Source organism: Giraffa tippelskirchi, chromosome 8, assembly GCF_054371585.1.
Source record: "Giraffa tippelskirchi isolate mGirTip1 chromosome 8, T2T-mGirTip1v1.2.pri, whole genome shotgun sequence".
Lineage (NCBI taxonomy): Eukaryota > Metazoa > Chordata > Mammalia > Artiodactyla > Giraffidae > Giraffa > Giraffa tippelskirchi.
In genome coordinates this window covers 20145905-20217746 of record NC_137282.1, presented here as the reverse complement: position 1 = coordinate 20217746, position 71842 = coordinate 20145905, and the positions used below count along the sequence as shown (strand labels likewise).

The 71842-nt window shown below is 46.3% G+C and overlaps 1 protein-coding gene across 1 annotated transcript; it reads right to left on the bottom strand.

The window, feature by feature from the left end:
- Positions 1-21432: 21432 nt before the first annotated feature.
- On the bottom strand, positions 21433-70051 carry PRAG1 (PEAK1 related, kinase-activating pseudokinase 1). Its single transcript, XM_081520932.1, has 6 exons — positions 69761-70051; positions 64382-64801; positions 60764-62571; positions 43455-43612; positions 28057-28796; positions 21433-22769 (listed from the first exon to the last, which is right to left on the bottom strand). The coding sequence occupies exons 2-6, from the start codon at positions 64709-64711 to the stop codon at positions 21606-21608; spliced, it is 4200 nt and encodes a 1399-aa protein (XP_081377058.1). The 5' UTR covers positions 64712-64801; positions 69761-70051; the 3' UTR covers positions 21433-21605.
- Positions 70052-71842: the final 1791 nt, after the last annotated feature.

The window sequence follows — 71842 nt, the reverse complement described above, 5'->3', positions numbered from 1 at the left end:
TTTCCACCAGTCATTTCTGAGCATGCCCACCCTCCTTGCTCCCTACGACCACAATACCCCACGCAAAAGCCGATCAGGGAGACAGATCTGAGCATTGCCCCCGTATCCTAGCTTGGCTGCCCTGCAAAACAGCCTTTTCTCTCTCTGAGAATGGTCTTACCGTTGCCTTGGTGCCTAGTCTTTATGCAACCAGCAATGAGCCCCCTTGCTCCACTACAGAGAGACAGAGTTATTCCCCCTCATTCCTTTTACCTTTATTACCAGGGAACTCTTTCTCCTCCATTTCTCTAACCTTGCTGTCTCCTTAAACTGTTAAAATAATTTTATTAAGTCTAAATACATGAGAAAATGCATCTTTTGGTTTACTGCTTATGCAAAAGTATTTAATCATTAGTCAATGGATAGGACTGAGACTGATAAATATTATCCTGTATTTTTTTCTTCTCTGTCATGCAAGTTTCTGCTACCATTTGGGTACAACACAGGGTATAGCAAGAAGCACTAGAATGGATCTTAGAAGACCAAATTTGGGATTCCTGTTGAGCTCCTATTAACTCATTTCATTTGTGCTATGCAAATTTTAGATGCAAATAAACCTATGTATGCACATGTATATGGATATACACACATAAACTTTTATGTGAACATGTAATCACTACAAACTTTATTCTCTCTTTTTGCTTTATTCAACATAAATTGATAAAGACTTGTCTTGCCAGAACTTTTATACAACGCAAGTTGAGTTTTTGAGGGTATAGTGACACTGTTTTTCATTTGGCTTTCAAATAATCAGTATTAGCAATCAGGGGCGTAGGGTGTATATAATGATGTGCTGTCTGCAGGGGATGTCAGATGTATGCTAACCCTCTGCTGTGTAAAGAGATCATCTCTAAATCCCCCTGAGTGACTGTTTAGCTCAAGTTTAGAGTCTCTTAAGCTTATATTTGATGCTAAACCAAATAGGCCCTTAGGGAAGAATTAAGAACAAGCCAGACAGTGTAAAACTCTTATTTTGTTAAAGGTGGATAGTATTTGTTGCATTAGGTATAACCAGGCTGATTACTCTGAATAATCTCTGCACAGAGCCTCTGAAACAAAGTGAAGCAGGTACACAGGTGGACTAAAGAGATTAGATGCTTTTATTTTATTATTTGCCATTCAGAGGGCTGCCCTTTCAGAAACCAGAATGTCATTCAGATTAATAGACAAGGTCATGCCTCTAAGACCACAGTGAATCAAAATCAGGGGTTGGAGGGAGAGGTGAGGAGCAAATCTTGACCCAAATGCCATGAACTTTCTTTTTGTATTTTTGAGTCTTGTATTTTATCTACAGAAATACTAATATTATTCAAATAACAGGAAATATAAAAGAGGCATCAGTATTAGCAAAACTTTAAGGAAACCAACATCAGCAAACATTCCTAAGAAACATTGTTTAAACACTAACTCTCTTTTAGGTTGGTATCACGATGACCTAAAATGTATTTCTTCATTTTAGGGAAGCTATTATTTGTGAACATTTTTTTCTGTTAAAACACAGATTTTGCCTAAATTCTAAGCTGCGTGTGCGTGCTCAGTTGTGTTGGACTCTTTGTGACCCCATGGACTGTAACCTGCCAGGCGCTTCTGTCCATGGAGATTCTCCAGACAAGAATAATGGAGTGGGTTGCTATGCCCTCCTCCAGCAGATCGTGCTGACCCAGGGATCGAAACTGCAACTCTTGCATCTTCTGCATTGGCAGGCAGATTCTTTACCAACCGCACCACCTAGGAAGCCCTAAGTTAAATCAAATTCTAAGTTAAAGCAATGCAAATACTTCTCCATAAGGCTAACTGATCTTTTTTTTAATTAGAGGTTACAAGTTCAGTAATCACTTGTACTTATTTCTTTTGTCACTTTTTTTTTTCAGGGACTCTTTGGAGTTTGTTCTTGTAATACTTGGACTTCCCAAGTGGCACAATGGTTAAGAATTCACCTGCCAGTGCAGGAGCCGCAAGAGACACAGGTTCAATCCTTGGGTCGGGAAGATCCCCTAGAGAAGGGCATGGCAACCCACTCCAGTATTCTTGCCTGGAGAATCCCCATGGACAGAGGAGCTTGGTGGGCTACAGTCCATGGGGTCTCAAAGAGTTGGACACGACTGAGTGACAAGCACTTCACTTCTGTTTGGACACAGCTCTGCTGGATGCTTCAGTAACTGCCAGATCTCACCACTGGTTTCAGCTACCACAGTGGGTTTTGTTTGGTACTAGGGTTCTGGTTGGGACCTGCTGCCTCCCCTGGGTACCAAGCTGTGTGCTTGGGTACCTGGCCATACTCCTGCTGAGCACGGCAAGCTGCTGGGCGCTGTGGCACCGGCCATGTTCTTGTTCCCTGTCAAGCCATGGTTTCCCACTGTCCACCTCGACCTCCTCCACCCAAGACACTCTGTATCCACGAGTTCTGCATCTATGGGCCAAAATACTGCAACAAATTTTTTTTCAAAAATTTTCAAAAAGCAAAACTTGAATTTGCCTCACACCTTATGGAAACTATATATTTACATAGCATTTCCATTGCACTGGGTATTATAAGTAATGGAAAGATGATTTAAATATATGGGAGGAGGTATGCAGGTCATATGAAAATACCACATCATTTTATGTAAAGGACTTGAACGCCCATGGATTTTGGTATCCAAGGGGTGTTCTGGAACCAGTCTCTTGTGGGTACCAAGGATACCGAGGGATGACTATACTTCAGGCTTAAGCTGGCACGTGCTCTGTATAATGCAACCTTCCCTGGTGAGAGCAGGAAGAGCATGAGGGGAGAATTTTCCCAAACACCTTAAGTAAACTTACTCATTGTGAACTTCTGTTATAATAAATGCAGACTGTTCATTTTTATCCATTGCATTTATCCATTCTTTACTTCTTCACTTCCTTTACTTCTCTGTGCTTCAGTCTCCCTATCTGTAAAATGGGGATAATAATAGTATTCAATGCATAGGGTTTCTCTGAGGTTTAAATGAGTTAATAACTGTTTCATGCTTAAGAAAGGGCTTATATAGAGTGACTGCTATTTAAGTGTTGGCTATGATTATCTTCCTAGCTTATGGTAATTCATTTGGTCATATCCTGTATTTCATTAGCTAACTGAATGGTTTTCACAGGTGACCTAAGTTTGTTTTTCCCTTTCTCTTTTTTATTTTTGTCTCCCTACTTCCTATGTGAGGATTTTCCTTTGAAACATCCTTCCTGCTTTTGTTTAGCGCTTTTGCTAGGATTCCTTATGTGGCCAATTTCCCATTCACTTAGAGGCTAATATCATTCAGCTTTTCCTTCCCTTCCTAGGCAAAAATGGAAGGGTAGGCGGTGCTTAAGAGTCAAATCAAGGATAAGCCGGATTTGTGACAAGTGAGGCAGGATCCAGAAGACTGGACATATGAATAAATTATCCCAGAGGTGGAGAGGAGGAGGAGGGGGATGAGAGGACCGGTATCCTGTGCTCCCCACAGCCTCCTCCCAATTCAGGGACTGTATGAACCTTTCATGACTTGACGGAGAGTCAGGAAGTGAAGTCCCAGCCCTATTGCTATTCACTGGGTCCCCCATCATTTCAGCCAGCTCAGAGCACCCTCAGCTGCTATCACTCTCCAAATGCGACATGCTTCTCAAATCCAGGCCTTTGTGCATCCCTTCCTTCTTTCCCAAATAAGGACCACTTCCCTCTTTGGAAAAACCATCCTCCAGCTCCCAAAACACAGCTCACAGTGTGGTCCTAACTAGCCTCTGAGAAGCCTCCCCTCCCCCTCGTCTCCCTCACTGGGGCCCTGTCTGTCTATCCCCACGCTTCCTTCCTGTCACCACCAGCACAGAACTTACTAGGGTCTTCTTGATGAACTGGGCTTACTTCTCCAATTCAAATACGAGCCCTTGGAAGCCCTGGGACTTTGTATCCACAGGCCTGCTCAAGGGCCTGGCACCAAACCAAACCAATGGTGATTCCATGACAGGCTGAATGACAGCAGACAGAGGAGAGAAAAGTTGATAAGAGGTGAGATTGTCCACGTGTAAAGGGTGAGGGGCTGTCGGAAGTAAAGCTCCTTGTAAGCCTAGCACAGTAAAATGCTGCCACATTGTAAGAAGTAAGGGAGCACAGTGGGAGCAAGAAATTGTTAGGAAGGATTCAACGTCCACTTCCTGTGAATGAGGCACTTGATGGGGCTGCACCCCGAATCTCCATCTACCTAGCTGGTTCAGCTAGGGCTGCTACACCTCACCCTCACGACTGGACAGGCCTGAGGTCAGGTTCATGGCTCCTTGTTCACCCTTCCTGACTATGCAACTGGCCATTCCCAGGAGGGTGAGGGGTGCTGAGAATGGGGCAGGCTGCAAGCATATCAAGTGCTGTGGGCAGGAATAGCCAGCTGACTCGCCTCATTCTGAGGGCTTCTTTCTCCGTCTCTGGACTCTGTCTTTCACGTGCTGCCTGCTCTCAGCAGTGGCTTCAGAGCCTTCAGACCCGGGGGCCCAAAGCTCAGTGCTCCTACCGAAGCTGAGTGCTCCTACCAGCGGAGTGCTCCTACGGAAGCTGAGTGCTCCTACCAGCGGAGTGCTCCTACCGAAGCTCAGTGCTCCTACCTGTGGAGTGCTCCTACCGAAGCTCAGTGCTCTGAACTTTGGGGTGCTCCTACTGAAGCTTAGTGCTCCTACCTGCCCCATCTCCAGGCCTCAAGTCTATGGCGGTTGGCAGGTCTCAGTAGGGCCTGTGGAAGCTACTTGATTTACAGTCACAGACTGTGCTCCACAGTTAGACCTCCTCTGCAGCCCTCTCCCAGCTGTCAGATTCCGTCTTTGGAAGTGCTGAGCCCTTGGGTACCTTTTCCAAGTCAGTGAATTACTTGCTCTGAGTTCCACATTCACTCCGTTGAGAAAATGGGACCCTGTAAGTGCTGAAGGTGGGAGACTTCTGGAAAGTGGTGCAAGGGCAGACTTCCCACTTTTCAGCCCAGGGAGGAAATGTGGATGATGGCCTACTATGTGCTGGGACAAGGCATGGCCCAGCCCTGTCCTCAACAGAAAGGTCTCTTCCTTCCTCACGGAGGTGGCTGGAGGAGGCAAGTGGCTTTCTTCCACTCGTTCCCAAGGGCCCCAGAAGGGCAAACCCATCCAAGGAGCAAGCCAGTGTTCCATTTGTTCCAGAAAAGAATGAGTGGGACTCGGTGGATGAAACCTGCGCTCAGGGCCGCGCCCCCACCCCGGCCCCCCGGGCACCGGCTGCCGGTGGAGGGCTTGCTCCGTTTCCTCGTTCCCTTGGCCCTGGGCAGCAGATTGGCTCACGTCTTCAGTCTCAGGGTCAGGATCCCTCTGACTCACCTCCTGCTCTGCCCGGGAGGGTGTTACCAGAGCATTCCACCAGCCTGACCTCAGCGGCCACCTGGGACCCGCCCGCTGCCCGGGCACCGGGCGCGGCTTCCCGAGCTCTCACCTGCCTCCCAGCCCGCCCGCCCTTGCTGTGAGGAGGCACCATTCCTGGGAGCTGGCCGGTCGCGCCTTCCCGGAGGCCTTGGCCAGTCCTCACCGAGGAGGGGAGGAGGCGAGACTTTGCGCAGAGCCGTGGGACCGAGGTTCAGGGAGCATCTCTGGGGAGCCCAGAGGGGAGACGGCCAGAGCTACGCCTCTGGGGAGCGGGTTTCTGCTCCACAGCGGGGGATCATTAGTGGAGCAAGAGGACTCCTTCTGGTCCCAGGGCCCCCGCTGGTGCAGAGAGGCTGCCACGGGACCCTCCTCTTCAGCCAGGCTGGGAAGGACACCCGCCAGAAGGCCGAGGGCGCCGAGGGGAAGAGATTGAGGGTGGGGATGGGGTGGAGATGGGATGTGGGTGCCCTGAATGTTTCTTCTCCATCTTCAGGGGTTCTTGCGGAAAATTCCAGTTCAGGCATGAAAAAAAAAAAGAAAAGAAAAGCCCTCAGTGGGGGGCCACGGAAAAGAGTAGATTGGCCCAAAAGACATAATGAGAGCTCCTGATTCAGATGAAACTTTCAAAGAAAGCAGAAGATTTAGGCCTTTGCTGAGTCCACTGCAACCAGGTGATGTGGTGACTTTGAAGCCCTCCAGCGTTCGTTTTTATCTTTAAATTTTTAAATTACTTTTTAAATTCTTGACTTTGCTTTGCATCATGTGGGATCTTAGTTTCCCTTCCAGGAATTGAACCTGCACCTCCTGTGTTGGAAGTTTGGAGTATTAACCACTGGACCGCCAGGGAGGTCCCTCCTTTTTTAGAATGGAGTTAATGGTATCTCCTGCCATCACTCATAAGACCATAAAGGAACATAAGCACTTAGATGGTGGTGGCATTATAATAAAAAAAAAATCACTAGCTCAGTTATCCCAAAGTAGGACCTGGCGTACCTGGGAAAGACCAGATGTGGGGACCAAGTGGAGAAATTCCTATCTGGGTTTTAACTACTGGGTTAGGGTTTCAGGTCTGAGCTCTGCTTGAGAAGGTAGACAGACTCAGAAAGGAATTATATGGTGTCCCCTGTGGGCTGATCACCTCAACAGTAGGGGTGGGTCAGCTGGGAGATTCTTTCAGATGGGGGATCTTTCGGGACAGTATTTTAACAAGTGGCAATGTCTCCCCACTCATGGAAGGTGGAAACCAAGAGAAAGCCAAAGAGGCTAAGAGAGAAAGGTAATGTGAGGAGAGGAACTAACAAAGACTTGATGTCGCGTGTAGAGGGACTCAGTGTGAGGAGAAAATGAATGTTAAGAGTCCATTGAGTCTCTTCATTCAGCCATCTTGAGAAAACCTTACACTCCTGGAGAAATACCTCGGCTAAACACAAAGACTGTAGATAAATATTCCAAGGAATACGGTGAGAAAGAAAACAGGATAAGGCTCCAATTTAGTGACAATAACTGCCAGTAGTGGCTGTAGAGGATCTTACTCATTCATGTATTTTAATAACTTTAATCATAAGTTAAACAAATGGTTGTATCCGGTCATTAACGGCTTATCATGTACCATCTCATAGTTCCCAAGACAAGGCCCTCAGAGCACCTACAGGGCACAGATAAAGCCGACTCAAGTGTCACCGCAGGACCACAAACTGCAGGGAGGGCTCCAGCCAAAACAGCCAGATTCTAAATTCTCATCAGCGTCCCTCTGATGAGAGTGGTTCAAGAAGCCAGGAAGGCTTGTCCTTTGTACAGTCCTCAGTTGAGTTTGGCTGGTATTTAAAGACAGTAGTCATGTCCAGTCCCTTTTTCGGTTGAGTGAGCCAGTTGTCCAAGGAGACAAACCCCAACATACTACTGGACTGTCTAAAGGAAGAATCATGGTCAAAATTTGACAGGAAAAATAAATTGGTGAACTCCCAGGCTAAATGTCCAGGTACCATGCTGGGCCTGCACTAATAATAAAGTTCCTAACATCTGTGAAAGGACGGAAACCTTGACTACTTACCAAACAGACAAGGTCATCATTTGTTCATTTAAGGGGAGATAGCCTGTGGAGAACCAGAAAACTGGAAAAGACATCACAGATTATCTTCTAAGTTAACCTCTGGGCTAAATTTTTCTCCAAAAGATTTTAAATGAATTATTAAAAATACATATATTTGTAAGTGATTACTAATAGTGAGGTGGTGCTTAAGAAACAGAGAAAGAAAAATTGTAGTTAAAAAAAATTTTTTTTTTGGTGTGGGCCAGTTTTAGTCTTTATTGAATTTGTCACAGTATTTTTTTTTCTGTTCTATGTTTTGGTTTATTTTTTGCCACGATGGGGATCTTAGCTCCCCCGCCAGGGATCCAACCTGTACACCCTGCATTGGAAAGTGAAGTCTTCATAACTAGACCACTAGGAAAGTCCCCTGAAAGCTGTAGTTTTAACCAGGCTTTAATAAACTGCAAATATAAAGACAGAAAGTAGATTTGGAGTTACCCAGCCCTGGGTGGTACAGGGGCTTCAGAAGTGATGGCTAACATGGGAATATCTTTGAAAGTGAAAGTGGCTCAGTCATGTCTGACTCTTTGCGACCCCATGGACTACACACTCCATGGAATTCTCCAGGCCAGAATCCTGGAGTGGGTAGCCTTTCCCTTCTCCAGGGGATCTTCCCAACCCAGGGACAGAACCCAGGTCTCCCGCATTGCAGGCGGATTCTTTACCAGCTGAGCTAACTGGGAAGCCCTGTAGGAGTATCTTTATGGAATAATAAAAATGTTGTAAAATTGACTGTGGTGATGGCTGCAAAATTATGAATTTACTAAAAGTTACCCAGGTGGCACTAGTGGTCAAGAACCCGCCTGTCAATGCAGCAGACATAAGAGACATGTGTTCAATGCCTGGGTTGGGAAGATCCCCTGGAGGAGGGAATGGCAACCCACTCCAGTATTATTGCCTGGGAAATCCCATGGACAGAGGAGCCTGGCAGGCTACAGTCCGTGGGGGTCGCAGAGTTGGACGTGACTGAAGCAACATAGCGTGCACGCACACTGAACTGTATACTATACGTGGGTGAATAGTATGGTATGTGAATTACACTTTAATAAAGTTTTTTAAAAGTAAAACATTTGTATGATAATTATTTTACTTCAAGACTGGGGATCTAAAGGGCTAAAAGGAGTGCAGCAGCGCTTCCCAAACTTTAACGTGCAAACAGATCATGTGGGAATCTTGTTAAAATGCAGCATCTGATTCAGTAGGTCCTGGGTGGAGCATGAAATTCTGCATTTGTAGCAAATTCCCAGGAATGCAGATGCTGCTGCCTTGTGAGTCACGTTTTGAAGGATATAAGAAATGTAGTGATGTAGGAGACATGGGCTCCACCCCTGGATCAGGAAGATCCTCTAGAGGAGGGAATGGCAACCCACTCCAGTATTCTTGCCTGAAGAATCCCAAGGACAGAGAAGCCTGGTGGGCTATACAGTCCATGGGGTCAAAAAGAGTGGGACATGACTGAGCACATACACATGCACAAAAGGGGTAGAGGACAAAATCATTCTCCTTGAAGAATTTGAATAAGAAGTAGTAAGACAAGGTGCCTAGAAAGCTACTGATTTAAAAAAGATGTGTTTGAAAGAGGTATGCAAACTTTAAGTGCTATACAATTTTTTATATACACAATTATCCAAGTTCCAGCCCTTTGAATGCTCTAAGAAAATGACCATAACTTTTTTCAAGCCTTATTTTGCCATCATTGCTTGATCATCCCTATCCTAAGCCTATAATCCTTTCTTGGCTTCTATCAGTCTCAGGGATAAAAGTCATAGGACACGGTTGTGTCTTTGAACTGTTTTTTTTTTTTTTTCCCCAAATGGCTACCCTGTTCCTTTTAAGAATGCTGGACAGGTGAGTGGGCATCTCACCTGGATTTAAAAGTGACTTTGGGGAACTTTCTGAGATTATCATAGATTTTAGTAGCTGAACAGTGCTATACATTTTTATCAATCAAAAAAGCAATGACTTGAGGACATTACTTAGGCTCCGGGCATCCAATGGGGATCGCATTACAGCTCAGTGATTGACAGAGAGAAAAAGTGACTTCCCACCCAGGATTGTGGCAGGTAGGTCTCGTGCTTCATCGACTTTTTTTGAGGGGGTCACTTTGCTCAGCATGCCAGATCTTAGTTCCCCAGCCAGGGATCGAAGCCATGTCCCCTGCAGTAGAAGCAAAGAGTTCTAACCACTGAACTGCCAGGGAAGTTCCTCATTGACTTTTTTTAATGCAGACAAATTTCCCGAGGAGATATGTGGATGCAAGAGTGAGTTTAAACTGTGCTGGGTCTCCTTTGCTTCATGGGCTTTTCTCTAGTTGCCACAAGTGGGAGCTTCTCTTTGTTGCAGGCAGTGGCTTCTCTTCCTGCAGAGCACAGGCTCTGAGGCATCCAGGCTTGGGTAGTTGCAGCTTCTGGACTCAGTGGGTATGGTTTCTAGGCTCCAGAGCACAGGCTCAACAGTTGTGGCACACGGGCTTAGTTGCTCCATCGCATCTGGGATCTTCCCAGATCAGGGCTCGAACCCGGGTCTCTTGAGTTGGCAGGTAGATTCTTTACCACTGTGCCACGGGGGAAGCCCCTATGTGTTCTTTGAAAAAAGAGGGAAAAAAAATCTAATTTTAGCATCCCGCAAGATCCTAGATTTTGCCAAGAGCTGGATATTATCAACTCAGAGGTTTTATGATCTTTAAAATGGCACATCCGGGAGCCTCTGCCCACTTTGGAGATCTTCAGTTCTTGTTAGGTCCTTTGTATTGTCTTAACTTCCTCTGAACTTTCTGGATGAGGGGAGCTGGGGAAAGGCATGGCACTCACAAATCCGCCCAGCTACAGCCAGAAAGAGTGTCTTGCAGTCAGCCCCTGACTCCGGATGCAGAGAAGATAGTCATTCTCAGCCAAAGCAAACACTTCCCCATCTGGGAGACCCACCGAGTGACAAGCAGCGTCTGATGTAGACATCACTCCCCCATACCCCCCTCCCTGAGAGCTATTTGCCTGGAGGCTTTGGGGGGAGAGGAAAGAAGCCTGTCTGCCAAGATGTCATGCTATCACATTTTCGCTTCCTGCAATGCGATCCTCATGGGTTTGGGTAGAAGCGATTACCCTGGCACTTTCAAAGGAAAGTTGCTTCTGAAACCAGATTCTTCCTGCCAGAGCCCTGACATGCCCTTATTAAGACCGAGGAAATAATCTGCTGAGAATTGAACTCACAGACCTTTCTGACCAGAAATGAACAGAAACCCAGGCAGAGATCTGAACTCCACTGAGCTTAGCTGTCAGGGATGCCAGGTGAGGTTTGTGAGCAGGCTAGGTTCATGAGGTTTATGGAGTCTTTTTCCCAGAAAGACTGAGAAATTGTTTTGGAAAACTGAATTCCTGTTCTAAGAACATCACACTGAGAAGGAACTCAAAAGGAAGGCACCCTTGGGCCATTGCCAAGAAACAGAGTGTGTCTTAAAGCTGGTCCAACTTGGGGGAAACCTGAACAGAACACCACATCATGGAAATTTTTGCTCAAGAGTATTCCTTAAAAAAAAAAAAAATCACCGATAAACTTTTTTTTTTTAATTGGAGTATAGTTGTTCTATGGGGATCCCCAAGTGACTCTAGTGGTAAAGAACCTCCCTGCAATGCAGGAGATGTGGGTTCGATCCCTGGGTCAGGAAGATTCCCTGCAGAAGGAAATGGCAACCCACTCCAGTATTCTTGCCTGGAGAATCTCACAGACAGAAGAGCCTGGCGGGCTACAGTCCATATGGTCGCAAAGAGTCGGACACAACTGAAGTGACTTAGCACAGATGCATGCATACATAATTGTTTTACAAAGTTGTGTTCCTCCTGTATAGCAAAGTGAATCAGCTATGTATACACATATATCCTCTCTTCCTTGGTTTTTCTTACCATTTAGGTCACCACAGAGCACTGAGTAGAGTTCCCTGTGCTATACAGTAGGTTCTCACTAGCTATTTGTTTTAAACATAGTAGTGTATATATGCCAATCCAATCTCCCAGTCCATCCTACCTCCTTCCCCTCTTGGAATCCATAAATTTGTTCAACCACTCTGGAGACTAGTATGGAAGTTCCTTTAAGAACTAAAAATAGAACTAACACAAACAAATGATTTGTAAACTTAATGTACACTTATGAATTCAGGTGGTTCTCACTAAATTTCATCCTACATTTTCCCTAAACATTGAAGAACAATGCTCCCCACACCCAAGTCCCATGAAATTCTTTATTGCAAGGACCTTGGTGAATGCACTGCCTGGAGTCCAGCTAAGATGCCATGTGTCCAGCCTTGCAGCTCTGACTCAGCTAGGCTGAGTCCCATTTCAGAGGTTCAGTGCCGGACATATTGGGACAGCCACGTTAGACACCTTCTGTGCCATTGAGCTGGCATCTCAGTGACATTCAGACTCAGCCTTAAAATCTCCCAATGCAGGGTGAACAATAAGCAGCTTGAATAGTGTGAAAACTCTTGCTTCCTTTCTCTCTGACCAGTTGTCCTGCCTGGGGCTGGGTGCCAGGGTGACAAGCCCGAGGAAGGAAGACACCTCAGGAGAGGGACTGCGGAGCCACAGTCGTTTCAATGCGAGTATCTGCCTGGGACATTCCCCACGTGACCCCCTCTCCCCCTCCCTGCCCCAGCCTCAGTGCAGGGGCGGAGTTTCAGCTTGGCAACCAGTCAGGGCAGAGCAGAGGGTCGAGGAGACAGAATGCTCTTCCTCTGGGGGTGCTGTCATTCTGGGAGTGCATCTAAGGTAATTCAATGGAAAACGGTGCTAACAAAACTCGTGTGCATCTGTTACAGCCCACAGCATTCCTACACATTTTAGAGGGACAGATAGTGTCGGCATGACATGCCTGAGAAACTAAAATGTTCCTTTGAATTCAACTTTGGATATTGGTTGTGGGGCTCACTATAGGCACTGTCGAAGTGGAAAAACAAAAAGACCCTTAGGTGTAAAAGACAGAGGCTTTGGGGGTCCCTGTGTGAACTGGGGTGTGCTACTTCTCAGGAACGTGGGTGAGACAACGCTGGGTTGGACCACAGAAGATGTGGCTCCAGCCTGGGTGCTGTCACTCACCAGCCATAAGGACTCTCCGGTAGGTCACTTAGTCTCTCTAAGCTCTCTTGTGCTCTGACCTTGGAGATGCTGAACTACCGGCGAGCGCTGGCTTGTGACAAGGCTTGTGAACGTGCTTTGCCAGCTGTATGGCCTTCGATGATGGGTGGGGCATCGTTTTTCATAAGCAGTGGTCCCAGTCATCCACTGTAAACTATGCATCGTCCTCAATACCATCAACACATTAGCTAAGCACTGACTGTGTACAATATAAGGGTCCAGGGTCGTTTCAGCCATGGTCAATGTCCTCAGGGGGCTCAGGGTCTACTTAGTGACAATGAATACACTCCATCATCATTCTTATTATAGTGAGAGAAAAATAGGATCTGCCTCTCCAAGAGGGAGTCAAGAATGAGTCAAGAATACTGGGTCAAGAGTGACCTCCAGATGGAGGGAGGGAAGAGGTGAGATGGAAGCTAGCTTTCATGGGTGGGATAAGGCTTAAGCTGAATATTGAAGGACAACCAGGGTGCTGATGGGTCCCCAGGAAATTTGTGACCACACAATGATGCTTGGTGGAGATGGAAGTTATGCAGTCTAGATCCCAGTCCTGCTTTACATTTCACCTATCAATTCACCTTTCTAGACCTTCAGTTCAGTTCAGTTGCTCAGTCGTGTCTGACTCTTTGTGACCCTACACACTGCAGCATGCCAGGCTTCCTGTCCATCACCAATTCCCGGAGTTTACTCAAACTCATGTCCATTGAGTCTGTGATGCCATCCAACCATCTCATCCTCTGTTGTCCCCTTCTCCTCCCCCCACCTTCAGTCATTCCCAGCATCAGGGTCTTTTTAAATGAACCAGTTCTTCACATCAGGTGGCCAAAGTATTGGAGTTTCAGCTTCGGCATCAGTCCTTCCAATGAATATTCAGGACTGATTTCCTTTAGGATGGACTAGTTGGATCTCCTTGCAGTCCAAGAGACTCTCAAGAGTCTTCTCCAACACCACAGTTCAAAAACATCCATTCTTTGGTGCTCAGCTTTTTTTATAGTCCAACTCTCATATCCATACATGACTACTGGGAAAACTAAAGCTTTGACTAGATGGAGCTTTGTTGGCAAAGTAACATCTCTGCTTTTTAATATGCTGTCTAGGTTGGTCATAGCTTTTCTTTCAAGGAGCAACCATCTTTTAATTTCATGGCTGAAGTCACCATCTGCAGTGATTTTGAAGCCCCCCAAAATTAAGTCTCTCACTGTTTCCATCGTTTCCCCATCTATTTGTCACGAAGTGATGGGACCAGATGGAATGCAGAGTTCCAAAGAATAGCAAGGAGAGACAAGAAAGCCTTCCTCAGTGATCAATGCAAAGAAATAGAGGAAAACAATAGAATGGGGAAGACTAGAGATCTCTTGCAGACCTTGATTCCCTCTTAATACGCAGATTTCCTGTCTTGATTCCTACATATATCAGATGAATGTTGTACCAAAGTAAAATGATATTTTCAAACACCAGGACCTGAAGTCTTTTAGAAGAGTGAAATCAGGTAAACAAAGAGACTATTATTATGTCACTCATACTTTTCCAATATTTTCATTAGACAGCAAACTAGAGACTTCTGTTTATACAACCCAGGGAGTCCACGAATGAAAGGTTGCCTGGATGAAGGCATTCCTTTCTCAGTGCTCAGACCACAGAGGTGTGTGAGTGAAAGCTGGACAAAGAACCTGGCTTACTTGCCCGGTTTCTGTTCACTAAGCCTCATGGTATCCACTTACAGACACACTGATAGCAAACAGAGTCCCGCCATAGCGTTCCCAAGGCTTGTGGTCTGCTCTTCACAGCATCACTCCAGGGATATTAAGCGTCTCTTTTCTTCTGCCTTTCTTTCCCTTCATGGTAGTGTTGGAGGTACTACAGAAGACAAATTCCAGACTTTCCAGGGCTTGTCCCCTGGAAGGTGATAATCCCTACTCTCCAACAAACTGCTCCCGGAGAGGAGCTCCTAGAGAAAGCCCCTTTGTGGGAGCACTTGTGAGCTGCATTTGCTCAGCAATGCTTATCCTACCCAAGGGGCAGCAACCCCCACATCACGATGCGCTTGGTTTTCTTCATTCCAATGCCTTCTCTGATGGTCTGTTGCCTTTTCAGAGTTGAAAAGAGGGGGCGCTGCCCAGCGATCAGGGATCAGGCAGGGCCCAGCAGCTGGCTCGGGGCCTTCTGCAGGATGAGGGCTGCAAACAAACATGTGATTCATAGCTGAGGGGAGCCTGCCAGCTCCAGCTGCCAGGGTATGGTTGGCACTGGTCGAGAAGGTGCTTTCTGCTCTGTGCCCTTGTGTGCCTTCTGCGCTGGAAACACAGCTCCCCACCCCCAGTTTCTCTCTCCCATTTCTTGTCTCCACGTGGAGCTGTTTGACTGGACGGAACAGCTAGCAAAACCCTTCATTCTGTCCGTATTCAATCAGGTACTTGAAACAGCGCACAACTCATGCTGAACTCAGTCAAGACCAATAGCATCAGGCTCCTTTTGTTGAAGCATTAACTCTAAGTTCTACAAACAATTTCCACAAGTGGAGTTCTTGTTGCTTACATGGCACTGTCTACTGTCAGGGAACAGCCGCGGAAATGCCAAGCCACAGAGCAGCACCATCTTTTCCCTCCTTGAACACTCTTTCTGGAAGTTCATCCCGGGAGTGTTCTCCCCTGAGACCTAGCTATAGTCAGGTAAGGGCTCAAGGCAGAACTTATCAAAGAAGTGTTGGGTTCTAAGTGCAAGAACCAGCAGTACCACTCCACAGAGGAGTGAGGGTGAAGGATAAAATTCATCGTTAAACTTAGGGGTCTGCTGACTGCAGGTGGTTTGGGGCAAATCTCAGGATTTCTATCTGGGACTGAAAACAGTTCATATCTCGCCATGGAAATGAAATCGGTTAAACTGAGGAGCCATAGTCCTAAGAGATCATTAAAACTTTGGGGGATGAACACTCTTCTAGCTGTGCAAATGATGCTTTTAAATACCTGGGTAGAAGGTGATGGAACCCTGTCAATTCTCTGAATCGAGTGAGAGATCAAGTTGCCTCCCCACTTAAAGAAAGCTTCTGGGGGCTTCCCCAGTGGCTCAAGGGTAAAGAATCTGCTTGCCAAGCAGGAGATGCAAGTTAGATCCCTGGCTTGGAAGATCCCCTGGAGAAGGAAATGGCGCTCTAGTATTTTTGCCTGGGAAATCCCATGGACAGAGGAGCCTGGTGAGCTACCATCCATAAGGTCACAAAAGAGTCGGACAGGACTTAGCGACTAAACAACAGCAATGAAGCTGAGGACTGGGAATCCTTGAAAGACCCTAAGAAGTTTCTATCAGTCTGGGAACACAAGTATTACCTACAGTGTGAAGCTATAAACACCTGTTGAATATGTGTCTGTAAATATCATGATTAGTAAAACTTCAAAAATGTTCATAAAACAAAGAAAGCTTCTGTTGACACGCTGCTAAGAGAGAAAAGCAAAGTACTCTTATATCTCCAGTCTACTAACTTATGTATGAGACAGAAGAAATATATTTGCCTCTGCACATCTGTGTTCATGGCATACAGGAAGGATGAAGAAGAAATCATCGAGTTTGGGGAGTGCAACAGATGGGTGGGAGCAGGTTAGAAAGGATGGAGAGATGGTGACAGGGGATGAGGGGTGATACTTCTCTGAATATACCTTTTTGAATAGTTTGGGCTTTTAGTGCCGTGTTATGTTTTGCATTCCCCAAATAAATGAAACCAGTAAGACTGAGGGGTAGGGGAGAAGGCAATCTCCGTTACTCCTTTGTGCTTAGTCGCCCAGTTGTGTTGGATTCTTTGCGACCCCATGGACTGTAGCCCACCAGGCTCCTCTGTCCATGGGGATTCTCCAGGCAAGAATGCTAGAGCGGGTTGCCATGTCCTCCTCCAGGGGATCCTCCCGACCCAGGGATCAAACCCAGGTCTCCTGCTTTGCAGGTAGATTTTCTACCATCTGAGCCACCAGGGAAGCTCCTTAGGAAAGCTGAAAAATCATACTAGTGATAGGAATAGTCAATAAAGAAAGGTCATACATAAAGGGCACAATTCTTAGTCTTTCAGATTTTTTTTAAGGAATTTGCTATAAACTCGGAAGTTGAAATCTACACAACCTGAAGTTCTATAGCTTCTGCATAGCTGGAGCTCTTTGAGAACATAGTAGTGACTGTATGATTCCAGTAAAGGTCTGACAAGTGATGCCGTAGACTGAATGTTTGTGTACCTCCCACTGCCCCCTCCCCCAAATCCATACATTGAAACTCAATCCCCAATGTGATGGTAATATTAGGTGGTGGGGCATTTGGGAGGTGCTAAGGTCACAAGGTTGGGGCCCTCATGAACGGGACTAGTGGTCTGTTTTTTATAAAAGAGACCCCAGAGAGCTCCCTTGCCCTTTCTGCCATGTGAGGATACAATGAAAATATGGCCATCTGTGAAGTAGGGAGTATGCTCTCATCAGAAATGAATCTGCCAGCACCATGATCTTGGACTTACCAGCTTCTGTAACTGTGAGAAACAAATTCATGTTGTCACAACCCACTTAGTTTATGGTATTTTGTTAGCAGCCCTATTGGACTTATGACACAAGAATATCTTTTGGGGGGTTGTAGGAAGTCCTTGGGGCTGGATCCAGGCAAGTGGGAAAACAGATGGTTTGTCTCTGAATCTTGTCTTCTCATTTCCTGCCTTCTCTTCCACCCTTAGAAGAGTTCAGTTCCCATGCCCAGCTCCCCTAACCTGTCTCCATGCCTGATTATCCCTGATAAGGCCCTAAGGCGGGAGCCTGAAGGATGACCTTTAGGTCCTAATACTGTACATAAATATTTTGGTAGTCTAATCACATCCTGTGTTCAGGACAGCATTTTTGTAGGAAATAGCTGTAATCATTTCTGGTTAAAGGGTCTGGAAAGATTTGAATCCCGCCTTCAGGATATGTGAAAAGTGTACATGTTCAAATCCCACTGGGATAGTTCAATACAAAGCTGCCTTGCTGGCATGCAGAAAGATCCCAAGTAAACTTGACTTTGCTTCCCTGACTCCAGAAAAGAAGACTGAGTACCCAAGATTGAGTAAGTTTCCAAACTGACCATGACCCCAGATACCCCTCAGTCAATGATACTGTGTTTGGGTTAATCTGGATGCTTTACCTGAAGATGACCTCTTTTCCAGGGCATCTCTGACCTGGAGTAGGTCTCCTGGAGTGTCATTAACTGTGTTAATTAGCATTGGAAAAGAGGAGGAAAGAGTAATTTGTTAAGACTTTCATCCCATAGAACTTGCCCCAGATGTTTTATTCTTGCCTTTTATTTTTAGCAATGACAGCAATTGGTTTAAATTTTGGTTTCTAATAAATCAATTCCATTTACCTCACCCTCTATTAAACATGCCAAGCAGATTTTACATTATAAATCTACTATTTTAATGGGACTTAATAGGCTTACTTTTAGATCTTCAAAGACTTATAGACACTCATCAGAGTGGGAAAGGGCTGCTGCCTTGACTGGCGGTATATTCAAAGAACACATTTCAGAGAAGTCATTAAAGGGACGTGTGTCTTCCCTCTTCAAAATCTTCGTCATTCTTCTGTGTACACAGAAGTGTACATGTGTACACGTGTGCCTCACAAGAGGGCTTTCTCCAGCCCCAAGCCTTTGGAAGCCAGGATGCCTCACACAGAGCGTTAACTACAGCTCCCCAGAGCCCCGTCTTTTTAGAGCTGAGCCATGTGCTACCATAAATAAGTCCTCCCTGAAGTGCTTATCTTGCTTCTGGCAAGGATAGAATAATTTAGACGCCTGCCTTGTAACACCTGCAGAAAAGAATTTAGGAGAAGAAAACGGTTCTACATCTGGGCATGGGAAAGGGAAAGGCCCGTTAACAACCCAAAGTATGATGTGGAAAGGCTATGTGGGCGACTTGACTCAGAGTTGGAGGGAAAAGAACCTAGAGGTTTAAATACCAGTAGTTGGGTCTAAAGCCAAGAAGAAAGGAGAGGAGATGAACTCACAGATAACAGGACTATTAGATAGACAGGTGTTCCAAGATGGTCATACAAAGGTTGCTGCCTCTTTCTGAACCTCGGTCCCCTGTGAAAGAAACTTTGTTTCTGGATTTAAATTTATTCGGTGCTTGAGGTTTCTGTGAAGTAAAGTCATGCATCCCAGGTATATGTTGGGGTAACAGAAAAAAACTATATTTGGAATTCTGTGTGCCTGAAGCTGTTTGCCAAACCTAATATTTGTAGCCTCATGACTTGTCATTCATGGAAAAGGCTGATTCGTGGAGTTGAGTGAGTGGCAAGTATCCTGCAGAATCATCTTGATGAGACTAGGCCTGAACGTTCATCTGTGGATTTCACCAATGGTGGATATAAGGAATTGCCCTATATAAAAAAGTATGTCTTTTTAATTTGTGTGTGTGTGCTGTTGGGGACATTATTTAATGCCTTTAAACAAGGAAATCCTTGGTAAAATCCCTTCAAAATCAAACACCAGGAAAGTGTTTGTTCCTGCCGATGAACTGTCTCCTGGAATTACCCAAAGAAGTACTCAAAAGTAGAGAACACCCGGCTGTTTTCTACTTTTCTTAGGTTGGTGGACCTACGCTCAGAAGTAAGTCTTATGTTTGATCACTACCATTCTTCTTAATTAGAATTTACTGCTATAGTTCCTTCTCTTTCCACCTTTACTTTGGGGTTCATTTTAGTTCTGAAAATCTTTTCTACCATCTCAGTGTTTTTTTTTCCCCTGAAGTGGGTGGCATATAAAGAAAGGTGCAATTAATTCAGAGGTTTAAAATGTGCCTCTTGTGACAGTTATTTCCAAATAGCGCTGCATTCCTCCTGGCAGAATATTTGCTTCCTCCCTCTCCATTGTTTATTTATTTGATGTGAGAAAGAACAAGAAAGCAAAAGATAGCAAACTGAGGGTGGAGGGTTTGCCTGGAAAATTCCCAGGAAGAAACAACTGACAAAATAATACCCTCTGAAGCAGATGGATCCTATGGAGAATTATGATTTCCATGTTCAAAACTCTTTCTCTGTACAAACATAGCTGGAAGCTGGTTTTAGCCAGTTCTTCCCTCAGTGCTCAAGCAACCACTGAAATGACATATGTGCCTCGAAGCCCCAGGGTTTACCTTAGATGCTTGGAAGTGTGGGTGTGTTTACCTGGAGTCCCAGGCTGGAATAGCTGCAAAAAGAGTGAAGTTAATACACAGAAGGAGCACCAGCTTAGTGGCTCAGTGGTGAAGAATCCTCCGGCCAATGCCAGAGGCAGGGGTTCAATCCCTGGTCCGGGAGGGTCCCACATGCCACGGAGCAACTAAGCCCACGTGTCACAACTACTGAGCCTGTGCTCTAGAGCCCGGCAGCCACAACTACTGAGCCCATGCGCCCTAGAGCCCAAGCTCTGCAACAAGAGAAGTCACTGCAATGAGAAGCCCACAGACTGCAACCTGAGAGTAGCCCCTACTCACCGCAACTAGAGAAATGCCCTCGTGGCAATGAAGACCCAGCACAGCCAATAATAAATCAATAAAATTATTAAAGAAAACATGCAGAAGGGGACCTGGGAGATTTTGCCATCCTGGTTGCTGGCCACATTCCTAGATTCCTAGGACATCCATTAAGATCTTTGAATTTATTTTAAACTTGTCCATTGTTATTAACAAGGTTTGAGAAATTAGTTCACAACTTGAAAGACTACCCTTTAGGTAGCAATACAAGGCTCTTGTGCTATTTCCCTTCAAATGAGTGTTTATTGATTGTTTTTTTCTGTGTCTAGTTTTGAGGAAGAAAGATCTGGTGCTTCCGAATTCTCTTTGAAGCACTTTTTAAAGGCATGGTGACAAATGCTGACTGTAGTAGGTGCCAATAAATGTGTCAACTGAATAAGTTTTAAAAAATGGAAACCCAAAGGAGCTTTGAACAGCAGGTGGGCGAGTGGTCTGAAAGTGGAAACACTTTGAGTTCTCTTCTTGCACTGCCCTTATCTAGGACAGCAATAACAGTGGGCTGTTTCCCACCCGGCACTCCACCCTTTCTTCTCAACCCTGCCCAGGGGAGTCAGTCCTGCTGGCTGTATCACCCAGGCCTCCTTGCTCTCTGGCGTCTCACTGGTCTTGGCCTGGGGCTGACAGCTGGGGAACAGATTGAGTGAACTGCCCCCATTCCAGCCTTTGCTTTTTGTCTCACCATCCGTTGTTTTTCTCTTAATCCTGCCCGCAACCCTCTAAGTGGTCCCCTGCTAAGTTCTTGTCATTTGAACCATCTGGGGTGGCTTCCGCTTTCAGCCAGGCTTCTGATACAAATGATAACCAGCTTTAGCAAACTGGAAATGGATTTTGAGCAGTGGGATTAAATTCTGAAACTCTGGGATCACATCAGCTGTGTCTGGCTTCTTCCTAAGAGGCTGTGAGGTGGAGAGAGAAGCAGGGAAGATGAACTGGTCCCCACATGCCTGGGCTCTTGCAGCCTGATGCTCCTTCTGACGAGAAGTGGAAGAACAGGGACAGTTCAAGTGGTCTGAAGCCACTGTTTCAAGGGCTTAAAATGATTTTACCCACCAAAGGTATTAACACACTTGGGGATAAAAGAGCTTTGCTCACGACTTAACCAGCAATTTTAATTAAAAATGGAGTTTTTTTTTTTTTTTTAAATAGCCACTTGACAAGAAGGTAAAGAGACCCCCTAATGGGGTAGTGAGACCAGAGTCCAGGCTTCATTCTGCGGGCAGCACTGTCCTCACGACCTTGCAAGAAGATAGAAATGTACATAATTGCAGAGGAAACTGCAAGACTAGAGGAGAAAAGGAGGCTAGGCCACGGTGGGCAATGACATCCACAATCTTTCATATTTATATCTTATATATATATATTACATCCAAGTACGACAGTCATTTGTACCATTTCCCAAGAGACACGGATGTTTCCAAGGCAAGGCAGGGCACGGGGAAGGGGGTAGGATGGGGGTCCGGCCCAGAGGAGGGGGCTGGGAGCTGCCTCACAGAAGCTGTAGGAGCTTCAGCGATTGTAAGAGGGCTGCAGGCTCGGCCGACGCCAGATACTGGCAGCAGAGCCAGTCCTCCAGCTCCACCCCGCGCCGGCGGTCCACCGCCTTCTCGGCGAACTTCATCATCATCAGGGCTCGCTTCATGTCGATCCAGTTGTGGAGCGTGGCGCACAGCGTCTCCTCTGAGGTGCCCGGCGGCTCCACCAGCTCGCGCCGGGGCCCCCACAGCAGGCACTGCAGCACGCGCTTGGCCTCGCCGATGCGGATGCGCTTGATGGGGTCAGCCTCCAGCAGCAGGTGAGCGAGCCGCTGCAGGCCCGGCGAGTAGAGGGACAGCGCGGGCAGTGGGGGTAGGTCCTCCTGCCGGTAGTCCTGCTCCCGGAGCTGCGCCCGCACCTCGAACGGGTTGGGCTGGTGGAGCAGCTCGTAGATGAGGATGCCCGTTTGGAACTCGTCGAACTTGCGGTACTGGGAGGCAGACACGATCTCGGGGGCCAGGCGTGCCTGGCTCTTCTTCTGTTGCAGGTTGGCCGTGCCGCCAGGCTTCTGCTTGGCCTTCAGGAAGTTGCTGATGATAAGCCGGGGTAAGTGTTTCTCACCGGACCCTCCCTGAAAGGCCGGGGCGGCTGGAGGGGTGTGGGTGACGCTGGTAGGGAGGGTGGCTGAGGGGCCAGAGGAGGGGGTAGCCGCTGGGGCAGGGGATGTGGTGGTGGGAGGGACGGAGGCAGCGGGGGAGGGCTCGGGGGAGGCCTGGGGGGCGCAGTGCACCAGCAGCAGGTTCTCCAGGCACAGGTCTCGGTGGATGATCCCATGCTCCTTCAGGTGCTCCAGCCCGTTGCAGAGCTGCAGGAGCAGGAAGCACACCCGCCGCTCGTAAACCTCGGGCTCAGACTGGTGGCTGGTGGCCAAGTCCCGCACAAAGTCCGAGGCGGTCTGGTGGGGCACCTCCCGGGTGATGACCACCACGCAGTCCTGCTCCTGAGTAGGGGGATGTGAGGGCAGGGCAGACAGAGGGTCCTTGGGTGCGTCAGGAGAGGTGAGCATGCTGGAGGGCACGGAGGCGACAAAGTGACCACAGTCCTGCTGGATATTGAAGTGCACGGGCACGGAAGGGCTGCAGTATGAGGCCGCTTTGGGCTCGGGGGTTTTGCAGATCTGTGGGGGAAAGCGCAAGTGAGGTCAAAAGCCAGAGCCGTCATTCTGTTCAGTAAACGGTGCTGGGACATTTAGACATCCACATGCAAATGGTGAACTTACACCCCTACCGCCCACTGCGCACACACCATGTAACTCAAAATGGCTCACAGAGACCTAGGTCACAATGGAGAGGCTTAGGTGTGAGAGCCAAAACATACACGCTTTTGAAGAAAACACAGGGCAGAATCTTTGAGGCCTTAGGCTAAGCCAAGACCATGAAAAAAGAAAAAGGCCGGCAAACTTGACCTTATCAAAACTTAAAACTTGTGTGGTTGAAAAAGTATTAAGAAAATTGGGAGACAAGTATTAGAGTGGGAGGAAATATTTGCAAAACACATATCCATCCAGAATTCTTGCAAAGTTGTCGTAAAATAAATCATCCAATCAAAAAGTCGGCAGAAAATATTCACAGGCATTTCACCCAAGAACTATGTAAGCGGCCATAAGCACACGAAAAGATGTTCAACATCAAGAGTCATAAGGGAAAGGCAAGTCAAAAACACGAGAGCCCAGGTGATGCCCACCAGAATGGCTGTAATAAAATGATAATACCAAGCGTCCATGAGGATGTGCAGAAATGGGAATTCTCAGATACAGCTGGTGGGATGTAAAATGGTACCACCGCTTTGGAATACAGATTGTCAATTTCTTAAAAAGTTAAACCTAAAATGATCATACAACCCAGCCAGAATGAGTTCCCTTGAGAGTAAGACATCTCTCTGCCCATAATGTGGACTGGATGAATTCTCAGGAAGCCAGGTAAGAGCTTCCTCAGGCAATCAGCCTCACTCCCCAGCCACTGCACCTAACTTGGCAGCTACCTGACAGCAGATATGTTTGATCGCTGGGATGTTCCCTTCTTGGGGAATCTCAGGGGCAGAGATGCAGGCCCTACACCTCTAGGGCGTGGTCAAATTCTCTTAGGCTGCCCTGGTTTCTAGATCCAGGTAAATACGCCGCCATGCCTACCAATTGTCACAACCCTTGGGGCTGATTTTAGTGGTGCTGCTAAGTACAAGCCACTCCTCCAAGGGTGAGTCATAGCAGCTGAAAGAAAACAGAAAGCTCTCCAGGGAATAGGGAACCCCAAGGGCCCAAAGGCACCCTCTGAACTGAAGATGGAAATAAACAAGTGGAGGATCTCAAGTTCTCTGGGGAATTCCTATGCTTTGTCTTTCCCGCCTCTTCTACATCTTTTTGTACTAACGACAGCGTCAGCCACCTAAGGATCCTGAGCAACAAGAATCTTCATATGGTGGCTGCACAACTGGAGAGTCCTGAGCCACACACAATGGCCCTCCGTCAGGCCTGATCCCCTCTAATTACACTGAAAGAGACTGTAGGCAGTCTGTGGGGACTCCTCTCCAAAGGAGATGGTGTAGCCCTAGCTGTGCTTTGTAGAAGGGTAAGGATCAGTGTGTAATCCTGAGAAGAAAGGCATCTGGCCCCATCTACAAAATATCACCCAGCAAACAATTTCAAAATAACCCTTTGGGCTGCTGCATGGCTATACTCGAATGATCATGGCAGCGTTTATGGAGTGCCACAATGCTTACAGGTGACGTTTTTAGAAGTTCTATTGCAAGCACCTTTTCAAAGAGATTTATTTATATTGCATCTCTACAAATCTCAGCATGAAACCTGGCATAAAGGAGCTCAGCTTCTAAGAAAACTTTTTAGAAGACAATTGGAGCGTTGGGGGCTCGGGGGGAGGGAACACATTAATTTAGTGATCCCTCTTATTAGAAAAGTAGAATAGAAATAAAAGGGAAACTCATTTTATCCCAGACAGTTTCCTCTTCCATTAACAAAAGTGATTTCAGGATACATGTCAAAAAGGCGCTGCTGTAGGTTCTTTCTTATCTGAGCCCAGCCAGCTATATTCAGTTTTTAAATGGCAGTTTCCTGCAACATTGTCGGCGGGGGTGGTCCTCAAAAAATAGTCTAGTGTATAAATACCAACAACCACTGTGTATGGACCTGTCTGCAGTGCCATCCATGGATACAAGTGAGAGCTTCTCAACTACAACATACTCAGCAAACTTTCATATGGTGCCTATGAAGCATGTTTCCTGTAGTGTCTCTTTAAATCTCACTGAACAACTCGATGAGATAGATGTTACTACAGAGCAGGAAGCTGAAACTTTAAAAAGTTAAGTTATTTGCCCAAGATTATACAGCTGAGAAGTGTTCTGGAGGTGAAGAGTATGAGCTTTAGGGTGAAAAGGACCTCAGTTTAAATATGAACTCTGCAAACATTAGCAAGTTACCCTTGATTCTTGTTCTTTTTGGTCGGTCGTTAGGTACTATTGATGTAGTCACAAACACTGAATGCATGAATGCTGAACCACTGCTCCTGGGGAAATGCAACGTGAAGTTCTTACACGCCTCTGGGCACAAGATGTTCATCAACTGGCCAATGTATAACCCTGCTGTATGTGTGTTTCTGTTTAAAGATGCCTTATTCATAGATACTGTTGAGTATCTCAACTGTGCTAACAGTGACTCATGGCTGACAGCAGTATAGCTCATGCCTGAAAAGAAGCTGATCTAACACCTTCTCAAAACTGCATCACAGCCTTCCTGACCTTAGGAACATGAGACAGGACTTCATTGCTTGGCATGGCCATTTTAAAGGGTGAAATCACCAACAAAAAGTACAACAAAAGTATGAAGGTTAGGCACTTGTTTACAGTATGAGAGCTGTAAAAGAAGGTGGCGAGTCCCCATGTAGCACCTCAGCTAGGGATTTGCGTGTTGAATAACTCAGATCTCCCTAACTCTGCACATGGCCAGGAATGACCACTAAAGCACCCCAAGTATTCATTATTTGAGGTTACAAAAAATTTCAGCACCAAATTCACAAATATGAAATCCCCAAATATTGAGAACTGACTGTATTTATCTCAAAGTCTGTTTCTCCTCTGTATCTCAGGGGCAGTGTCCCTCCTCACAGGGCCACTGGGAGCATTAAAAGACACAACACAGATGCAGCTTTCAACACAAAGCCTAGCCCAGGTGAGCACCCACCGGAAAAGGTTGCTATGGTGACTGCCCTTGTGGGTCTGGACTGGTGGTGGAGCCAGACAATCCAGAGGTGGCTGGCAGGTAATTGTACAAACACAGAGGGCACAGCTGCTGGGCCTGAGATGTGTTTCCAAGGATCCTTTTCTCCAGGGTATCAAAGGCCTGAGCCCAACAAAAACTCTCCTCGGGAGCCCAGGCAGAGCAAGTGACAACTAGCCTGGATGGGATCAGTGAGCTGGTCCTCTGGCAAGACCACACTGCCTCGAACAAAAGATGGGGTGCATGTTAACCAGTGGGGGAGCCCTGGGTAGGGCCCCTCAAGATCATTCTACAGTGTCAAATTAGGGGTGAAGGTAGAGGAGGTCGGTGAAAGGCTTCTCTTCCACCCCCACCTCCCCTCACCACCTTGCAAGATCATCTTCAGGGGTCTGTGCTCAGGTTTTGGCTCGAGACCTTCACACAGACTGGTTCAGCTCCAATTTCAAAGGTTTCATTGAGCCAAGTCTCCCTTTAAACTTTGGTGCCTTGGCCTGCTTCGTGGTTGAAAATCTGGGCTAAGTCACGTCTGCGAAATAAAAAAGGCCCGGCCAGCTTAACACAGGTCCCTAATTACTGGAGTTCTGGCTGACTGAGGCACAAAACAGCTTCAACAGCACACGTAACAAAGGCTTTTTCTCCTACCCTGTATTCGTGGAGCAGGGCTACACGAGCTGGCTTTACTCGCTCGCTGCCACAGGAGGCAAAGCCCATAAACAGAGGAACCAACATGAGCCCGAGCAGGTGCGAGCCTGCAGCTGAAGCTCCTGCATCCCAGGCACGGATGAGAGGAGCTGGGCCACAGACAGGAGGCTCGGGAAGGAGCCTACTCCCCCTCCTGGGGACCCAGAGGATTCAGATGACTGTATTCCATCCAGAACCAGCACTAATGAAGTGGAACAGTGGCACGTGCAGGAGGATGCTCTGCGCCCCACCCCCACCCCATCACCAGGCCAGGCACATCTGCAAATTGATGCCGCTGTTCCCTAGACTCTGAATACTTGAAATTCTTCTTCAAATTTCCTTTTCACAAAATATTGAGCTCCAATATAAAAAAAAAAAAGTTTAAAAAATTTTAAAAAGAAATTTCCTTTTCACACGCTACGGAGATACTCCCTGATCTGCCAAGGCTCCAACAGAATCACAAAGAACACTGGGACTCTCTTCCTAAACAGGCCCAAGGTCTATCTGCTGGTTTTCTTCTTTTTTTTTTTTTAAGGTTTTTTTTTTTTTTTTGATATGGGCCATTTTTAAAGTTTTTATTGACTTGGTTTCAATATTGTTTCTGTTTGGGGTTTTTTGGTTGGGAGGCATGTGGGATCTTAGCTCCCTGACCAAGGATCAAACCAGCACCCCCTGTGCTGGAAGGTGAAGCCTTAACCACTGGACTGCCAGGGAAGTCCCTCCTTATGATTTAGATTTCAAATGAAATGAACAACACTGCCTTCTAACGTTTTCTGGGAATGCTGAATTATCTGCACTGTTCTTCAGAATTGGCTAACTCTACATTATTACAGGAGGTCTTAGAATCCAAGCTGCACATCACAACCACGAATCTAAAAAACCAAACCCCTTGATCCAGAAGTTCTGATCCAGTGGCAGATCTTGCGCCAAGTGGCCCCCTTGGGCCACATCACTTTCGACCCCATGGGCAAGAAGGATTAAAAGCCTGTCCCACCAGGCTCGTTCCTCCTCAAAATGGAGAGGTCAGCTGTCTCTTGACAGTGAAGGAGCCCCCAGGTCCAGCCCCAGGAGGCAGGGGACAGTAATGATGCCCTTGAACACAAGAAAATGTTCAGGGTGGAAGCAGAGGGATGATTCAAAGTTCATTTTCTCAGGTCCACTTGGTCAGCAGAAGCAAAGAACTTCCTAAAGGCACCTCCACCCCCTTGACTTTCAAGGAGCTCAAATTTTCATCCCTTCATGGGATGGGTACAGATCCCAGGCTCTGGGCTGCCAGTGATGACCAGGCTGACCACATTCAGCTCACTCTTTCCTCTACCGAACTCGTGCATACAAATCACACTGCATCATGTCCTGGGCCAGGCAGAGTGAACTCACCGAGCATTTCTAGGAAACGACTCTCCTCTGGGAGGCAGCCGAGGGGACAGGACTTCTCCTGGCTGCCAGCCAGGACCACTGGCCACATGGCAGGGGAGCAGGAGGCAGGGAAGGGACCTACCTTCACGGCGTAGGTGCTGCCGGGGTCCTCGGAGCAGGTGGCGCAATAGTAAATGGCATCCCCCGAGTCACAGCAGGGCTTGTTACAGGTCAGCTTGAACAGGGACCAGTTATTCTCACTGAAGTGCAGCTCCTTCTTCTGGCCGCCCATGAAGAGGTCCTCGCACCTGGCCACGAGGCGGACCAGAGACTGGGCATAGAGGCCCCCCAGCTTGGCATAGGTGCCCTCCTTGCTGCTGATGCTGTTCAGGAGGCTGTGGAGCTGCAGTTGGGTGCTGCCTGCCGAGGCCTGGCTGGACACGCTCAGCTGGGAGGATGAGGCGGAGGAGACCCCTTTGCCCTGCAGGCCTTTGCTGCCCCCCAGCCCCAGTGTGGGGCCCCGGTGGCCACTGCCTTTGGAAGCTTTCTCCAGCGGCTCAGAAGCGGAGAAGACGTGCTGGTGGCGGCCACTGGGGCCCGAGGCGTAGCTGAAGTGGGAGTCCTCATGGACACAGACGTTAGTCTCCGAGTGGCTGAGGTTCAGCTTGGGACTTGCTGTTCTGGGCTTGGGGGAGCCCTGGGTCCAGAAGAAGCCATCTGGGGAGGAGGCTGCCCGACTCACGAGCTTTTTCTGGGGAAGAGGGGGGGGCTGCAGGGGGTCACTGGGGGACACATCCTCGGTGGAGCCCGAAGGGAAGGGGACTGGGGCAAAGAGCTTCTTCCTGCTGTTGGTGGGTGAGTGAGCTGGCTCAGACGATGGACCTGAGAGAGAGAAACAGAAATTCTCAGGCTAAAGTCCATGCTGCTCAGTTCCAGGGTCCTGTGGCCTTTTTTTTTTTTCCATCAAAGTAATTTATTTTATATTGTTTTTATCTCTTTCTTGAAGAGACAACATATGCATATGAGAAAATTAAAAGTGCAAAAAAGGTATACAATGCCAATGAGTCTTCCTCCTATCTGGTCCCTCAGCATCCAGTCCCTCTAATCTAAAGGAAACCACTGCTGGCAATTTCTCACGCATCCTTCTGGAAATCTGCCGAACAACCAAAACAAACACACGCAATATACACACATTTATACAAAGGAGAACAAACAGTGCCCACTGATCCCAATATTCCTTTTCTTCACTTGCCACTATGGCTTGGAGATAGTCCACATCAGATGATGTCCAGGTGTATTTAATTCTTTTAACAACTGTCTCACTCTATACCATCATATGCAAGTATCATAATTTCTTTAACCAGTTCCCGCTGGATGGATACTTTTGCTTCTAATATGTGGCAAACAATGTTGCAACAGCAACAACAAACTTGAACATGTGTGGCTTGGCTGGATTTTTTCAAAAAGTCAGTTTATAGAGGGTAGTGTTTAGCTGCAGTATAATGCCTCCTTTTTAGTGTGTAATTCTATGAGTTTTGATAGACCTCCTGATGGCCTAGGGTACAGGGCAGGCCCACAGACACTTTAGAAGGCAAACGATGGTGATGGTGGTTTAGTCACTAAGTTGCGTGCATCTCTTACGACCCCATGGACTGTAGCCCACTAGGCTCCTCTGTGCATGGAATTTTCCACACAAGAATGCTGGAGTGGGTTGCCATTTTCTTCTCTGAGGATCTTCCCAACCCAGGAATTGAACACAAGTCTCCTCCATTATGGGCAGATTTTTTTTTTTTAACCGCTGAGCCACCAGGGAAGCCCAGAGGGCAGAGGAATGTGATTTTATAAAAGAAGAAGCAGAAAAGTGAGTGGTTCCTAGGCCCCTGAGTTCCCAGAGTGGTGCACATGGATACTGATACGATTCTGGGAAAGTTCCATCACTACCCCAGGTCTCCACAGAGCACAGGTACATCCAGAAACATCACAGAAGGTGAGATGGACAGCCAATCTAGACAGAGAGAAGACTGGACTTAGTCTTTGTATCACTGCATGAAATGGAGAGTTCACAATGAAACAAGAGTTCAGGTAAAAAAAACATTTAAGCCACAGCAATCAGAGCTGAAAAAGAAATAAAAGGAATACAGATAGGAAAAGAAGAAGTAAAACTCTCACTGTTTGCAGATGACATGATCCTCTACATAGAAAACCCTAAAGACTCTACTAGAAAATTACTAGAGTTAATCAATGAATATAGTAAAGTTGCAGGATATAAAATTAACACACAGAAATCCCTTGCATTCCTATACTCCAATAATGAGAAAACAGAAAGAGAAATTAAGGAAACAATACCATTCACCATTGCAACAAGAAGAATAAAATACTTAGGAATATATCTACCTAAAGAAACAAAAGACTTATATATAGAAAACTATAAAACACTGATGAAAGAAATCAAAGAGGACACAAACAGATGGAGAAATATATCGTGTTCATGGATTGGAAGAATTAATATAGTGAAAATGAGTATACTACCCAAAGCAATCTATAGATTCAATGCAATCCCTATCAAGCTACCAATGGTATTTTTCACAGAACTAGAACAAATCATCTCACAATTTGTATGGAAATATAAGAAACCTCGAATAGCCAAAGCAATCTTGAGGAAGAAGAATGGAACTGGAGGAATCAACCTGCCTGACTTCAGGCTCTACTACAAAGCCACAGTCATCAAGACAGTATGGTACTGGCACAAAGATAGAAATATAGATCAATGGAACAAAATAGAAAGCCCAGAGATCAACCCACGCACATATGGACACCTTATCTTCGACAAAGGACGCAAGAATATACAATGGAGAAAAGACAATCTCTTTAACAAGTGGTGCTGGGAAAACTGGTCAACCACTTGTAAAAGAATGAAACTAGAACACTTCCTAACACCATACACAAAAATAAACTCAAAATGGATTAAAGATCTAAACGTAAGACCAGCAACTATAAAACTCCTAGAGGAAAACATAGGCAAAACACTCTCCGACATAAATCACAGCAGGATCCTCCATGACCCACCTCCCAGAATATTGGAAATAAAAGCAAAAATAAACAAATGAGACCTAATTAAAATTAAAAGCTTTTGCACAACAAAGGAAACTATAAGCAAGGTGAAAAGACAGCCTTCAGAATGGGAGAAAATAATAGCAAACGAAGCAACAGACAAACAATTAATCTCAAAAATATACAAGCAACTTCTGCAGCTGAATTCCAGAAAAATAAACGATCCAATCAAAAAATGGGCCAAAGAACTAAACAGACATTTCTCCAAAGAAGACATACAGATGGCTAACAAACACATGAAAAGATGCTCAACATCACTCATTATTAGAGAAATGCAAATCAAAACCACAATGAGGTATCATTTCACACCAGTCAGAATGGCTGCTATCCAAAAGTCTACAAGCAATAAATGCTGGAGAGGGTGTGGAGAAAAGGGAACCCTCTTACACTGTTGGTGGGAATGCAAACTAGTACAGTCACTATGGAGAACAGTGTGGAGATTCCTTAAAAAACTGGGAATAGAACTGCCATATGACCCAGCAATCCCACTGCTGGGCATATACACCGAGGAAACCAGAATTGAAAGAGACGCATGTACCCCAATGTTCATCGCAGCACTGTTTACAATAGCCAGGACATGGAAGCAACCTAGATGTCCATCAGCAGACGAATGGGTAAGGAAGCTGTGGTACATATACACAATGGAATATTACTCAGCCATTAAAAAAAAATACATTTGAATCGGTTCTACTGAGATGGATGAAACTGGAGCCCATTATACAGAGTGAAGTAAGCCAGAAAGAAAAACAACAATACAGTATACTAATGCATATATATGGAATTTGAAAGATGGTAACGATAACCCTATATGCGAGACAGAATAAGAGACACAGATGCATGGAACAATTTTATGGACTCTGAGGGAGAAGGTGAGGGTGGGACGTTCTGGGAGAAGAGCATTGAAACATGTATATTATCATATGTGAAACAGAACACCATTCCATGTTCGATGCATGAGACAAGGGCTCAGGGCCGGGGCAATGGGATGACCCAGAGGGATGGGATGGGGAGGGAGGTGGGTGGGGGGTCCAGGAAGGGGAACACATGTAAACCCATGGCTGATTCATGTCAATGTATGGCAAAAACTATTACAATATTGTAAAGTAATTAGCCCCCAATTAAAATAAATAAATTTATAAAAAAATAAAATAAATAAAATAAAAAAAAATAAAAACAAAAACAAAAACAAACAAACAAACAAAAAAGGTATTGTCGTTGGAGACAAGAAAGTGCCAACTGAAAAAATACTCATTTATTTCATTCTAAGAACTGATTCAAAGATGTACCCACTATTTTAAAAAAAGCTTTTAAGGGGATTTAAAAAAACCTATTAACTGTATCCATATGTGGTAAAATGCATGCTATTATCCTGAAGGTTAAAATGTGAAAGAAACAAGGGTCTCAGATTTAAGGAACTGGACAGTTATGATGTGCACCCATCATTTTCAGGGGGTCCCCAACCTCCAGGATCTAATGGCTGGTGACCTGAGGTGAAGCTGATGTAATAATAATAAAGTGCACAATAAATGTAATTTGCTTGAATCATCCCCAAACCATCTCACCCCCTGCCACCCACAGTCGTGGAAAAACTGTCTTGCAGGAAACCAGTCCCTGGTGCCAAAAAAGTTGGGGACCACTGTGACTGTGCATGTCACCTAAGGGCAGGGCAGGTAGTACCTCTCTGAACCCCTCTCCTCTCAGCAGGATGACCAGAATGAAAGATGCCCAACAAACACAGAGGCCTGAGACAAGTGGAGAGAGGCCCCAAAGGAAGGCCACTGTTAATTTTACGTCACTTCACTCAAGGCCTTTGTACGGCTGCTTGTGAATATGTGAGAGCTGTCCATACCTGAGTCTCTCTCTCTTCTTTCTCCAGCCGAAGTGGGACAGAAATGGCCGGCACCAAGCCTCTTATATCCACATGGGGCAGGGCGCAGGATGGGGGGTGGTTTCCTTACTTAAGGTGCTCCTCCATAGGCAAGAGAGAGCAAGGTGGACGACCACGTCCTCAGGCGTTGATATCCGTGCCCCAACCTCACCGACCAGCATCAGTGAGTGACAGCAGAGCAAGCCCAGTGCGAAGCCCCCAGAAGGACAGAGTTAGTACATGCAGCTCGTTGAACCCAGGAGCTGAGAACCAGGTTCAGGCAAAAAGATGTATTATCAACACTCAGAAGATAAGGGTGGGGGAGGAGTGGAGTGTGATCAGAATCCCGGCCAGTCACCCCTGAATGTTCACTGGAAGGACTGATGCTGAGGCTAAAGCTCTAATATTCTGGCCACCTGATGCAAAGAGCCGACTCATTGGAAAAGACCCCGATGCTGGGAAAGATTGAGGGCAGGAGGAGAAGGGGACGACAGAGGATGAGATGGTTGGATGGCAAAACCGACTCAGTGGACATGAGTTTGAGCAAACTCGGGGAGATCGTGAAGGACAGGGAAGCCTGGCATGCTGCAGTCAGTCCATGGGATTGCAGAGAGCTGGACATGACCGAGCTACTGAACGGCAACAACCAGCAACAGGGACACCTTGCCGGACTCCTGGTCCCCGTTCGACTGGCCAGGGAGGCCTGCGACAGATCAGTTTGTGGACTAGTGCCCTCTTTCAGCCTTATGCTTATACCTACCCCCTTACTTGGTTTGCTTTTCTTGACTTCCTTGTATGGCTCTCACCACATCCCCTTCTGCCTCTACCCTGATCTGAGGGTGCACAGAGAGATATCAGCTGTCAGTCTTACTCAGCTGCGTTTCCTCATTTAAAACTGACCAGACTGCATCCCCACAAAGGACCCTTCCAAACTAATAGTCTACAGGTTCAGCCACTCTTTCCATTTTCAACAGCTCCTCATGTGTATTCTGTCTCAAAGCTGCCCCTGAAAGAAAATACCTCTAGGCTGATGGTTATCTGGCTTCCTCTGTTCCTCTAGCTCTAGCTCTCACATGCTGTGGCTGGAAAACTTTTCAATCTTTAAGAATAGCAGGAATCTTAAAAAAAAAATATATATATATATATATGTATGTGTGTATATATATATATATATACATATAAAATCAGCAACACTTCTTATTCCCTGGATTACCAAAGAAAACCAAGAGGTTGTGCTTTAGCACAAAAAATAACATGTGTGTTCAGGCAGTTGGAAGGAAGTGATTTTTCTCCTTTGCCCTGTAGGTATTCTCTTGCTTTCTTGTGGGAACTGTGAGTCAGTGGCTTTGATGAGATCTATATCCTGCAACCTCTGAACTAAGTCGAGCCAGGAGTACTGGATATTAGAAGGAGGCGTGGCTTCAAGGATTAGTGTGTAGGCTGGTTCCTTTTTCTTTATTTCTTAGATGTTAGGTGTTTGTCACCCAACAAGCACTGCCTGAAGCACAGAGCAGTCAGATAGTGGCACCGCACAGGAAGGCTCCCAGCCAGGCGCCTGCCTGCAGATGAAAAGGACTACATGACACAGACCTTATCCAGTGAAGTGAGGCTCATTGGAAATGTGCCCTTTCCCTGTATAGCTGGGCATTACACACATGTGCGTGTGTGCGTGCATGCTAACTCCCTTCACTTGTGTCTGACTCTTTGCGACCCTATGGCCTGTAGCCTGCCAGGCTCCTTCATCCATGGGATTCTCCAGGAAAGAGTATTGGAGTGGGTTGCCATGCCCTCCTCCAGGGGATCTTCCCAACCCAGGGATTGAACCTACGTCTCTTACATCTCCTGCATTGGCAGGCGGGTTCTTTACCACCACCTCCACCTGGGAAGCTCTTTACATACACACACATACATACACATAGTTTGGTAACAGGCACCCTACCTTCTGTCCTGAGGCATTCTTAATCCACGCTTCAGACGTGGACCCACAACTGGTGAGAAGACCGTAATTCTCTCTGACGGCTCCCAGGCACCACAGGACTGAATAAATAACATCTCAGCTGTTAATATCCTTAGGGCTTCTCAGAAAGAGATGTCCACCTGTGACCCTTCTCAATGAAACTATGATTTTTCCACTTCGAGACAGGCAGTAGCTGTCTTCTATGGAATCACAGGGCGCCCCCGAAAGCCCACTCTGGTTCTGTCACGTTCTTGAATCTTCCACTGGGCACCTCCTCAGAAACATGGCTGTGACCTTGCAGAGGCTAGACTCTTACTATGTGTAGCAGCTGCCACCCTCTGCATTTAGAAGAGCCAGAAAGAAGAGGGAACAAACATGCCTTGACACCTAAAATAGTCTCAAAACTCACAGGCAAGCCACTGGTTTAGAAAAATGTGCCTAAAAAAATCATGAAACACTTTGGCCAACAGCCCATATTCTCAGGACTCAGATCCAAGGGTGCACGAGACAGAGTTAAATATATCCTGGGGTTTTAGGCCAGTGTTAGGTCACTCTGTTTCCAAATTCTGGCTTACAATTAAGGGTGTAAAAAGCGTAAGAATGGAAAATACTTTCCTGGGAAGTCTGCCTACATCACAGTTACATCATTGGTGGTTTTTTAAAAATGACTTTGCGTACTAATAGGGCCAGAGAGCTACAAACACCATTTCCTAAGTTTTCCTTCCAATTTTCAGTTCTGCATATCAAGCCCGTAGCTAGCTATACAGCAGAACAGCTCTGCACCTCTTTAGTGCCTGTGCTTCAGAGAAAAGCGTTTCCTCCGATGAAACTAACTATCACGTGGTGCATGGGGTAGGATCTTAGAACAACCGACGGGAAGGTAAACTCATTTGGTGTCATCCTATTCAGAAGGCAGAGAAGAGGAACCAGGATTTCAACGGTCCGGAAAAAGAGCTTAACTCCTATGCAGAAACGCAGGCCAAAAGTTCAACCCCAGCACTGTGAGGTTTTCTTATTATAGAGTCCTCTCTTCTGGCTGGGTTTTAATAGGTACTTTCGTTGTTCTCTACAGCCAAAATGAGAGCTGGGCTTCAGGAGGAAGTGGTCAGTCCAGTTTTGAAACGTATAAATAAGCCCATGTGGCTCCCTCGACACCTGGCTCTGCTTTCTGACGGTGGAGGTAAAGGACTGAATGACACAGACCTTGACAGCAGGGAGGCCAGAGCAAACGTGGGGACAAAGGGCAGGGTCCCAGCTAAGAGGCCTCCAGCCCAGCTCCAAACTTTACCTTTGGCAACCGACTCTTCTCCACTTTGTAAAGGAAAGTAAATGGAATTTTCTTTTGTTCCAAACACTTAGTGTTTTGTGGATCTTTTTTTTTAAAATGAGGGTAAGAGGAAATGACTGGCTGGCTGGAAATGACTGTATAGATTAATCCATTCATTCACTCAGTATTTCTTGAGCACCTACTACAGGCAAGGCAGAGGGAACAAAGTAGATGGAGAGGGAACAAAGTAGATGGAGAAAACCTGGTCCGCACCATGGCCTGGTTCAATCCCTACATGTTCAAGGTGAAAAAACTGAAGCCATCGGTGGAGGCCAGCGTCACACAGGAAGTGGTAGTCTTGCAGATTTTGGCCAAAACCCCTCCCCCCCCAACCCCAGAAAATGTTAAGGGTGGGGGTGGAGGGTATGTTTTAGACTCACAGAGAGTAATTTTTTCCTCCAAAGGAAAACTATACAAGCTCTTGTTTGGTTCCACAATCAAAATAGACTAAGCTCTATTTTTTTTTCTTTTGTTAAAGGAAGGCACATGGCATTCCTTCAAGAGGAATGCTTACTTTTTCAAGAAGGCAAACGTGGTCTGAAACTGGAAGCATATTATTAGCATTTTACAATTGTATGGAAAATGCGGTATTTGTGAGATGTCTCTCCGGACTGCTTAAGCATCCCAAGAAACAGTGATCAAGATGGGCAGGCCACTGACACACAAAATGGGGAAGCACTGTCTCAGTTTGGAAAACAGGCTCATGGAAAATATTTCACGTCTACAGCTCGTGTGTGCTTCCAGAATCATGATTTTTCCCATTATAACACAATCATTAAGGGTTTGCTTCTAAATTAACAGTAAAATTAAATGTTCAAGGCACTTTTGCATGCCACTGATGGGAGCATAAATTGACATTTTTAGAGGTTAATTTAGTAACATCTATTTTAAAATGCATATATGTTTTGACATATCAATTCCACTTCTAAGAAGTTATCTTACAGATATGCTCACCAAATTATCTCAGTGTATGTCCCAGGATGTTACCGTAGATTTGTCATGAAAGGAACTTATACATGCATTGACAAGAGAAGGGTTTAACCAATTCATACAATGAAAAAATATGCAGCATGAAAAGAAAATGAGGTTGACCTAGAGGTTCTGATTTGAAGGACTTCAAGATACAGTAAGTACAAAAGTGTATAGAACTGAAGCTTATGATATTTGGAATATGGATACAAATTTGGGGGCTGATATGGAAAAAATGTTCCAAGTAGAGGTGGGAGCTGGGGTGGGAGTGTCTGAAGACTGGCTTTTCATTTTATATCTTTCTCCATTGTTTAGATTTTTATCATAGACATGTATGGACTTTACTGAAATAATAATATATGTTTTTAAATTTAGTTTAAAGGGAATAGCTCTATCTAAGATGAAGCTTTAAGTCTGGTGATATTGTGAGGGCTCAGGCCACACTTATACTTAAAAATGAGTATCTTTTCTTTAGGATAATTTCTCCAACCCTTAGTAATAGATCTTCTAGAACAGAACCCATGACTCACTCTGTCTTCATGGAGGGTTGGGAGGAGAGATACAGTGTTAGAGCAAAACATGGATGGAATATATTAGACTGAACCCATCCATTTAGGATCAAACATTCTAACAAGCCTACTTAATTAATAGAAAACACACTATTTTTGGCTCGAAAGTTTTAGATGTCTTTTTCAGGACCACCTTTTTTTTTTTTTTTGGTTGCTTCATATAGCTTGCAGGATCTCAGTTCCCTGAAACAGGGATTAAACCCAGGCCATGGCAAAGCCTAGAATCCTAACTACTAGGCCACCAGGGACCTCCCAGGACCACCTTTTTGAAAATACTGTTTCTTCTTACAGAGGATCAGGTAAGTGATCAGGCCTGAGTGAGTGATCAGGCCTGAGTGAGTGAGCAAGGACTCAGTGAGGGTCAGGCTGACGTCTGCTCTTTGTGGACTTACTGTCTCCCCTTGACAGGTGCTCCCCACCCTCTTCCTGGATGACTTTTCCCTGTAGCACTTACCCCCATCTGACACACTGGCTACCTGAGATCTTTATCTTCTTCACTGTCCATGTCTCCTCACTAGGATGTGAGCTCTATGGAAGAAGGGACGTGGCACCCTCTGTTCCTGCTGTGTCTTCAACATCTAAAATGGTATTCAATCCATAGTTTGTGTGGGACCTCCCAGGTAGCTCAGTGGTAAAGAATCTGCCTGCCAATGCATGAGACGCGGGGGACCCAGGTTAGATCCCTGGGTCAGGAAGATCCCCTGGGGAAGGAAATGGCAACCCCTTCCGTTATTCTTGCCTGGAAAAAACCATGGACAGAGGAGCTGGGCAGGCTACAGTCCATAGGGTCGCAGAGTCTGATGCAACTGAGCACATAGTTTGTATTCAACAAATACCTATCAAACCAATGACTGAATTAATGTCTATATTTTAAAAATCCTCTCGGCATTATTACTGAGAAATACAAGCTCACTACTGTCAAGATAGTTAATGAACTTTCTGTGCCTCTGGTTTGCCAGAGACAAAAATCAGAACAGAAACTGCCTGGGTATATTTCTTCATGGGAGTTTATAGTCACTACTGTCTAGTTATTTAGACCTCTCATCTATCCCTTGTGACCATATTTTCAGTTCAGTGGGATATGGGAGCCTGGCATCCATAATGTTTGTTTAACTGTGGAACTCTTAATTGAAATGTTATCCTACATCAAAAGGGAAAATGATCTTAATGCAATTATGAGGTTTGCAATATTTAAAAGTAACCATTTAAAAGCACACGAGTCTCCGATGAGCATTCCTCTCACCCCCATCCATCCATTCACTCCAGATGACCTTCCCCTTGGCAGCGTTCATAGATCTGTCCTTACGCATGCAGTTTGTCCCTCCCTAACCACGCATAAACCTGACAACTGCTTAGATGGATTTTTCCTTTCACCGAGTTGACCCACTGTTCAATGGAACTGCCCACATGGACAAATGAGATAACAGATGTGCTCAGAGGAGTAAGAAATGCTACACAAGCACAAAGAGCTGAATTAACATTGATACAAAAATATTTTGTCAAGTTTAGACAAATTCGTTTTTTTCTTAAAGGCAACAAAGTTACAGCTTACAATTAAGCTTATTTTTCTTATAAAATTAAAAACTTTTGCAGGGGGTAGGGCACAAAACCTGGATAGAAGAAAACTTTCACTATGAACCCAGATGAGTTTCCAAGAAGTTTTTTAAAAACTACTACTATGCTACAATGGCACCCCACTCCAGTACTCTTGCCTGGAAAATCCCATGGACGGAGGAGCCTGGTAGGCTGCAGTCCATGGGGTTGCAAAGAGTCGGACACGACTGAGCGACTTCACTTTCACTTTTCACTTTCATGCATTGGAGAAGGAAATGGCAACCCACTCCAGTACTCTTGCCTGGAGAATCCCAGGGACGGGGGAGCCTGGTGGGCTGCCATCTATGGGGTCGCACAGAGTCAGACACGACTGAAGCGACTTAGCAGCAGCAGCAGCAGCAATTGTGCTACATGCCCTGGAATGACTTTGTCATCAACTCAGTCAGGCTTGCTTATACCGCAGACTCGAAGTCCACAAAATGCGTCATTTTCATGAGTGAATTCTTACTGACAAAATAAATAATTGAATGGTCTCTTTTGATTTGATATATAATATTAAAGAGGTCAATGCTACATTCTTGAATTAATTCTACCTCTCCTATCTTGGTTCCCTGTCTCAGCTTCAGCACTAGATGCCAAATAGTAACAAAAGGCACGATGGGTAAGTATTTCTGCTCCAAGGTAAAAGTGAGTAAGGATCCATGGGACGAAAAGCTCACTGTTCAACAACAGATTGAAGCCAGCTGCCTTGGCTAATGATGAGTGGCTAAATGAAGGGTTTCTTACATTTCATGACTGGAGGTTTTGGATAGTCTCCAGATTAATGTTTAAGAGACATTAAAAAGGAGAAAAGAGAGAGAATTCCTGTGGTCTCTTGCCAGTTTCAAAGCAGGGTTCTGGGTACAGAGCCATACGTAGGAGCAGCAGATAGAAACTGGTTTGCTCTGAGGAGCCAGAGTCTGGTTAAGAAGGTACTGGGTTGGCAAAAAAGTTTGTTTGGGTTTTTCCATAACGTGTTATAGAAAAACTTGAATGAACTTTTCGGCCAATGCAATATATACCTTTTTGTTATTCCAGGAATCTAGATTTTGAGGGGCATTTCCATTGAGTAACTAGCTCACAGTAAAAGGATAACCATGAAAAATGTATCCTATTGAAAAAATCGAAGCATAGCTGGTTTACAATGTCATGTCAGTGTCAGATGGACAAGTGTTCATTTTAATTCTAAAAGTCTGAGTTGGGTGTGTCCAACGTACTCATAAACCCCCAGTGGCTCCCTACTTCCAAACTCCACAGACTGGTTTGGAGAGCTTTGCACCAGCCTGCCCCCGGCCTCCCACCACCTCGTAGACTAGTGCCCTTCATTCGCTTCCACTGAAGTGTGTCAGGCTGGTCTCACCCTTTCGCCCTGTGCATCGCTAACCTTGTGCCTTTTTTCCTCCTGAATTGACTCCTTAACCTGCAAAACCCCCTCTTCCTCCCAATTACCTCCTCAATTTTAACCACTCTTGACACAAGAGCTGAAGTCCCATCTCCTAAGGAAGCCTTCTCTGAACCCTCCACCAGCCCTCACTGATTCCTCTCTCTCTGGATGCTTTCATAAGCACTCTTGTTCTGAGCAGCCCAATTTGCTTGCTTACTCCATCCACCCATGGGTCAGGAATTTTAATCTTACCTTCCTGGCTAGACGGTAAGAGCCCCCAGAGCAAAAGTCATGAATTGCTGGTTCTGAGAAGAAAAGTGCTGGAGCAGTTTAGTCCAATTCTCACCAACACGAGCTGGTGGGTGGCAGATGGAAGACCCTCCCACAGAATCGCTCACAATCCCAAAAAAGCAGGTCCCTGTGGACCAGCACAGGGTCTAATGGTTCACGTGCCCAGCCCAGTCCTCCACAAAATAATGTGCTTTGTAGAAATTTCTGCACAATGCAAGGGGGAAAGGAAAAAGACAGACGCCCAGGACAACCTGCAGAGAAAGAAAATGTTCTTTTGCCACATCCCACCCAAATCAAGGCTAAGATATTTCCTGTTTTTAAGTCAGAGCTATCCGACGTTTCCCATCAGAACACACCACAGACTGACTTCTATGCTTCTGTCTAAGTGGCACTAATCTTTTAGATAGAAAAATGTTGGTGACAGTAAATTCACACTGGAACTTTCTACTCTAAAAATGCCTTCAGAGAAGAAATATTTCCTTAGGACTGGGAGGGTCATGATAGCACACGTCCAAACCTATCATGCTAGGGCAAGTCAATGAGAAATACAGGAGTCAACATATGCACACATAGACACACACACACACAAACTCACACAAATGTTAAAGGCTGACAGTTCTAATACTGTCCATCACAACTACAGGAAAGTGAGAGTTCTTTTTTTTAGGAATATAGTCGTCCCTCGTTATCCCCGGGGGAATTGGTTCCAGGAATCCGTTGGGATACCAAAATCCGTGGATGCTCAAGTGTCTTATACAAAACAGCAGCAGAGTACCGTCAGCCTGTTGTATCTGCAGGTTCTGCATCCATCGATTTAACCAAAGATTTAACCTTGGGAAACTGTTCGAATCTATGAATTCAGAGCCCGCAGATATGAGGCGGGGGTAGGGTGGGGTGCAACTGTATACCCAATCAGGACATGTGTGCATGTGTGATAAATTGCTTCCAACTGTTTGTGACACTTTGGACTGCAGCCCGCCAGGCTCCTCTGTCCATGGGATTCTCCAGGCAAGAACACTGGAGTGGGTTGCTGTGCCCTCCTCCAAGGGATCTTCCCCACCTAGGGATCAAACCCACATCTCTTGCTTCTCTTGCATTGGCAGGTGGGTTCTTTACCACTAGTGCCACCTGGGAAGCCCAATCAGGACATACCCACATATGAAGCCTTAGAGCTTTATCCAGAAGCTCTGGGATTGGTGGTGGTCTAATGAAGCCTCCATGCTTTAATTTAACAAACACTGATATAAACACCTGCTGTGTATCCAAGTAAGTGTGTGCATATGTGTGTGTGCATGCCTATGAAAGAAAAGGAGAGACAGAGGGTAGAGGGAGAGGGAACTTGGGATTGCCATTGTGAACCAATCCTGAGGATAGAAATCAAGTGCTGCTGCTGCTGCTGCTAAGTCGAGTCAGTCGTGTCCAACTCTGTGCGACCCCATAGACGGCAGCCTACTAGGCTCCGCCATCCCTGGGATTCACCAGACAAGAACACTGGAGTGGGTTGCCATTTCCTTCTCCAATGCATGAAAGTGAAAAGTGAAAGTGAAGTCACTCAGTCGTGTCCAACTCTTCGAGACCCCATGGACCGCAGCCCACCAGGCTCCTCTGTCCATGGGATTCTCCAGCCAAAAGTACTGGAGTGGGTTGCCATTGCCTTCTCCGAAATCAAGCACAGTCCTATATATATAATGACTCATTACCCAGGAGTCAGGAGTCTCTCGATATGCTTCCGACCTCCCATCGTATTGCCATGTGGATGTACTATGTGTAATTGGAGAGGGAGATATGGGGTGAAGCACCTTGCCATAAATTCAACAGGGAATAAGAACTTTTCTGGTGGTCCAGTGATTAAGACTCCACCTTCCAATACGGGGGTGTGGGTTCCATTCCTGGTTGAGGAATTAAGATCTCACATGCCATGCAGTGGGCTTCCCTGGTAGGTCAGCTGGTAAAGAATCCACCTGCAATGCAGGAGACCCCAGTTCGGTTCCTGGATCAGGAAGACCCCACGGAGAAAGGATAGGCTACCCACTCCAGTATTCTTGGACTTCCCTGGTGGCTCAGACAGTAAAGATTCCGCCTGCAACATGGGAGACATAGGTTTGATCCCTGGGTTGGGAAGATCCCCTGGAGGAGGGCATGGCAACCCACTCCAGTATTCTTGCCTAGAGAATCCCATGGACAGAGGAGCCTGGTGGGCAACAGTCCATGGGGTTTCAAAGAGTTGGACACAACTGAGTGACTAAGCACAGCACAGCACATGCTGTGCAGCGCAGCCAAACAAATAAATAAAAATAAAGAGAACTCTTAAAAAAAAAGGTCAACTGCTCTTCGGTAGAGTCTATTTTGTGGGGAAAGTGGGACCGAGACAGTAGGTCTAGCTCAATGCTTCCAAATCTTGGCAATTAACCCAGGCCTGGCCTTCCAGGCTCAGGAGAATCTAAGCCTCTCCATCAAGGTCAAGTGTGGTACCTCCGTCACTGCAGGTCCTGGAGTCGGAGGCCAGGCTGTCCGTGGAGCCCGTGGTGAAGCTGACGTGGACGCCCCTGAAGGACGGGCTGAGGCTCTCGGCAGAGCCCTGGCTCACTTTCTCCAAATCAGAGCTGCTCGTGTTCATTTTTAAAAGGTGCCTGGAAAATGTAGAAACAAATGATAAAAGTAATTAATTTGGTCTCTGTTCAAAACAACCAGCCAATGGAGTATGAACCTACTATGCTCTTGAAGCCTGACCACTGCTGGCAAGTTCTGAAAAAATGATTTTGGGGAAGACAGAACAGGGGCTCTTCTGAAACCTTATACACACGAATGGCAGATGATTTCTTGAGTGTGATTACAGACAAGTGAGTCTATTAAATTTGGAAAAGCCTCCAAATCATGATTTGGGAGGAACTGCCTTCATACTCTGGCCCCCTCTGCCAAAACATGTATGTCAGCTATTATACCATGTGTTACATCTCTACAAAGAAAAATTGAACATTATCATACAAGCCAATGTACAGAGATATACAGAGATTGGGGAGGTTTTGCAAGATCACAGGACAAGTGAACTGTGGACCAAAAACAAAAGATTTCTGTGCCTGGTACTCTCTTGATACAGCTTCAAAGGGTCTAGCTTGTTCCATGGAATTAAGGGAAACATTATTTCAATTTTAACTAGACTTGTAGTGCAATGCTTAGATAGACCCATATTAAACCTTATACCAAAACTATGGAGTGACTATGCCCTTAGGCTTCTATGAAATCTTTGATTGTGTCTCTAAGATAGAATGACTGACACATTGGGGACAGGAATATCAAGTTCAAGAAAAGGACCTCGCCTTGGAGAAAATGGTTCCCTTATTAAGTAGAAGGTTTAGCTGATTGATTTCCCTCTTTCTGAGGACCATGTGAATATTCACTCTGACCTGACATTTTCCCCACGCAGTGGGACAGACCACACAATCAATCCAGCCCTTTCCCTGTTGGTGGTAACCTAGATTTGTCTGGACTGATATCTCCTGATGACACTCCTACTCCCACCACGGTGGATCTATATCTCAATATTTGCTGTAGGAAATACACAAAACAGTATTGATTTGGTATCAGAACTGCCTTATTTAATGCATATGACCTTACAGCCAAGAATGTATTGATTGTTCTTTGTGTTCAGCATCGCCCAGCCCTGTATAGTCCTCATAGGCAGTGGAATCTCTTGTTCGTTAACAGAAAAGTTTAGAGAAAGTTTGCTTCCATGAAACATGTTCTCCAGAAATATGTCTCTCTCCCCACCTCCCACCCTTAGGACCGCATTTTTAGAAGTTTTAAAGCTATTACACCTAAATACGACAGTGATGGCAATGTTACAACTAATAATATTCTTTATATTCCAATGTCACTCTAGGGGCCTTGGGGATATCAAATCTTAGGAAGTGCTCCGGTAGTAGATTGTCTTTATTTTACCCTCTGGCAAAATATCGTCAAAGAAGGTTTTATAAAATATTTTTATCCTCATCAGATCTATCAACAATGGCTTTTGCAGATGAGGCCAAGATATGAAGTTGTGAATAACGACAAGTCCTCAGTCTAGGGAAAAAAAAAGCTACGTCTCTCTGGCAATGTAGCCACATTAGAGTGGCTCTGGAGCCTGCCCACGTCAGAGTGGCCCTGCAGTCTCCTGGTCTACAGGCTCAGCAAATTGCAATGGGAGAGATTCCAGCACCACAGATGCTGAGTGGATGCAGAAAAACACCAGAAGAAATGTATATAAATAGAGAAAACCAAACAAGAAGTAAATGTGGTATGTGTGAGAACATACACACGATTATTTAGTATAAAGTGAAGCATTAAAAGAAAGAAAAATGTTCAGTTGCCAGACGCAAAGGGAACAATGATAATAAATGACTAGTAGTGAATGAATGGCCAGGTCAATTTTGTGAGTCAAGGCAGTTTAACAAAATAGAACAGATCAGAAAAAAAAAAAGAAAACGAAAAGAGTAAGTATTGGTGAAACTTTTGTTTCAGATGTGTGTGTGTGTGTGTGTGTGTGTGTGTGTGTATTGGATCACAGTATTAAATATAATTCTTAAAATATATTTTAGAAACTTGGTTTTAAAAAGGTTAAAAGTCATCACTCTAGAATAGGGATAGAGAAACCTTTCCTTAAAGGCCAGATGGTAAATATTTTAGGCTCATGGATCATATAGTCTCTGTTGCAAGTATCAGCTCTGCTTTTGTAGCAGGGAAGGAGCCATTGACAATATGTAAACAAATGGGCATGTTTTCTAGTAAAACTTTATTTATAACACAGATGGCTGAGCTGTGGGTGGTAGATGATGACTCCCGATCTAGAACAGTCTTATTCAATAGAAATATAATGCAAGTCATGTACATATATATAAAACTAGAAAAATTTAGTAGCCAAATTAAATTAAAGGTAAAATTAATTTTAACAATGTATTTTACTTCACAAAATACATAAAATATTGTCATTTCATTATGCACCAAATATACAATTAATGAGATATCTTATAGTTTTTTCATTCCAAGTCTTCAAAATCTGGTTTGTATTTTATATTTATAGCACATTGCAGTTTAGGCTCCCACATTTTAGCTAGTGGCTACTGCACTGTGTAGGGCAGATCTAGAGAAATTCATACATGGCGAAGACTGTTCACAGTGCTACTAATAGCAGAAACAAAATCATAGGTAGTCCAATGGCCATCAGTAAAGGAATGGATACACTGTAGTATAGTCTTATATCAGAGTACTATATAGCATTCAAAAATAAATAAACTTGATTTAAATGTACTAGTATGAAAAGAATTCTTAAAATGCTAACTATTAAAAGTAGCTTGCAAAAGGCTCAAGTGTGACGCCATTTATATACAATTTTAAAACACATTACAATTCTATGTATTTTTTACACATTTTACCACATATACATGGTAAAATGGAAATGACACTCAACTTCAAGACAGTGATGACTCTGGGTAGCAAGGGGAAATTGAAATGGAAATTCTATAGGGAGGGATATTCCACTGTATCTCTAATATTTCCTTTAAAAAAAACCCCAAACAGAGAACAAAATGGTAATTATTTGAAAAACCTCACACACGTGTGTGAAAGTCACTCAGTTGTGTCTGACTCTGCGACCCTATGGACTATACAGTCCATGGAATTCTCCAGGCCAGAATACTGGAGTGGGAAGCCTTTTCCTTCTCCAGGGGATCTTCCCAAGCCAGGGATTGAACCCAGGTCTCCCTCACTGGAGGTGGATTCTTTACCAGCTGAGCCTCAAGGGCAGCCCCTGGACACATGAAAGTGAGTTTAATCATTCTTTGAACTTTATTGCATGCTTGAAAAACTTGGAAATGAACACTCTTAGAAAGAAAGAAATCACTAGGGTCTGACTAAGTCCAGGGATGGCCACTTTCTATTGACCTGCTGCTGAGCCTCTGAAGAGCAAGGAACAGAGATGACCCAGTGAGATTTCAGTCCCCATGGGACATACAGGCTCTATGAGGGTTGATTTCACTACAGAAAAGCCTCATGGATGGAAAAAGTTATTTCTCAGTCCTAACAACTCACCTAAGATTGTGAGGGTTAATTTTTCTACATCTACTCAATATGAGAAGTCATAGCTTTAAAGCCCCACCAAGTGAATGCAGACAAAATCAGGCTATTCTAGTGGCTGCAGGATAAATTGTGTGTGTGTGTGTGGTGTGGTGTGGTGTGGTGTGGTGTGTGTGTGTGTAGGGAAGTGGGAAGCCTCCAAATGCAGACTTTGGTAAATCTTAGTATCCAAGCCACAAGTAGAATTTTCATAGCTTCTGGGGATTTTACTACTGTTTCTCTACCAAAAAAACCTCAAGAAGCCCAGGTTCCTGACTAGTAACTAAAACCCCATAGGCAGTTGGGATGCTTAGATGTAAATAAGGAAGAAAGGGGTGACCCTTTTTAAAAATCTTTCATATGAACTGCATCAAATATCATCCACCTTGGAAACCTGTATGATCTGTTGTCTTAGAGAATGGCCACTTCAATTATCGAAGGAACACAACCACACCAGACTTGAAAATGAAAGGGGGAAGCTGGCCATCAAAGCGGGGACAGACAATTGTGTTTCTGTCTCCAGTCTGTGTGTGCAATAGATTTCTCAAGAATCCTTGCAAAAGGCTTAAGATTCCAAAGGTAACTTTTCTGGGCCCTAATGGATTGTTCCATCAGATGCAAGGCCAGATGAGAATCCGAAGGCACTCAGCAATACACAGCCAGACTATACTTATTCTCTTTTAAAGGCTCTTTTCCTTCATTAATGATAGTTTGACTTGCTTTTCATAAAACTGGTGCAAGCCATCTATGCGATGAACTCTGATGTCATGTGACTTAAGGAAGTGGCTTCAGGAGGCCAAAGCCACATGCTCTAGTCTTTCTTCTCTGGGTGGCGAATAACACTCTTATCAGCTGCAGTGAGAGCACTGCCTGCACAGATGTCATTGCTCTGCACTGTGATAAATGACTTGTTCTTGCTCAGACTTCCTTCCCTACCTCCCCCCGTGATTAGACACGGTCACAGGAGAGCAGTGTGAGATACACAGCCAGTGGCACAGCGTCCTTAGAGATCTGAGCCCCGCAGCTGCTGCCCAGTGTTTGCAGAATGGCTTTTCCCCCCATTGTCCTTAGAGAAAGAAGCCTTGCCAGAGTTTTCTCCCTACCGTATTGGTAGAAAGCTGCAAAAAAATAATAATAATCCAGCCGGAAGAGCCATCTGCCAGACTTCCTCATTCGTAGGAAAAAAAAAAACCAAGTCTAAAAATACCCCCTAGTTTTCAGAATGCCCAAAATTCTGAATAGATACCAGACCCCACTGGGGGCAGAGACTGTATCTCAGACACGGCAGCTAGAATCCTCATACGCAGCACAACTGAAAGTGTGACCGAGGCAAACGTTCATTCTCACAGCTCTAAGTCTGGGTTAGTTCACATCTGTTTGGTTGAGAAATTTTTGCCTCTGGGGCAGAAGGTAAGAAAAGTCGCACAGCACCAGTGTGCAGTTTTACACTAGTTCTCCAGACCCCTGTATACAGTTATACCACCCAGTCTTCGGATGGGTCGAGTTCACTGCTATGTCTAATGTTTTGAGGAAGCCCTTTCAGGTAGCTCAGAAAGCATGAACATATTTGAAAACTCAATACCTTGTTTAAGTTACCAAGAAGGGAAAACAAACTGGCTTAGATGCAACTAAATCAAGTCATGCCTTAATCAAAGAATGAGAGCCTCTTACCATCCCAGACTCCAGCCCTCGGTGCTGTGACCATCCGCATGGCCTCCCAGAGCCCAGGGATGGGCTGGGCCGGTGACGGCAGGGTCCCGTGGAGCAGCCCTGAGGATGAAGGGCCAGCTTCAAAGGCGGCCGAGTGTGCCCTGTCAGCCTGCTGTGAATTCACCAGCTCAGAGCTCTCCGTTTCCCCTCAGTTCCTCTCTGACTTTTCTATAAAATGCACTTCCTGCAAAAGCACAGGAAAATAGGGACGGCTCTGCCTCTGACCTGCGGCTTTCAATCTCCAATTGTCCTGTTGGGCTGCATCATCAGAAGCAATTCAAATACCCTCTCAAATACACTCAATTTCACCCTATTTCATTCTCTACTATTTGGCCAGATCCTAAAGTCAAAATCATTCAATGACTGGAGCTGAAACACTGGGTTTGCTTGGTGAATACAAGCACCCCATTTTTACTTATCTTATGCCTGTATGACCAGCAGTGCATTCCCCAATCCTGTCTGTTTTGAATACCATTCTCAGATTTTCCAGTAAATAAATACTGTCTGCCTGCTCTGTGCCAGGCACTGTGTCAGGTTTTGTGGATACAACAGCGAGGAGAGGTGACACTATCCTTGCTTCAACAACCTGGTAGATAAATATTGATCAATCTCCTCTAAAAAAGTATGCAGAGGGTTCAAGCCATGGTCATCAGAAAACATTTGCAGCCTTGGTCATTCTGACTCAAAATCTCTCCAAAATTCTTGTCTCATAATGATGGTCAACCTTCAAGAACCCTACACAGAGCTCGTGTAAGTATTCTTGACCTCTGCCACCATACTGAATCAGCTCTGGTCTCGCATGGTAACAGAAACACACCTCCAGATTTTCTTTGATTTCAAATTTCCCCCTCACCCCACCCCTGCACCGTGTATACATTAGAACACATGCCTAGCATTCTGTTTGGAAAAAAAAATTATCACCATTTTGGTTAATCAATATCCACTACTTCTGCTCATATATACTCTGCTCCAGTGGGGCTAGTCTCTCATTGTCCCCAAAGCACCCTGTATTCCTGTCCCTGCCCCATCTTGGCAGAGAGGGAAACATTCTCTCTCCCCTTCAAACCTTTGCCATACCCAAGACCTAGCAGCAGCAGCATCACTTACCTACAAACCCTTCCCAAGCCATCTCAGTCTCCTCTGACTGGTCTGTCCCCTCTAGAACTCATACCAGAGTCTGATTCACATCACTGAGCATTTGGTTATAATCCTGGTTAGATGATTCTGTTTCATGTGAAACAGGCTTGTTACCACCACAATTATAAACTGTTTTGAGGAGCTGTGTCCTAGTCAGGACATGCTAGAACACAAAATCATTATTAGATACTTCTTGATTAAGTTTATCTGCCTCTGTTTCAATAACTGGGAGGCATCTAGGAGGATAAATGTTTCCTTTAAGAAAAGAATCACACTTGCCCGGCTACACTTGCCCAGCAAAACTTGCAAAAGGCAGGAACGCTGAGTAAACAACAGCCCTCCGAAAAGCTGGACTCAATAGCTGAGGCTTTTTCATATCTACAAAATACCACAGTTCCCAAATATCCTGAATTTATACAATCTAACAATCTTATAGTTTAAAAATATTTTTTTTTCAAGAGATGGGATGAGAAAGTTAGATAGCTAAGCTGGAAAGGTTTTTATTGTTTTTATCCTTAGTGCTCTTTGATGAAGATGCTATGGGAGTTATTCTGCAAAGTGTCTTAAGTGCCAAATGAAGGAACTAATGGATCCAGTCTGCTCTGGCGGCAGGCTTCCCCGCTGACTTATTAGCACATATAAAGATAGGAAATCAGTTTCATTTTGGGTCAGATGACCTTTACAGTCCCCACAGTGCAGGCTTTTTAATTTGCATTTGCAGTTAATGCACTGGTGACTGCTGGGGCACCTCAAGTTGAAAAAAGTCTTTGGTTTAACCCCAAAACGAAAGCACTTTGCATTCAGTGGAAATCATTTAAAAGGAATAAAGCCTGCTTATGTTTAAAGACAGCAGTATGCATATGCATGCACGCACACCTGTACCTACATACACATCTTTAGGTTACTAGTTAGCTGGTATAAAAAATGGATTAAAATGTTTCAATCGATCAAATGGAAATTTGCAGCCATTTGTCCTAACTATACACAGATATACTCTGGCACTGAGAGATACAAATGGGTTTAAAACATGACCTTTCCTGTCTCGGAAAATCAAAGTCTCTTATTTGTGGTTCCCAGTCCGCATGGCTGTGTCCTTTCCCAAAAAAGTTCTTGAGCAGGAGAGAGGAAGGCAGCAACTACCTAGCGTGGGAAGGTTTAAGCCCAGGCTGAGGACAGGAGACCAGCTATGGAGAGCAGGTAGGAGAGTGCAGAAGAACTCAGCAGCTGGACCCCATCACCTGGTCCACTACACTTGCATCTCCAATCTCATCACCTAAGAACAATGAGTCTCCAATTCCTGGTCTGTTAAGGAAGAAACGCTACATGTTTAAGAGCTTGATCATCTGTTCACACAGCGGCAGATGGGAAGAGAAGGTGAAAAGAAGGCAACAAATGACCAATGGAAAGTAAAGACTGAACAGCTATAATCCACAGACGGAGCCCTCCCACCAGCTGCCCTGCCCACAGGTCAGCATAGTATGGAAGGAACCTCTGGAGCCTTTGGGAACAACAGCAATAAAAGCATTTGAAAAGCTTCTCAGATGAGTTTCACTCTTAAGAGCATGAACCTTGGGGCTTCCCATGCACAAAATGGAGATAATAAAACTGCTTACCTCATGGTGTGTGGGGGGGGGGATGGTGGTTAGGAGGAGTTGATGAGTTAATATTTAATAAGTGCTAAAACCAGCACCAGGTACAAAGAAAGTACTAGTTATACAGAAAGATGGGTAGATGGATGGATGCATAGATGGGGACAGACAGACAGAAGACTTCAGCAGCCTCCAGCAAATCCAATATTTTGCTACCTGGATAGAAAATACCTAGATATTTTCTAAAAGATAGACTAGAGATTTCACTTTCATATTTTAAAGAGACCCAAAGATGAAACAAACATCTCCCATCTGACTCCTGCACTAGGTAGCCCAGTGCTTCTCTAGGAAAATGCACAACCATGCAGACTGGCACCACAACGAACTCAAACTTCCTGACAGCTAGCTCTTGTGGCTCCCTGGGCATCATTTCACGGGACCTCCCATTCTCCAAAGCAGCTATTCTAACCTTTCATCCCATTATTTGGTATTCTTAGCCACTATCTTCACCTCTCTCAAGTAAGCCTGGGTTTGCTCCAACTCACAGCTACTATGAACAATATTGTACTGATCTTCATTGTGTTTTACTCAAAGGCATCACTCAGGAATGGAGAGAGCACAGCGTATTCTCATATTTTATTTTCCTAGGTAATTCATTTTAGCTTCCCCTACACCTAGACCTCAACAGTTAGTGATTAAATGACTATCACAAGCAAGAGAAAGGGCAGATCAGCACTGAAGTAGGCTAAGGGAAAGGATCGAGGGGCTGGATTTAGGATTTCCTATTTACTGTGCAGACAATTCCCTGTATCAAATTCTGGAGAGGGCACAAATATCAAGGAGACATTTTGAAAGATCTGAAGGGAAGTCACCAAGTAAATATAACAGATCAGCAAATATTCCTGTCTGGGTTTTCTTCTACTTCCTCATAGGGAGATGCGTTCTATCCTCACGTTGAATATTTTCATAAAAAAAGATGACCTCACTTAACCACCAGTCAAAAAGATTTGGAAAAATTATATGTAACTAATTATGAAAACAATAGTTTCCAATTTCTAAAATATAAATTTATATCATGATATTTAATATTAATTTATATAATATTAATATTATATAAATATTTAATATTTCCAATTTCAAACTACTCCTCCAAAAGATTCTGACATATATCTCCTGCCTCGACCCCCTAACCCCACCACCTGCAGCACAGAAAGTCAGTGCTACAAGTTAAAGACGGTGAGGTTAACATTCCTTGTTTAACATGATTTAAGGAATGAAAACATAAATTTAAGGTCTTTAAAGAGAAATAATACACTATATGTTGGATACTAGAATTAATGGTAACTGTTGTTTACTAAAATACAAACTTCCAAAAATTCATGGAATATTTATAATCACTCATTATAATTGACAAAATATTCATAGTCACTCATTAAAAGTCAGAAAATATTCATAATCACTCATTAAGAGGAAACAAAACATTCTGGCACAAAATGGGGGTTGCAATCAGAAGACCCTCTTCAGCAAACACTTCGCTTAGGGCTACATGGGCTAGACGGACCACAGATCCTCTCCCAGGTGTGGAACTTTCAAATTAGTACAGTGAAGTGTTAAGTTGCTCAGTCATGTCCAACTCTTTGTGACCCCATGGACTGTAGCCCACCAGGCTCCTCTGTCCATGGGATTTCCCAAGCAAGAATATTGGAGTGGGTTGCCACTTCCTTCTCCAGGGGATCTTCCCAACCCAGGTATCGAACCTGAGTCTCCTGCATTGTAGGCAGATTCTCAACCATCTGATAGGAAACAGTTATTGGTTCCCAATGATTTTGCAATTACTGATGGTAAATTTTGGATTCTGAAGCTGGATTGGCAAACAGCTGGCACCTGTGGCTGTACACCGCTCCCCTCTCCCATAACCTGCAGACAGTATTGATGGAGTATGGCAAGCTCTCACAGTTTTCCATGTGAAACTCCAGACTGCTACTCCAACTGACTGTAGCTGGTGTGGAGGATGCAACCTAATTGCCCTGGTGGTGCAAGAACATGCAGTCACAAAACCCTCCTTTTGATCACACATTCATAAGGATTATTTTAAGTGACCTCCCCACTACGACTGATTTTAAAATTCCAAAGATTCTTCTTCCCTTTCTTCCTAATCTTCAAAGTCTTATTACTACTTAATGTGTCAATTTATCTCAACTATTCTTGTCTTTATCCAGGGTATCTGAATTTTCATTCACTTTGACTGTCTACAGAGCTCCTGGAATCAGGAGCCATTGTGAAGGGGCATACAGTGGAAACACTGCCAATCATTTGCCTAAAAGACAAGTTTTAAACTTTGGGAAAATTTTTTATAGCACATGTATAAATGGGCATGAAATGGCTAAAACCAAACTGCCAGGAAGTCAGGGGGATCATCTGGTAGAGACAGATACTAAAATTAACTGGAGGGTAAAATATCTGAGTAAGAAGGGAAGGGTTTTTTGGTTTTTTTTTAAAGCAGTCCTTAATCTGGAAGTTCCCCTTTTCCCCCAGCGGAGGACACTTGTTTATGTAAGTCTGCCTGTTAGAAAAGTACAGAGAATAAATGTCCAGAGTACCAGACAAAAGCTGATGGAAGCAGAGGATTTTACAGAGCTATATGGGGACAGAACAAACACCCTTAATGCCCAACATTTTTAGGGATCTGCCTAAAAGCCAGGAGAAAGAAACCAGTGAGCGATTTTAGCACAGAGGCTGAAGACACTGATCTTAAAATAAAAATTATTAGTTGGCGAAATGGTTGCTAATGATTCATTGTAGCTGATCTATCTACCCTGATAAAGGAAAACGTAAGTCTTCTCACGAGCACATCGATGACAACCAAACAGCAAGTTTCCTGCACTACAAATAGAGAAAATGTCTCAGCAATTGGTGAGTTCCACACCTCAAAGGTAGGCTGGATATTCTAGGAACAAAGTGCTTTTGATCACGTGATGGCAGAGGGGGCTTGATCATGTGGCACACGCCTGTATCTCCCAACCCAATTCAGAAAGCATGGAAAATCTATTCTCAGAAAAATGAAACCACACCCTAGAATTCCTTGCAATTTATGGGTGGGGAGAAAAGTCCTTAGGTGATTACTGCCTGAAAAGAACATTCTTGTGGCAAGAGAGGGCTGGGCTCCAAACACCTGCTCAGCTTAAAAAAAAAAAAAGCAAATGTACAATCTTTGGAGAGTAATTAATCCATGAAAGGGTGCATTGTGCTCTCATAGTGTTTGCCCACCTTGAAGCATTAATAGCATTAATAATTATTAACTTGTTTCTTTAACTCAAGCCACAGAATTATAATGGGGTGCCCAGTGAAAAATAAGGCCAAGATCTGTAATTCCTTCTGGCCTTTCCCACCCTAATTCAATAATCTTTTATTGAATACCTACTGTCTTAAGGCATCCTATGGAAAAGTCAAAGAAAAGTATGTAGTTTCCTGTACTCTCAAGAGTTTACAAGTTCTTAGAAAGATATGACTTAGGAATGGAGTTTAATTCAAAACACTGTGTTAACTGCCAAAAGAGAGGCAAGGACAGAGCATGGGGGCAATCTGAAAACTGGGTATCAGAAAGACACTTTGATACAAGTATTTAATGATGCTACTTGCTCCTTTCTCAGTATTTCTTCATGTGCAAAACATAGAGTTAGGTGCTTCTGGCCAAAATGAAATAAATAGGGTATGGCCTCTGCCTACCACTGTCTACTGAATAAAAGTTTCTTGAGCATCTACATATGCCAGGCATTAAACAGGATATTTTGAAATTATAGATGGCTAAGCATGTCTTTTACCTTCAAGGAACATCTTTTTTTTTTTTTTAAACTTAAATAGATGGCTATCTACATGCCTGTACTAAGTGTGATTTATATTAGGTCAAAAGACCCTAAAGGAAGGATTGTTATTTCACTACTCCTGGACACCAAGCTGAGTTTACCTTGGCTTTACTGGGCAGAACAACAAATTCAGTGAGAATCCAGATGCTGTGATAACCAGTCTTAACAAAAGCAATCAAAGCAAGTGCGAACTTTTGGCGGTCCTTTCACACATCTGCTGATTTAATTCCTACCAAGTCAACCCTCTGGGGCCTTTAGGGGCGGAATCCCAGTAATGGGCTTTTTTTTAGCACCTTGCACAGAAAGTAGGCAATTAGTAGATATTTGATGAATTAAAGAAGTTCTAATCCCTAAGCCTTCACCGTGGATGCCTTCTCAAAAATATTTTATATATGTTACTGTTCCACTAAGGTGACTTTTTAAAAAAAATTACAGAAGAAGAAGATAGGAATCAATGTTAGTTCTCCTTGCTTCAGCATCACTAGATGTCCCACGTCAGATTCTACACAGAAACTCATGGGAAGAGGCCAACTATAAATTTCCTGGCACGGAGCAGGATATGAAACTGTATTGTTGCTATGTGTGCTTTATTCTGTTTGCCAAACTTGGTGTGTGTATGTGGCCGGGGAGGGGGTGGATCTCTCCCCTGAAGCATGCCCAGTATTCAGTCTTCACCGAACCAACTCGATCTCCAGCCGACTTATTTCAGTTTTGTCAAAAAGGTAAACGTAGACAAGATTCCTGAAGCGCGTATAATGCTTTCTGATACAGTGATTTTCAAAATGCCACTGAGAAGAGCATGTTATACATGAAGACTGTGGGATTTCCTTTGTTGCCATCCCATCACAATCCACTACAGTAAGAGGTGCCTCAAGAATAAAGCACTTGAAAGTTTTTTCTCTTTTTTTTTTGATGCAGACCATTTTTTTAAGTTTTTATTGAATTTGTTACAGTATTGCTTCCGTTTAATGTTTTGGCTTTTTGGCCACAAGGCATATGGGATCTTAGTGCCCTGACCAGGGATCGAACCTGTACCCCCTGCTTTGGAAGGGGAAACCTTAACCACTGGACCGCCAGGGAAGTCCCTAGAGATTTAATCAGATTGGACATAGGATCTAGAGACACTGACCCATCTCACTCATACAATTCCAACCCTCGAAGTCATGCTAAGAGAGTGTATGATTGAGAAATCGTACAATGAAGTTCTTTTGGTTCCTCTGGGGAGCAATGTGGCCACTTTCGTGTGCAGAAAAGACCTCCATCTCTGACACCATCACCACCTATCTGCTGAGAAGCCATGTAAGAAGGATGGGAATTAAGAATGAACAAAAGCTTAGGACAGACTAAATCTCTGCTTCCCAGAATCCTTGAAGAGGAGGAGGAGAACTTAGTCTAAATATTGGGTTAAAATTATAAGCATGAGTGATAACTTTAGAACAAAGTCATCCCTCACTTTCTTGGGGAAATGTTTCTTTCTTTTTGATTAGTCTCATCCAGGGCCAGATGATCTGGAAACTAAAACCATATAAACCTGTCTTATTTCTCATTCACCTGTTGTCCTCTAATTCTACCTCTGAGTTCAGGTCTACCAGCCTAATTCCTATTTTGCGGTTTCTTTTTGAAATGCCTGTTTGGCACTAATCAGATGATTTTCCCTTAACTGACCTTGTCACTGAAAAGCCATAAGTCATTTAAAACCAGGTTTGTATCTGTGAGGAAATAAAAGGCAGAAATAAATTTGATTTTTTTCACATCTTAATTACTCCCCCAGGCACTGGCTGCTCTCATTAAACTGCCTTAAGTCTCAAACGTGACATTTAAACTAAGAAGTGCACATCTCTTTCCTGTGGGTTTTTGTTTTCTAACTAGCAGTATTTGTTGCTCCTCACCTTCTAAGTCTGCCCTAAATTGGAGCAGGGGTGATCCAGAGACTTAGTGGGATTGGCCAGGTTGAGCAGGTGTGAGCTTAAACAGGTGGGAAGGCTGCCTTGGCAGCAGCAGGTAAAGGACCCAGACCTCCTCACCTGCTTGGGAGGAAGGCTGAACACGTATTTAAACACCTCTACATGGCTTTCAGGCATTAAATGAGTATTGAGAATCTTCATCCTACATGGTATTGCAGCAAGAGTTTTCTCAGGAACCCTGATGGGAGTTTGCAGAGGACAGTATCTCAGAAAACAGAAAAGCTATTGTCTAACATTCAAAACAAGACCACAGGAAAGCCAGGTCACTCTCAACATCTATTTTTCTCCCCTCCAAGTCAGTCAGTTTTGTAAAATGGGACCATAGGAAAGCCAGCATATGATTTCTTTGTTCTATAGTGGCCCGAGAAAGCACTCATTACTTGCTTAAGTGCCTGTTAGTAAAAATGTTAACACTACCCTGCATGGAACAGCCCCTCTCTCTGGAGTCCTGAGGGGACCTCATACGCATCATGACAGTTGTTATCTTTGTTCTTAGGTGAGGTTGAGCCTTAGAAATAAAACCCACTGAACAGATGACCCATGTGAAGAAATGAAGTTAACCTTTGATGTTGCTCAAAGACCTTCCAATGTTTTCCCATCTTGGAAAACTGACATCAGCCTGTCACAGCCACCAGTGTGGTGTTGGATCAACCGTGGGCTATACACTGGTCAATACTCTGATTTGCCATCACCCAGACCGACTAGGTTTGAAGGCTGTGGGTTCCTGGCACCCACCTCAGTAAGTCCAGTACCAAGTTTCAGAATCAAGTCAGTTTATGGTCATGTATGGATGTGAGAGTTGGACTATAAAGAAAGCTGAGCGCCGAAGAACTGATGCTTTTGAACTGTGGTGTCGGAGAAGACTCTTGAGAGTCCCTTGGACTGCAAGGAGATCCAACCAGTCCATCCTAAAGGAAATCAGTCCTGAATATTCATTGGAAGGACTGATGATGAAGCTGAAGCTCCAATACCTTGGCCACCTGCTGGGAAGAACTGACTCATTTGAAAAGACCTTGATAGTGGGAAAGATTGAAGGCAGGAGGAGAAGTGGAAGACAGAGGATGAGATAGTTGGATGGCATCACCGACTCAATGGACATGAGTTTGAGTAAACTCCGGGAGTTGGTGACGGACAAGTGCTGCAGTTCATGGGGTCGCAAAGAGTCGGACACGACTGAGCAACTGAACTGAACTGAACTGAACTTATGGTCCTGAGCCTGCCCTCTTATATCCTCATGGGAGATGTGCGATGATTCAAAAGAGAATGCTGGTAATGCTTGAAAAATCTTCCCCAAATGAATATATATATATATATATATATATATATATATATATATATATATATATACTAGTTCAATTTATTTTAAATAGTACCAGATGCTCTTTCCTTTTTTTCTGTGTTCTCTCAAGCTAGTTAATTTTATTTCCTAGATTTTTCTCCCTAAAGTTCTGAAAATAAAAACTTTTTTTTTTTTTAAAGAGCTGGTACCTAGAACCTCTAAGCTTCCCACCTGGTGTGAATTGTATATAATCCAATGGTTTTGTTTTTTAACAAACTGGCCTCCAAAACTCTGATCTCACCCTAGATGCTAACGAAGATTCTACTTGAGTCACATTGCTATGGTGACTGGTGTTATTCCAAACCCTGTGATTCTTACCCAAGAATGTTTTAATTCCTTCTCCAAGACTCAGGTGGTGTTTCTTGTATCAGGCCAGTCCCATTTCTATAGGGTGTGGGTATCCCTGCTACTGCTGACAGCTCGGGGTGGCTTTTGCCTACAGAATTAATCTCTGCATTAGATTCTGTTCATTCATTTGAGCCTTTCAACAACAGGGTGTTACAAATGTATTGTTATTATTAGCCCATTTTGGAGAGTAACTTGAGGCTAACTTGGTCACAGTAAGTGGCTTTGCTCGAGATCACTTAACATGTAGGTGAGAGAGACACAACATGAACTCAGTTTTCTGGCTCCAAAGACCATGCTTCCCACTAAGCCCTCCAGGCCTGAGGCAGACAGACATGATGCCTATGTTTTATTCGAATGCCCTGCCCACTCCTGTGTCTAAGGTGTTTGGAATCACAAACTTTGGAGGCAGACTGCCAAGTATGCCGTGTGACCCTGGCACAGGTTACTCAGCTCTCTCTCTGTTTTGTCATCTGTAATTGGGGATGGTAATCCCTACTTCCTTGATCTGCTCTGAGCATCAAATGAGTTAGTATGTCTAAGTCCCTTAGCTCCATGCCTGGCCCTAAGTGCCGTATAAAGTAGGAGCTCTTCTGAGCTGCAGAACCCCCTATTCAGTCAGCAAGCGAAAACCGTAGCCCAGAGTTTGTGCTCATCCAAAGATCTGGAGGATGGCTGTCTACTATGCATGGCAGGAGGCCAACTCAACACCAGAAAAAGCCCACGTTAGGACGCATCACAGCCTGAGACACCTTGATGTTCAAAGTCAAGTGTCACAGCCGCTTCCCTCTGTGGTCAATTCCCTGCTTCTGACATCAACCCAGAGGCACATGAGCTGAAACAGAACCACTGGAGATGGCACGACTAAAGAAAGTGTTCGGAAGGGCTGTCATCTTTTGAAAAACAGCAGACTGTTCCTTTCCCTGAGAGGAATTGGTTTTGCTCTAATTGAGGGCCACTGCCCCCCTTCCCCCGCCGCCTTAGAATCTGAATTCCATGTACAACTCAATACTTCAAAAAAAAAAAAAAGCATTTATTTTTCTCAGGCCTTTGAGAGGAACTTTAAACTGGCAGGAGAAAGCAGTGAGAAAGCTGTGAGTTTTAGCACGCTACCATGAAACTATATATATATGTTTTTTTTTCTTTAAAAACCCACATCTGAGAGTTTTAAAACATGTGCAGCACCTCCTACAACCTGCTTTTGCCCCCAAAGTCTAATCACCATCATGGTTACAATTTATGGAGCACACTGGCATTGCTCCTTTGCCTGCCCATCTCTTTGCCTCGCAAGATTCTGTAGCATAGCCTCCTGGAGCCTTCTTCTGCATGTTTAAATAAATCAGGAACTTCAGGATTTGGGGGGGGGGGCGGGGAAGCCTGCTGAAGACACTTCAGAGAAATGTTTCAGAGAAAACAAGCGCACCCTATGATAAGAGGATGGGCACCAGCCAAGAGTGACAGCTTCTCAGTGCTTCTCAGAAATATGCCTTCCCAATAGCCAATCCCAAGCAGGGCACAGCTGGTAGGTTTGTGTGCTGAGCACCAAGCAGAAATTTACACAAAGGCACAAGTGCCTACAGGCCGACACAGGTGTCCCGCATTAGGACACCAAACCTTGGCCTGATGTCTTCGTGGAGGCAGCAAAGACCAAGGTTTCTGGAAGATGCCTCCGTCTTGCTGGACGAACACCCCCTCCAGCCCCACCCCAACATCAAGTTGCACACACACACACAGTCATACTTACCGTGACTTTGGAGGTGGCGGGGGAGGCGAGAACACCTCAATCCCGCTTCTGTCCTTGGGGAACTCAAAGGCAAATGAGGCCGACTTGCTCATCCCAGTCCCGGCTTTGCTGTTTTGCCCAGAGGAGCTGTCTGTGGGGCGGAGACGGTGCCAGGCAGAGGAGCTGGCCGGGTCTGAGGGGCCATTTTCCACCTCTCTCCCCCAACTTTGACTCAGCAAGTCCTGCTCCACCTCATCCTCCTCCTCGATCCGGCACTGGCGACTCCAGGCACCAGCCTGGGGCCGGGGCCTCCTCTGCTCCAAGGCTGACGCGCTGGTGGCAGGCGGGGGGCCCCTGGCAGAGTCGCTGGGGGGGACGCCATTGGCCCGGCAGGAAGAAGCTGGGTCAGCGGGGCCCCTGGATGGAGGCTGGGGTCCGGGGACGCCCGAGTTCCCTTCACTGAGGTCGGACACCGGGGACCCTCCGGGGCTGCTCCTGGACATCTTGGGAGGGATGGCAGGTCTCCCCTTGGCCGTGGTCTCACTGGCACCGCGATGGCGGCTCTCCCTGGAGCCGAGCCCCTGCCCAGCTGAAGGCTCCTCTCCGCCTGCCTCAGGAGCCTGCTGGCTCGGGGGCCCGCGTGGCCACTGCACCCCAACCGAGGAGTCAGGGCTGCTCAGGTAGATTGTCCGGTGGTCCTCTTCTGGGTGGGCCGCCATGACTGTGATGGTGGCCGCCATCTGGGGGGCCACATCCGGGCCTTCCCTGTCCTGGCCCCAGCCAGATGCGGTTTTCTGAGCCCAGGTGTTAACCATCCGCACCTGGGCCTGGCCCGGGGTGCCTGCCCCCTGCTCCGCCTTGGCCTGCGGCCTGGAAGGCACTGGAACGGACTTCTTCCTCTTGGTACTCTCAGCATAGATGGGCTCAGGTTGTGCAGCCTCCCTGGAGTGGGCTGGGGGCTGGGGCTCCCCGGTGTGCCCAAGGCACCTGCTGGAGGCCACGCCGTGGCAGCCGGAGTCCGGCTGCTTCCCCGGCCCAGGCTCCTTCCTGAGGGAGCAGTAATCGCTCTCAGGATGGGGGGCCAGGGGGCTGCTGGCGCGGCTGTTGGCGCTCCCGCAGGAGAGGCCATCCGAAGAGCTGGCAGCCTCTGAAGCGAGGGACTGCTTCTTGGGGCCCAGTCGGGGCGGGCTCTCGGTCGGGCCCTGGCTGCAGCAGTCCCTGGGGAAACTCAAAGCCCGCTTCTCCTCTGGTGGCCTCGCACACACCCGCTGCTCCCAGCAGGCTGCCAAGCAGTCCCTGCCTCCCTGTCTGTGTCGGGAACCCCCGGCCCGGGCGTCCTCCGCGCCTGGGCTCCCAGGGCAGCAGTCCAGGATGGAGCAGTATTCTCCCCCTTCGCTGTCCCCCGAGGGCGAGCACCTTTGATCGCTGTCATCCTCTGAGGGCAGGGACTCCCGCAGGGGCTGAGCAGACGGGTAGGGCCCCAGGCCTTTGTGGCAGCCGGAAGTCATCCCGGAAAAGGCGGCCAGCTTCTGGCGGAAGCTCTCCTGCGGGGAGGTTAGCTCTTGGTAGGGGATCGCTGGTTTATCGTCTCGTCCAAGCTTCTCGTCCGGGAAGCTCACCGGGTGGAAGGCATTACTCCGGTCCCCCCGGGGCTCTAGGCTGTGTAGGCCGACCATGGCATAGGCAGGGGGACTGCGGGGGTGACCCTCATCTGTGGGACCCGAGGGCCCGGCAGGCTTCTGGACGCCTCGGAAGCTGCCCAGATAAACTATTGGCACGTCTTCCTGCTTCGGGAGGGGGAGCTTGCCGGGGGCTCGTCTCCAGATGACCTACACAGCCCCAAGGTTAAAAGACTTACATTAGACCTTGCCAGAGAAAAAAGGAAGAGAGAGAAAGTGAGAGGGCAGGGCCATGACACTGGAAACCGTCCTCCGAGCCACAGTGAAGGAGCCAGGCTGCCCGCCTACCCTCTGATCTCCCCATGGCCTTCTCATCGCGGGGGCCCCATGGAGCTGTTGGTCTTCCCAGACACTGCGCTTCCCGCCCATGTCTGTTATTCTTTTGGCTGAGGGGAAAAAACGCTAAAGAAGAACATTTTGCCTTTTCCCTTGAAACTGCTGGATGAGATGAATTCTCCCATGGGCTTTGAAAATAAGAGTTTGGAGTTTTGCTTAATTTTTGCTTAGTGTTCATTAGTCTTTCCATAACGGTTTCACGGCAGGAAGAAAACAGTCACAAGGCTTTTAAAAATACCTTGGGTGGGGGTGGGGGGCGGTTAGAGGGCAGGAGGGTGAGGGGCGCCTTCTGAGCTGGGCCCTGGTTCCCTTGCATCACTCACTCCGAGCCACAATCCTCCCAGTGACAGGCAGTGACCTCAGCCCAAACCTGCATAAGTGGCTGGATTAGTCGAGCCTGAGACAGTGATGTAGGCTAGTCATTCCCATCACTGAAATCACAGTCCCCTTCTGCTTCCCTTCTAAAATTTCCCCTACCCCCACTTTCAAAGAAGCCTCAAGGCAGGGCCAGTCTCTGGCTCCTTTCCAAGATGATCCAGACTAGAAAGAGTCCCTGGTTTACATCTGTGAAGGTTGAAGGTACCGAGAAAGGCCTGGGGAATGACTGTAACCAGCTTCTGGAAAATGGAGCAGCTTTGCAGGGGACTTGAAGCTGAGAGCAACCCCAGGAGGTGGCTTGCTTCAAATTCAAGCCTCCCTTGATTTATAACTGACTTTTGATTTCACATAAGCTCACAAAGCCTTCCTGACCCACTCACCGTGATACTTTAAGAAAACTAGAACGGGTAAAGAGGTTACAAGAAGTCCTAAGAATATGTTTTAGACATGCAGTTTCTTAGGAGATATGTCTAGGGGCAGCAGGCTTCACGTGCCCTCTAAATAATTAGACCTTGGTCAGGGTCAATGGTGGGAGTGGGGGTTGGGAGGGTTGGGTGGGGGATGAGCAGAATGGTCTACTCTCTAAGGATGTAATTGTCTTTAGTAATCCCAGATCAAAGGTAGAAAAATCCAAGCTTCCAAATTGGAAATATGAACACTGGCTGGGAATTGGATGATATCACGGACTTACTGCTGACATTTTTAAGTGTGATAATGATATTTTGTATAAAGACTTAAGTTTTTAAGGAGGTACAATCATGATGCAATATCTGGGGTTTGCTTTTGGGGAAAGGAGGGGAAGGGACGGTAGGGGTGGGGATAAAGATGGAACCAGAGTGATCATGAGTTGATGACTGTTCAAGCTCTTGAGGCAGGGTGGTGGATGCATGGGGTTTGTTAAGCAATTCTTGCTACTTTTGTATATATTTAAGGTGATCTCTAAAAAAAATTTTTTTTTTAACTTTTTAGAAAAATGCTTCATTTTGGTGGGTGTGTCCTGATACAATCTCCAAATAAACTCAGAGAGGCTGCATTCATGGTTCTTAGCCTGAAGGGACAGAGAGAAAAGAGGGCAGAGAGAGAAGTGAGGGCAGCAGTCAGGAAGAAGCGGTCTGGGGCGAGCTGCCCGGGAAGCCATCCCGCAGGAGTCCTGCCGGGACAGCTCGTCCTGGCTGCCCGCCAGTCACGGCGGCCTTACAACAGGAGCAGCCCCTGTAAAAATACTGCGGGGCTGAGTCAGCCTCACCTGCGCAACGTCGGCACTGACGCCAGCCTCTGTCCACCCATCGGAGGCCTCGGAGCTCATCATGGTGGGCTTCACGGCGATGGTGGGCTTGGAGTATGGTGAGCCGCTCAGGCCGTCATCTTCCGGGCGGCCGCTCTCGGGCCTGGGGGGCAGGCGAGGCGGAGGGGGCAGGCAGCCAACTCGGGGCTGGGGGCGGCCGGGCACCAGCTGGTGGTCGCTGCGCAGACAGAAGCAGTTTTTGCAGGACCCGGGCTTCCAGATGTGTTCCACAAAGTCGCTGCACGCAGACATTTTCGGGCTCTCAGGGTTCAGTGGGATGGTCTCGAGCATCTTGAGCAGCGGACGGGGTGCTGGTTCATCTTGCACTCGGCTTGCTGGTGTGGTCTCCGGGAAGGCAGAAGGGGCTCACTGGGCGGCTTCCTGGAAAAGCAGAACACTTGCCTGATTAGAGATCTTCCCTGCCAGAGGATCCCTTAGTGTATGCTCAGTCCTGTCTGACTCTTTGCAACCCATAAACTGTAGCCTGCCAGGCTCCTCTGTACATGGGATTTTTCAGGCAAGAATACTGGGGTGGGTTGCCACTTCCTATTCCAGGGGATCTTCTCCACCCAGGGATCAAATGCCCGTCTCTTGGGTCTCCTGCATTGCAGGTGGATTCTTTAACCACTGAGCCCCCGGGGAAGATGGGGCATGATCAATCAGAGTCCGATGATATGACTACGGAGCAGAAGGGGAAGAAAAGAGGAGAAGATGACTATTCTATTTATTCCAAGGCCCTCACCCACTTGTCATGAGGCTCTTAATCCCTTTCTAGTGGGGTGGACTTAAAAAGCTGTAAAATCTAAACACAGCTCTGTTGCATGTGTGGGTGTGTGTGTGTGAGTTGCTCGGCTTGTCTAACTCTTTCTGACTCCATGGACTGTAGCCCACCAGGCTCCTCTGTCCATGGGATTCTTTAGACAAGAATACTGGAGTGGGGTTCATTTTCTTCTCCAGGGGATCTTCCTAACCCAGGGATTGAACCTGGGTCTCCCACATTGCAGGAAGATTCTATACCACCTGAGCCACCAGGGAAGCCCCTGATGCATGAGTAGAGTGTAAAAGATACTTCAGTCCCCTAAAATCCTGAGCACTTGGAGGTTCTGGGGGCAGTTCACGGGAAGAAATCACACAAGGCTGGAGATGAGACGCTTGTGGCTGATCTGTGCATCCCCTGCTGCTATGGGGTCTAGAGCCTAGGACTCGATTGGCCCCAGAGAAATGAGAACTTCCAAATAGGACAGCAGGTAGAAATCGTGGCTTCTGGAAAATAAGCCACAATTTTTAACCAAGAATGATATGAGTGGGGAGGCAAGCCTGGGCTCTGAGATCAGCACTGCAACCCATACTGGTGAGGAGATGGAGACAGAGGGGGTGAGAAAGTGGAGAGGTGTGGTCTCAGCGGCTCCCCAGGGGGTCCTGGTTGGGAGGTCTGGCATCTTGGGAATTCTCCAACCCTCTACTTAATATGCCTTAATATGCCCAGGGCTTAGTGAGATCAATAGACCTAGAGTTTCAGGCCTGGGGGAAACAGAGAGATTCATGGTCATGTCAGCCCTGTGGTCTGGGTCTGGATAGACTGTACTAGAAGAAGTAGTTGTACAGTAGACTGTACTAGAAGAGTCATTGCTCACAATAATTTTCCCTATGAGAACCCTAAGGAATCCTAAAGGAAATCAGTCCTGAATATTCATTGGATGGACTGACGCTGAAGCTGAAGCTCCAATACTTGGGCCACCTGATACAAGAGCCGACTCACTGGAAAAGACCCTGATGCTGGGAAAGATTGAAGGCAGGAGGAGAAGGGGATGATAGAGGATGAGATGGTTGGATGGCATCACCGACTCAATGGACATGAGTTTGAGCAAACTCTGGGAGTTGGTGATGGACAGGGAAGCCTGGTGTGCTGCAGTCCATGGGGTCGCAAAGAGTAGGACACAACTGAACAACAACGAGACCCCTGGAGGGGAGGCAGTCAGCTTGCTGAAAGAGTTTATTTCCTCTGAGAGTAAAACTGAAGGTGGAGAGTTTGTATCACAGAATTCACTCAGTAAATTCACCACTGAGGGGGAAAACTCAAAGAAGGATTGCAGACTTTAACCAGTTCACCTGAAAAAGATCCGTCAGGTAGCTGTCACCTCCATTTTACAGAAGAGAAAACAAAGCTAAGAACATAAACTGAAGCATGTCCACAGGCACAGAGTGCTCAGGGGTTCCTCAGAGAGAAGCCAACTTTGCTGGCAGCCCCTCACGTCATCACCACACACGTTACACTGAGTCGCTTGCCATTATCTGTTTACTGCTTTTTGCTCTCCTTTCCTCACTTAAATGAACTGACTTCCTCAGAAGGACAGTTTTCAGGAGAAAATCATCCTGAAGAATCTACAGTGAACAGACTCATTAAATAGAGAGGGTTTGGCCCCAGGGTCTGCTTTCCGCTTTCCTCCCGTGAGAACTGGCTCTGAGGTTGCTGTTCTCCCTACCATCAACAGGACTAACCAGGTGGAATGAGCCAGGAGCCCCAAAGATCATTCCAGAATCTCTGTGGGAAGAGCTCTCTTTCTGGTCTCCCACACTCGCAGACTGGGGTGCCTATTCAATGAGAGCTAATGCTACATTGGGCCTCTTTTTCCCTCCAAAGTTAACCAGGAAGCCCACTGCATCTTTAAGCTAAATGAACTCTCTGAAATAAAGACAAGTATCTGTCTTTCGTAACCATTGTTAGGATCTTCTGCATCAAGATGATTACAAGTTGGGTTCTTCTCCTCCTATAAATATACCCAAGTGGCAGGTTTGTTCCTTGCCAAGTTCCCCAGAAGAGGTCACTAAGCTTCAACAAGCAGAGGATGAAAGCAAGGGTTTTTCTTTCTCTCACAGTCCCACACCAGGGAGGATTTTGGAAAGAGGAAAAAGTAGAGGAGGTATTTTGTTGTTCAATAAGGCAAAGCTCCATACCCTTGCCCTGAGGCGGGGAGAGGTCATTTTCTGGGAATCCTGGCCCCCTCTACTGCAGGCAGAGGCTTTCGCACCCCAGACAGGATGGAGGGAGAGAGCTTGGGAATCGGTTCTGAGTGGGCTCACCTCCTTCCTGCAGCTCCTTACAGGGCTGGGCTGTCTGAGGAGTGAGGCATCCACAGAGGGGGGCAAAGAAAGCCACGTGGGGTGGCCACACCTCATTTCCTGCTCAGATAACCGACCCAGACCCAAACGTTCATGGTTGCTTGGTGCCAAAGGTCCCCTCCTGTGAGCAGATGGCCCACTCCAGCCCTGGGACTTCTGGTTGGATTACCAACATTCAGGAAGCTTCCTTCAGAACCCCTCACCAGTTCCTGAACACCCTCCTCGCTCCCATCCTCAGCTCTGAAATTCTCTGACAGTGGGTACAACTTTCACCACGCCAACCGCTCAGAGACTGGAAAAGGTTTTTCAGGGGAAAAGAATGAAGACGGGAACAGAATGAAGCCCTGGGCTCCTTACCATCACTGACTCACTACACATCCTGTTAAAACTGGTTCCTCAGTCACAGCAAACAGAATTTATCACTACATCAAGCCAGAAAGGATTCTCTCTGTCCAGAGAGGTTCTGGGCTTGGAACTATCTATTTATTTTAAGTCAAAAGACAGTGGAAAAACTCAAGTGGTGCTCACCAAGCATGAGCGTTTCCTGCCTCGCGGTGCCAGCTCTCCACCGCCTGGGAATGGCACCTTCCCAGCCCACATTCCTTGCCTCCAAGGGCAGGCAGCCCTCAGAATTATGCAAATTCCCCCATTTCAGTGGGAGGCAGCAGTGTAAGATTAGAAAAAGATCTCAGCATTCTTTCTGATCCAAGTCATGATAAAATATCTTTGCCTCTGCAAACTTCTGCACCAGAGTTGTGGCTAAAACGGGCAAGACCAAAGCTGTCAGATACACGCCCACCTCATAGGAAAAAGAATCCAAACAATGGTGACCAGATCCACAAAATCAAATCTCTGGGCTCCAAATGCCCTTCACACTTGCACTGAAAGTTGCTCATGCCTTACCCTGAAGTGAGAGAATTCCAGAAAACAGTCATCTAAAAAAAATTATCTATTTTTTACAATTAAATACACTTAAATACAATTAAATGAATGCAAAAGAGGTATATTTATGGAAATTTGTCTGGATTTGAACACTCCATTGACAGGGGTTGCCCAGGCAGAAAGGAGAAAGTAATGGCCTTACCTCCTGCCTCCTCCCACCACCCACACGCAAAGAAGGTAAGTCATGCTACTCACCCAACTTTTTATTTTCTTTTTTCCTTCTCCAGCGCTATGTAATCTAATCTCAGCAGCAGGAATGTGGTTTTTGTGGGTTAGACCCACTACAATCTAAACCAGTAAGTAAGATACCCGCATTCCACAAGACCCCAAGATAGCGAAATAACCGCAGAATGCCCCAGTGCTTCCTGTCAAATTTCCGGCTCAAAACGGGAAGGGGTTTTTCAGGCCAGTGATCAATAGGGCCTTCCCAACCTGACTCTGGGCTGGATGCCCTGCAAAACTCCTCCCTCCTAGACCTTTGGGCTATGCTGTGGGCTCTGCACAGCCATGTGCTCGCTGGCTGAGCTTCACCTGAGAGAAATACACAATCAGCCGGCCCTGCCTCCTCGCGTTCTCACTGAGGACCGGAAAGTGGAGAGATTCTATTTTCTGTGTGTGTGTGGCGGGGGAGGAGGAGGCAACACAAGCAAAGGTTAACAACGTGCCCACGATAGCCTCTCAGAGGGCTCCGCCACTGCTCAGGAAGAAGGTATCGTCTAGTTTCCCCTGGAGACCTCCAGGCTGGCATCCAACTGCGGGCTGCCTAAGAGGCAGCTACTAACCTGGCGTCCCAAAGCATCACGCCCGGGGTCCCGATCCGACCCTCCGAGCGGTCTCTCCCTCTCAGTTCCTGTGACAATCCTGCGGCCGCGGAACGGCAGTCTCCACAATAGCAATCCCCAAAGCGCTCCGGTCTCCTGCCCCAAATCCAGCAGCCAGACCAGCGAGACCAGAGCAGTCGGTTCCGCTGCCGGAACTCGAGGAAAGTTTCTCCTTCCGAAAGAGCGCGATTCTCGAATGAATCGAAAACATACCTCTGGCTCCCCGGTCCTCCCCCCCACCCCCCAGCCCGGGGTCGGCGCTTCCACCTCGGGCGCAACCCGGGGCGCACGCGGTCCGAACGCTCCACCCTCCTCCAGCGACCGCCTGTCACCCCCGGGGGACGCCGACGGGGGTCGCCTGCTCCGCAATCGCCGCGCTCCCCCGGAGCACCCCTCTGCGGCCACGTTTGCCAGACAAAAAAAGAGGCCGACTTGGGAGAAGGCGCCGCGGGCTCACCTCGGGGCCGCGCTCCCCCGGCCTCGCCGCGGGTCTCCGAGCCGCCAGCCGCCCCGCCGGGCGCCTCGGAGCATTGTTTGCAGAGTGTGCGCGCGGTGCGTGCCCGGCCGCGGGCGGCGTCTTCTGCCCGGGCCCGGCGGCCGGGTGGCAGCTGCGAGCGCGGCTCCGCCCCCTCCCGCCTCCGGTGGCGCCGCCCGCCCGGTCCCGCCGCACCTCCGCGGTCCCGGCCGCCTCCCCACGCCCCCCGCCGGCGGGCTCGCTCCGCGGCCCCGACGCCTCCTGGCGATCCTCGCCCCGCCCCTCCCTCCGGCTCCCAACGGAGGCTCCGCCCCCAGCCCGAGACTTGGCGCGGTCCGACCCGGGAGCGAGCGCCCCTTCGCACCCTTCTCCAAGGATGGCCCCGCGGGGCTCTGCAGGGGCGAGTTTCGGTGTCTGCAGCCTTCCCTTTCCCATAACGTGCGCGTAGGTATGTAGGTGTCCTGTATCCCTTCGTCCAGCCTGCTCTGCGAGACCCGGAGAGGACGAGGGAGGCGGTTGAGGGTAACAGTCCCAGATCTGGGGGTGCGCAGGGGAATGATGAGATAAGGACCCAGACGCGTCCCGAAAGTTGCGTGGGCCCCGACATTGTCAATGACTTGTTGCGGGTAGAAGGAGGCTGACGCGCCACCCAGCCGGACTGGGAGTCCTCAGTCCCTCGACTGAGGCCTCAGGCACCTGGCGTAACCCCTTGAACTTTAGTTTTCTGAAAGTGGAAGGCAAGGGTTGTTGTAGGAAGAACTGGTCTTCCTCCAAGCTGGGAGAGCCAGGGCTTCCGCAGGCCAGTATTACACCTGTGTTTACACCATTTCCGGTAAGTGACTCATTCACTGAGGTAGAATGTGTTCGAGATAGTCCTCGGGCTAGAAATCGTTTAACAGAGAGTATGACAGCCTATGACACAGTCAGTCCTCTCCTTTCCTTCTGCTGCCTGCAACAGGCTTGAACCTTGACCTGGGTGTTTCTTCAGGGACCGAGCATCCAGGTCACCACCTTGTGCCTGCCTGGTAGGGAGAAATTGGGAAATGGCATAGGAAAAAACGACCTCGAAGAACACCTGTGGCTTTCTGGGTGCTCCTTCTTCCTCCCCGGAGAGGCAGTGAGTCCAGTAACTCCAGCAGGTCCTCCTCCTCCAGGGAGCCCATCAGGATTCACCTGTGAGCCTCCACCCAGCCCAGAGGAGGAGGCTGGTTCTCCTTGAGATTCCTGGGCTCACCTAGTGATCTGGCATTGACATGGCAGGACTGGGCAGGTGGGGTGAGGGTGGGGAGAAGACATGTATTTGAGATTTGGCTTCTGTGTGAGAAATGGAGAATGTTAGCAGGGATATTAAAAAATAAACAAAACCTTCCTTTGCTCCAATGTCACTAATTTCTCCTGAGTATGAATAGAACTGGGGAGGGGGGCGGTTAAGGTTTAGTGAAGTAGAACTAACATTTGTCAAATACCTACCCTATGCCAAGCAACCCCATGAGAGGAACATCATCCCCATTTCACAGAGAAGACTAAGGTGCACAGGGCCACATAATTTGCCAGGACCCATGGGCTGACAGGTCTTAGTCCTGGGATTGGAACCAAGGGCAGTCTGGCTCCTCTGATGGGCAGTTCCACTCTGCCACACTACCCTCCCCTAGTACTGGTCATCCAGCTCTGTTTTTCTTTCTTCTCGAAATGATGGGAAACCATTTGAACAAACGTGGAAGGAAAACTAAGTTTAGGCTCCATCGGCAGCCAGCAAAATTGAAGCGTCAGTCCCACTCATTTACAGAGAAACCAGGAGGGGAAGGTGTTGAAAAGCAGGTAGGGACAAAGTGGTCGTTGCTGGAGAAATATAAAAATGACAACAGGAGGTGCCTGCAGTTCTGTTAGAAGGTGTGCATGTGTGCATGCTTAGTCGTGTCCAACTCTGTAACCGCATGAACTACAGCCCACCAGGCTCCTCAGTACATGGGATTTCCCAGGCAAGAATACTGGAGTGGGTTGCCATTTTCCACTCCAGGGGACCTTCCCCACCCAGTGATCGAACTCGCATCTCTTGAATCTCCT

What these genes read in the sequence shown, in the direction of transcription:
- PRAG1 (XM_081520932.1), bottom strand. Translation starts at nt 64,711, where the DNA reads ATGCTCGAGACCATCCCACTGAACCCTGAGAGCCCGAAAATGTCTGCG. An exon ending in TCAGTGCCGACGTTGCGCAG is followed by an intron (nt 62,572 to 64,381) that starts GTGAGGCTGACT and finishes GGGGCTGTGTAG; the next exon opens with GTCATCTGGAGACGAGCCCC. An exon ending in GCAGCACCTACGCCGTGAAG is followed by an intron (nt 22,770 to 28,056) that starts GTAGGTCCCTTC and finishes TTTCCCCCACAG; the next exon opens with ATCTGCAAAACCCCCGAGCC.